Source organism: Alosa pseudoharengus, unplaced genomic scaffold (genome assembly GCF_046254945.1).
Source record: "Alosa pseudoharengus isolate Yale_2024_CS ecotype anadromous, Long Island Sound unplaced genomic scaffold, YU_APseudo_1.1 YU_APseudo_1.1_scf_13, whole genome shotgun sequence".
NCBI lineage: Eukaryota > Metazoa > Chordata > Actinopteri > Clupeiformes > Clupeidae > Alosa > Alosa pseudoharengus.
The window spans coordinates 39,627,213-39,684,712 of NW_027468598.1; the positions used below are offsets into that span (position 1 = coordinate 39,627,213).

Below are 57,500 nucleotides of genomic sequence, written 5' to 3' on the forward strand. Positions count from 1 at the left end.
CAAAATTAAATCTCTCTGGTCAAATTGTCCGATCTGAATTTGAGAATAAGCCTAAAATGTAGGTCTATACTAAAGCAAGAATATGTCCTTTGGCCATGTTTTAAAGGAACAGGCTCTACCATTTAAAAGTTATTAAACAACATGCATGCTGCATTTCAAATAAAGTGCACGCTTAAAACGTCTGTTAAACAACAAACGAATGAGTGAGACGGTTCAAACATGGCCAGGCCCAGGCAGACTAGCCTTAAAAGATTTTTTCAGAGGCCAGACGCAATGGATGATGGTAAATCGGTAACGCCTGAAGCCTCAGATGTCCGGTCAGCTCCACCACTACCAGAGAAAAAGCCGAAGTGTATCTGTCGGAATCAGCAACGTTGGAAGTGGAGGTGCGGGGGGTGCAGTCGCACCAAGACACTTGTCATTTTCCGTGTAGACAGACCCATGGCTACACTGGACATGCCACTGTGTTCTGTTCCCAGAGCATGTTTTCTCTGTCTATGATCTGCAGGGTTAGGGCCTCCTCGACGAGGAGATTGCTGTTCTGCGGATAATTTTCTGCACAATCAAATGGTATCATGGAACTGCGGACTGAAAGAAAAAACACTTGATTTAGTGTTATCAAATAAAGAGGCGTAGCATTAGGGGGTAGTGGTGTGAGTGCTCATTCAATGTGTGTGCGCATCTGTGCAAGTGAAACTGTTGAACCACTGGAGATAACGTGGGTAGCAGCAACGAACAACATAGCCAATTTAAAACAACGAACAAAGCGGATTATTGCTGTCCATGAAAACAGCATAGATACTGGCTAGATCTTTACATTGACAATAGTTAAGCAGGTTTAAGTTAGGCTAATGAACATGTTGCATTCTATTCAGCCTGATTATGTCATTCTTTGAGCTACATAGCCTGTCTCCAGTTTTCCTCAATATCCGATACCTGTGCTGATTTCTTATATCCGATACTTTCTTATATCCGATACTCTCTTATATCCGATACTTTCTAATATCCGATACCTGTGCTGATTTCTAATATCCGATACCTGTGCTGATTTCTAATATCCGATACTTTCTAATATCCGATACTTTCTAATATCCGATACCTGTGCTGATTTCATATATATTTACTGTATATGTATTTGGGGCTTTAATGCCTTTAATATGGATAGATAGAAGAGGATAGTGGAGAGAGTGACAGGAAGCCAACACGTGAGAGAGAAACCATGGGGTGGGAAATGATCCGGACTCACACACATACACACACACACACACAGGAAGCCAGCACGCGAGAGAGAAACCATGAGGTTAGGCACGTGGCACTGAATATGAATATGGTGCGGGCACGTAACCAGTTTATGCCACAGTGCCCCCGACCTATACGTATTTCTAATTGATGGTTGTAGTTGTAGTATTTTGCAGACCTGCGTATTTCTACACAGTAGTCTTTCTAAAAGCCAAGACCAACGGTGAAAACACTATAGCAACAAGACCAACGGTGAGAACACTATAGCAAAAAGACCAACGGTGAAAACACTATAGCAACAAGACCAATGGCGAAAGCATCACAACAAACTAGCTGCGCTGTTCTGAAACTAATAACACTTGTGTGTTGTTGTTTATGATTATTTTTGTTTACTGTTGTTGTTGTCTGTTTGTGTTGTTTTTATCCAGATCTTCAAGTTGAGCTGCAGCCATTGGAAGCCACACCGAACAGTACCCTGTTTCCATAGCTACTCGGGTCAAATAACAATGTTACAATTGCTGCTCTGGTCACGCAACAATGTTACGATATCCACTCTGGTCACGCAACAATGTTACGATATCAGTGGGTAGCCACACTATGTGCTACGGCACCGGAAAGCAGTTAGGTGTGTGTGTGTGTGTGTGTGTGTGTGTGTGTATATGAATGTGTGTGTGTGTGTGTCTTAAACACACTGACATCTTGTGTGTGTGACTCTGTAGAATCTCCTCTATGTTCACTATTAGCACATTAGTTAGGACGTGTTATATACTTTTAGATGTGTCACCGTTAGGACGTGTTGATATGTTCACTATTAGCACATTAGTTAGGATGTGTTTATATGTTCACTATTAGCACATTAGTTAGGACGTGTTTATACGTTCACTATTAGCACATTAGTTAGGACGTGTTTATACGTTTAGATGTGTCACCGTTAGGACGTGTTTACACGTTTAGATGTGTCACCGTTAGGATGTGTTTATACTATTTTGATTTTAATACTTCTTTGATTTTAATGTGATGGGTCTCCCATCAACCTGTTCTGTGTATCTGTGTGATGTCAACATAGCAAAAGCAACCGTGAGCAAATATACCAACAGTAACAGCACAACTGCAGTTTCGGCCTCTTATTCTGCTTCATAGCAGAGACTTTCTAATGTGGAGACACAGCACTCAAAAAATGCTCCATAGAAATGCATAGGGATAGTTGCTACACATATCCCACCCCTTCCTCGGCAAAACGTCGACATGTGAATACATTGAGCCAATCATGTGGTGTGATGTGAATACATTGAGCCAATCATATGGTGTGTTGTGAAGACATCGTGCCAATCATGTGTTGTGATCTCGCCGCTGGAGCAAGATTGGTGTTGTGAAGCCTTGCGCATGCGCATTTCTGCCGAAATGGATGCCCGACGAGTGCCCAAAAAGCGTTGTCAAATGGCCGCCGAGTGGAGGGACTTGCCTAAAAGGACTTTGTTCATAGCCACATGCATGACTTGGTGTTCTGCGTTTCATAGCCACAATACTGTGCATGTCTTGGTGCACATTAGACAGGCTGGTGCACATGTGTGTGTGTGTGTGTGTGTGTGTGGACAGGCTGGCCTCACTTACCTCTGCCATCCAATCAGAAGTTGCCCTTGTCAAGGCCCAGCCTATCACAGGCATCTTCCCCTACCTGCTGGCCAATGAGAGATCAGATGCACTTCCCTGTGAGGAGTGGGGCAGTGGTGTCGCCTGGTCATGTTGCCCTGGAGGTTGTGTTCGGAGCCCCAAATATCATTTGTGAAGTAGACCAACTGCCCCCTCACTACGACCAAATGCCCCCTCACTACAACTAACTACCCCCTCACTACAACTGCCCCCACAGTACAACTAACTGCCCCCTCACTACAACTAACTGCCCCTTCACTACAACTAACTACCCCCTCACTACAACTAACTGCCCCCTCACTACCCCCTCACTACAACTGCCCCCTCACTACAACTAACTACCCCCTCACTACAACCAACTGCCCCCTCACTACAACTAACTACAACTAACTGCCCCCTCACTACAACCAACTGCCCCCTCACTACAACTAACTGCCCCCTCTACCCCCCTCACTACAACTAACTGCCCTCACTACAACTAACTGCCCCCTCACTACAACTAACTGCCCCTCACTACAACTAGCTGTACTTCAAAGTGTTTCAGCGTTCAGAAAAACTGTAATAAGTAGAATGTGTGTAGGGCAGAGGCTTTTGGAATTGCTGGTTTGTGGCTGTAATTTGTAAAAGCACTAAAGCAAGACTTGAAGAATATGGTTCTAATGAACTAAAACTAAAGCAATAAAGCAAGACTTGAAGGTTATGGTTCTAAGGTAACTTGAAGGTTATGGTTGTAATGAACTAAAATTAAAACACTAAAGCAAGACTTGAAGGTTAGGGTTCTAAGGTAACTTGAAGGTTATGGTTCTAATGAACTAAAATTAAAGCACTAAAGCAAGACTTGAAGGTTATGGTTCTAAGGTAACTTGAAGGTTATGGTTCTAAGGTAACTTGAAGGTTATGGTTCTAATGAACTAAAATTAAAGCACTAAAGCAAGACTTGAAGGTTATGGTTCTAAGGTAACTTGAAGGTTATGGTTCTAAGGTAACTTGAAGGTTATGGTTCTAATGAACTAAAATAAAAGATGAGGGCAACAAGGGGCAGGTGAACCTAGAGGGGGAGGAGTCTCGGAGGAAAGGACAAATCAATCAGTGAGTAGGGCTGTCACTTTTGTGAAAAAATCCTGTTCGATTTTTGAGACATAAGTGTTCATTGAATCGATTGTAAAATCGATTTTTCATGTCTAAAACGTTTCCATTTTCAACGGCAAATATAGGCCAATCCACGGACAACTAACAGGCATTAGGACGAACGTAAAGAGGGCGCTTGTAGACGCAAGCCAGCAATATTTCTGATGATTTATTGGCGTGAAGTTTCGTGCACAATGACAAACAGAAGTGCAACATTCTCGAAAACCAGTAAGCCGAGTGGACTGCCATTACATCAGTGACATGACTGCAGGCTTCAACGTAGCTGTGTCTGTGTTTGCGTAGCCTACCGCTTTGTTCTTCTCCATAGTTTGATATACCAAAAATCCAAAAAAGTACTTCCGCATTGAACTGAAGTTATTAGGGCCTATCACTCGTCTCTCTACATGTCGCACAGGTTGGTCGCGTTGTCCTCCATTTTTTGGCAAAACACGAGCAGCACAGCAGCTGATTGAAACAGCTGTTCCCGGTGCATAAACTTGGTGGGAATTTTCTTTTTAGCTTTCGCAATGCTTACTGCACTTCGGAATTCTTTTATATTCTTATATTCTTGTTTGTGAATTTTGTTACATCTATCTTTTTTATTTGTTTATTTCGTTTAAAATTAATAGTGTAAATATTTGGTTAAAATCGATTCCCTATTTTAGTTTTCGAAACTTGTGTTGTTTGGTCCAATCGATTGTGCAATCGATTTTCGAACGTAAAGTGAAAGCCTTATCAGTGAGCCTCATTTAACGTGTAAGGGCCAGATGTACACACACACACACAGGGACAGATGTACACACACACACACACACACACACACACACACACAGGGACAGATGCACACACACACACACAGGGACAGATGTACACACACACACACACACAGGGACAGATGTACACACACACACACACACACACACACACAGGGACAGATGTACACACACACACACACACACACACAGGGACAGATGTACACACACACACAGGGCCAGATGTACACACACACACACACTCACAGGGACAGATGTACACACACACACACACACACAGGGCCAGATGTACACACACACACACACACACAGGGCCAGATATACAAACACACACACACACACACACAGGGCCAGATGTACACACACACAGGGCCAGATGTACACACACACACACACACACACAGGGACAGATGTACACACACACAGGGCCAGATGTACAGACACACACACAGGGACAGATGTACACACACACACACACACACACAGGGTCAGATGTACACACACACACACACAGGGTCAGATGTACACACACACACACACACAGGGCCAGATGTACACACACACACACACAGGGCCAGATGTACACACACACAGGGTCAGATGTACACACACACACACACACACAGGGCCAGATGTACACACACACACACACAGGGCCAGATGTTCATGTTCACACACACACACACACACACACACACACACAGGGCCAGATGTACACACACACACACACACACAGGGCCAGATGTACACACACACACACACACAGGGTCAGATGTACACACACACACACACACACACAGGGCCAGATGTACACACACACACACACACAGGGCCAGATGTTCACACACACACACACACACACACACACACAGGGACAGATGTACACGTACACGTACACACACACACACACACACACACACAGGGCCAGATGTACACACACACACACACACAGGGCCAGATGTACACACACACGCACACACACAGGGACGGATGTACACACACACACACACAGGGCCAGATGTACTAACGCTTTTGTGTGTGGGTGTGGGTTCGTCTTTATCACAAGATGGGGACTTCGACCTGACAAAGTAGTCACGGGGTGGGGACCGCTGGAATGGTGGGGACTTACACTTGGTCCCCATTATGTTTTTCCTTTAGATGAGCCTAGAACAACATTGCCAACTGCCTAGATACAAAATTTTAGGTTGGCCTATATGTCATGAAATTTTGAAAATGTGTGTTTTGTGTGTGTTTTGGGGTGCTCAGTACCGCCAACCCATGACCAGACACTGTAACTGCATATCTCTCTCACACACACACACATATGGCCATCTACCAATCAGATCCGAGAAATCAGAATATGCAAATGAGTAGATCGCATCATCAAAAGACCGCCAGAAAACCAAAAGCAGAAGAAGAAGCAGCCACCATTTTGGGAACAGCGATATTTTTTCTACAGATCTTTACTATTTTATGGAACATCATCCAACTTCACAGATAAAAAGTAAGTTTAATTAAATTGCGAGAGTAAATGTTAATTGTAGATTGTCAAATAGGAATGCATGCCTAACTACTGTAAGTGTTAATGTTCAGGGTCAAGGGGAGCACATGTAGCAGCAAGTAGCCTAGCTTATAGCTAAATTGCATGTTAAGATGGTTGCCCTATCATTGAGAGTAGCATGGTGAATTCTTTAATTATGTACTTGTATAATATGGGTAAAATGAGTTATGAATGCTGGAATAAAGTTCTTGATAGTATTCTATGTGCATGTAGATATCACACTTCTCATACCTAGTTTTGACATTACAAATAAGGTAAGTTAAGTATAACTTTGCATTCAGAAAATGTAATGTTATCAGACTTCATTTGACTAATTGTCATTTTCTCAAACTTCAGAGGACAACCATGCCAGCAGCAACAAAAGGTAAATACCTATTACTACAGCATATTGTATCAGTTTATACACATTAACTCGAAATGTTTGAACTAAGAAAACAAATGAGGGCGAGGGAAGTCAAAAGGCTACATAATGCATGGTGGGCTAGCATCGGTAGATGTCAGTTCTTTTTATCTGTAGGCAGTTTCAAAGCAGTTGGTAAATGCTAGTTGTGGTTGTTGTTAAATTTGACTACGTAAATATTGTGTTTGTTTTTATGCCTTACTCTTAAGACATACTTTCACAAAACCTGGTGTTATATTGGTTAAACTAACACCACGTTTGTAGTTGCTAGCACATTATGCTAGGCAGCTCATATGCAAAGATGGCTAAGTAAATTGTAAAATTTACGTCGCCATCTTTCCAAGTGAGCCAGCATAATGTGCTAGCAATTACGAATTTGGTGCACATTGAGTTAGCAACAGTTCATTTCCCTTGAAGGAATAACTTCTGCTGTCCAAATGTGGTAAACTGACACTATACAAATCGTTTAATATAAATGTCTTCATTTACAGATTAACATGCTACGACGAAGACGAAATCCCATGCGCGAAGCATGTGACCATGCACGTAATTGCAGAGACACTGAAATGCTGGAAGCTAAGTTCATTAGCCCTAAAAAAGGTATGTTATATTTTAAACTGGAAACAGCAGGAAAACAGAAATGTTTGCTAACAGCTCAGAACTCTGTAAAAGATGTTCAGTTGTGTCTTGAGATCTACTTATTCCTCCACAAGGCACTATTTTAAAAACTAGCTTCAGGCAGGCAGTGTCATATTCAAGTTCACAGACTAGCCTACAGCAATTTGTTTGTTCAAGTAATTCTGCGCTGGTTTTGAGTTGTGTAGGTTGCAGTATAAAGTGAGTGTTATCATGTACAAGTGTTGAGAGTTCGCCGACATGCTGCAAACATTTAACATATGTCCCCGCTCGATAGTGGTAAGAATATGCTTAATTTATGTGTCAGCCTGTGCGCTGTTTGTGTACACTGAGCAAAGGTCACAGTCATTTGCAGTGAACAGTAATTAAGACTCAACCGTGGATAAATTCGGCGTTAACAAATTGTCTCGTTCACATGCGGTGAAGGCATAGCACAGACAAGCTCACAAGACGCTGTGAACTTTTGTCGAACACTTTGGTCGTTGGCATGTTTGTTTGATGTGTAAAGGCGACGTGATGTCGGGTATTACATTCACATCAAGCCAGAGGTAATCATGCATGCCTGTGTATGCGCGTGACTACATGTTTATTTACTGGTTTGACTAAGATTTGCAGTCAGGACGCAATTTCTTGCTTGTTCATGTAGGCTACACCTGTTGAGAGTTCGCCTACATGCTGCAAAAAACATGTCCCCGCTATTGGTAAGAAATATGCTTAATGTGTCAGTCTTGTGCGCTGTTTTTGGATACTGAGCAAAAGTCACAGTAATTTACGTGTTAACAGCAAGTAATTCAAACTGAACCGTGGATAAATTCGGCTTTAACAAAGTCATTGTCTCGTTTACATGAGGTGAAGGCATACGTTGTACGTCAATGTTGCAATACATTTCACGCAGCTGCATGCATAACTGAAGGCGTGAATGAAGTGGCCACTGTATGTAGCACAGACGAGCTCTCAAGAAGACGCTGTAAACTTTTTGTCAAACACTTTGGTCGTCGGCAGGTTTGTTTCATAGATGTGTAAATGCTGGCGACGTGATGTAGGCTATATAATCACTTGTAGACATCACACCAGTCATGCCTGTGTAGAGGCTACAGTAGGCTATGCTCGTGGCTACGTTTATTTAGTGGAAATTTGAGTAAGATTTGAAGTCAGGACACGATTTCTTGCTTGTTCATGCTCAAGATTAGAAAAGAATGCGTATGATCGTGTGCTTTGAAGTGTTACTTTTAAACATGGAGTGAAGGTGGCTTGATTCAAAGATTATGTTTCAAGAGATTGTGGACTTTAGCTTAGGCCATCGATAACTGAGTATTAATATACTGCAAAACTGCTGCTTATCTAATACAATCTAACCAAGTGTTATTAATCTTATATCAAGATCAGAAACTATTGGTATTGTTTTCAGTATAATGAGTTATACAGAGTATCTAGACCCCTATAGTTTCTGATCTTGAGGGTTCCCTCTCAGTAACAACGTGAACAACGCACATCACACTCTCACCAACCAATCCTGAACAGTTCGGATGAGGGTATGACATCTAGGTGTAGATGTGAAAAAGTTAACTTTCAGTTCAAAAGCAGCGGTAGCATAGGCTAGTGTTGTTCAACAATGAGCTAGGTTAATAGATGGAAGCAACACAAATAGCAAGGGATCTTCAAATTAAAGTTACAACGATATCTGTGCCTTAGGCAGAAGGGATACTGTCTATGTGCACATCTGACTGTTTGAAAATGACAGCGCAAATGCACACTTCTCACTTTCCACACATGCATTTCTTGTGGTAAATGTTTGTCTATGCTTCCCTCCAGATTGAATTTTACATTACATTTATGAGATCTTAGCTTTGAGGCAGATATAGAATGATCAAGCCAAATAACAGGCCATGATGAATGCTCTGCAAATAGGCTCAACTGATGTACCCTATTTAGATGTGTCGAATTTTTTTGTATGCACACTTTTCCCTATGAGAAACTTTACTAGTAGGCTACTGGCAATAATTCAAAACTACTTTCACCTCTGCTTTTACATGCAAATTTAAAATAGAAACCACTTGTGAATAACCAAGATTTTTTTCATGCGGGTATAATTTACAGGGATTGGACTGGTATGATTTATCATAGCCTAATTTATCATACTGGCATGATTTAAAACATAGGGTGAAAGTGAGAATTCATGAAGCACTTTTGAGAAAATGTCAAAATATTGAGATATATATTCTATATTGTCAAATAGACTAAAAATATTGCAATATTATTTTTAGCCATATCGCCATATATATTTTTTGTACATTTCTGACCCACATTCTGTTTTTCAGGCCGTGGTGTCTTTACCTTAGCACCATTCCAGCAGGGTGATTTCGTGGTTGAATACAGAGGAGTAATCATTGATGCAGTAGAAGCTCAGCATAGGAGGAAAATCTACCATAAAGCTTGCTGTGTCTTTTTGTTTGACTTTAAATGGAAAGGCAAATGGTGGTGGTAAGTTTTAGGCTAATAGGTAAAGTGCTACTGCCAGTTCCAAAGATCTTACTAAATGTACTAACTGGATAAAAAAAAAACTGTAAAACTCTTAGGGAGTTAGAAAATGAGCCTATTCCTCAAAAATAGCCTGGAGTGTTCCTTCAAAAAATTGCTCTTGTTGATTTTAATGCATTTTCCAGCATTGACGCAGCATTGGAAGACAACAGTCTTGGGAGATTGGTGAATGATGACCATAAGACTCCTAATTGCCGCATGAAGTTAATTGAGGTTGATGGTAAACCACATCTCTGTTTGTTCGCCCTCCGTGATATTTGCCAAGAAGAGGAGATCACTTATAATTATGGCGGAACAGACTGGCCATGGAGAAATGAGGTGAGATCTAGCAGCATTAGCAATTTCTGTTTAAAATAATAACTTTATTAGATTTAAATTAGAATAATAGCTTTCTTCAATTTCTGTGTACTGCTTTTCAGTTTACAAACACCTGTACTTTGCTTGCATGGTTTTATTAATCACTGTCCCAACCTGTGAGTGATCCCTTTCTTAGTTAGCGTGCTTCCATCCAACTTCCTAATGCACATTTTATCTATTCGAATGGAAACAACATGAAATGCACATCAAAATTTTGAATGCGCATCAAAATTTGATTTGCTAGAGGGGGGGTGGATCCACTCTCGATGCGCATAAGGTATAATGCGAATAAAGTTGATGGAAACAGTTTATTCGCATTGCGTTATGTAACCTTCAGAGAATCTCAGCCATCTCTGGCACTTCCCCAACATTAGGCAACTTAATGTGCTCTCTTGCTTGTTCCTGTAGAATAAAACAAATTGAATTCACACATCGGTGCACAGTTGTTTTGCTGACGCCAAAGTTTTCACTAACAACTCTGTATTCGGCACACGTCGCAAGTTTATGCAACATGCCATTCCTGTAGAAAACCTGTAGCCCAATTACATGCCTGCAGGTATGACTGCTTTAACAATAGAATGATAGGGTAAAACATCATTCCTGAATACTGAATATCATAATATATTAGCCTAAAATTAATGTGCAGTAAGCAGAATGTAGGCATGGCTGCATGTGACATTTCTACAGATCAGAATGATATATGCCTAACAACTGTTTTGAGTTAAGGCTATAGTTAAGCTTATTGAACACAGACATTTACATCGATAGTCTGGCGTTATAATTTATTTGCCTCGGGTGTACTGTGGAGTGGGTAAGACTGTTTTTAGTGGCAGGCTAACACATACTGATCACCTGCGCTAGCCTAGCACCTGCGAACTCTGCAACTAGAAATATTCTACCTCAGCTTGCTATACATTGTCATTATTGAAGTTGAGTATGTTTGTGTGTAGGGTTTGTAGGTTTTTTAACATTTCTTTCACTTAGTCCCCACAACTAATGCTTTATCCTTTCTTAACTTGCTTCTAATTATCATATTGAAGTCAGGTTTGTGTGTAGGGCCTTCATGGTTTCTTGCACCCGGTCCCTATAACTCATGTTAAATTAAGTAATGAAAGATGGCAATTTAAGTGCAAGGTGAAAGTGTTTAGAAGGTTGTTATGACTGACGGTCTATTTATAAGGTACACGTTAACACTTTGTGCCCATGTCTTTCTCTTCTTATCAAGAGTGAGGATGCCACTTGCAGCCTGGAAAATGTGCCTTCTACCAGTGACCTCCCAACATCTGCCACTCAGGTAACATAATCAGTCTTTGCCTGTTGTGGAAATAGTATTGTGAAGTAGAATTTGACAGTCATTAGGTAGGCTAGGGCCACAGTAATAGCGCGGGTGCTTACACCTCATGTGAAACTAGTTTGTACAGCTATCGTTCTGCTCACTGTAACATAACTCCTGGAGCTGTATGTAAACTATTGCTAACTAGCTAGTTAGCCACTAATTTGAATTACATGCAACTTTTACTGCATCATACTAGGAGAGAGAAAATGCCAGGCAGAAAGTAACCATTCTTGTCATCTCATGAGAGAGGCTGCTTGTATGTCTGTTAGCACTACTTTGCTAGCCTAAGTAACATTAGCAATGGGTACAGTTTATAGCATACATGCACTGTTTTAAAAAAAGATACAAATCTAAGTGCAAGGTGAAGGTGTTTAGAAGGTTGTTATGACTGACGGTCTATTCATAGGGTACATGTTAAAACTTTGTGCCCATGTCTTTCTCTTCTTATCAAGGGTGAGGATGCCACTTGCAGCCTGGAAAATGTGCCTTCTACCAGTGACCTCCCAACATGTGCCACTCAGGTAACATAATCATGATGTGTCTGTTAGCACTACGTAGCCAGCCTAAGTAACGTAACCTTTGGGTACAGTTTATAGCATACAATTTCTTCCCCTTTGTCTTACAAGATATGTAGTCTTTGCTTTCACTTGATTCCAACAACTGATATATCCTATTGAAGCTGAGAGTATGCCAGGGCTTTTTGAATTCTATCAATTGGTCCCCACAACTGATGTTTTATCCTACCTCACTTTGATTCTAACTGTTTTATTGAAGTGAAGTGTGTGTAGGACCGCTTGAGATGCCTTTAGTTGGTCCCCACAACTTTGTGTGTGTAGGACTTTTTCAATTGGTCCCCACAACTGATGTTTTATCCTACCTCACTTTGATTCTAACTGTTTTATTGAAGTGAAGTGTGTGTGTAAGACCGCTTGAGATGCCTTTAGTTGGTCCCCACAACTTTGTGTGTGTAGGACTTTTTCAATTGGTCCCCACAACTCATGTTTTATCCTACCTCAATTTGATTCTAACTGTTTTATTGAAGTGAAGTGTGTGTAGGACCGCTTGAGATGCCTTTAGTTGGTCCCCACAACTTTGTGTGTGTAGGACTTTTTCAAATGGTCCCCACAAGTGATGTTTTTACAGTCCCTCAATTTTAAGTGTTTGGCAGTAGCTGAGTGTATTCCGTGCCTTTTCAAAGGGGTGGGTCAGGATTCTAGACATAGAACCTCATTTTCAAGTTAGCAAGTGTGATATTTATCAGTGGAGACTGTTTTCAGCACGTTTTATCCAGTCCTTCTAGTGGCAGAGTTGCAAGTCAACAGTATGTGTTAGCCTGCCAGTAAAAACAGTCTTACCCACTCCACAGTGCACCCGAGGCATATAAATTATAACACCAGACTATCGATGTAAATGTCTGTGTTGATAGAATACTGTTAGAAATAAAATTATCCTTGCATTGCATTGCAATAGTTCTACTTTGTTCCCTGAAGTTGGTAGTAGGCATATAAGCAGCGGCAGCGGTGGACTGATATTACCTAGGCTACTACTAGGTGTCCCGATTGGAGTGCGCTTCTCTGTTTACTTTTCGGCGCAGTACTACTAACCAGAGCAAGTAAAATTCTGCCGCTGCTTAGAAACTAGTCCCTCAAAATGTAATGCGATCACTTAAAATGCAAGGATAGAATAATGTTAGAAATAAAACTATCAACACAGACATTTACATCGATAGTCTGGCGTTATAATTTATTTGCCTCGGGTGTACTGTGGAGTGGGTTAGACTGTTTTTAGTGGCAGGCTAACACATACTGATGACTTGCGCTAGCCTAGCACCTGCGAACTCTGCAACTAGAAGGACTGGATGAAATATGTTTAAAACGGTCTCCACTGATAAATATCACACTTGCTAACTTGGAAATGAAGGTCCTAAGTCCAAAATCCTGAACCACACCTTTAAATTCATTTGTATGGTCTTCACAACTGATCATTTATTATACCTCAGCTTGCTATGCATTGTCATTATTGAAGTTGAGTATGTTTGTGTGTAGGGTTTGTAGGTTTTTTAACATTTCTTTCACTTAGTCCCCACAACTAATGCTTTATCCTTTCTTAACTTGCTTCTAATTATCATATTGAAGTCAGGTTTGTGTGTAGGGCCTTCATGGTTTCTTGCACCTGGTCCCTATAACTCATGTTAAATTAAGTAATGAAAGATGGCAATTTAAGTGCAAGGTGAAAGTGTTTAGAAGGTTGTTATGACTGACAGTCTATTTATAAGGTACGTTAACACTTTGTGCCCATGTCTTTCTCTTCTTATCAAGGGTGAGGATGCCACTTGCAGCCTGGAAAATGTGCCTTCTACCAGTGACCTCCCAACATGTGCCACTCAGGTAACATAATCAGTCTTTGCCTGTTGTGGAAATAGTATTGTGAAGTAGAATTCGACAGTCATTAGGTAGGCTAGGGCCACAGTAATAGCGCTGGTGCTTACACCTCATGTGAAACTAGTTTGTACAGCTACCGTTCTGCTCACTGTAACATAACTCCTGGAGCTGTATGTAAACTATTGCTAACTAGCTAGTTAGCCACTAATTTGAATTACATGCAACTTTTACTGCATCATACTAGGAGAGAGAAAATGCCAGGCAGAAAGTAACCATTCTTGTCATCTCATGAGAGAGGCTGCTTGTATGTCTGTTAGCACTACTTTGCTAGCCTAAGTAACATTAGCAATGGGTACAGTTTATAGCATACATGCACTGTTTTAAAAAAAGATACAAATCTAAGTGCAAGGTGAAGGTGTTTAGAAGGTTGTTATGACTGACGGTCTATTCATAGGGTACATGTTAACACTTTGTGCCCATGTCTTTCTCTTCTTATCAAGGGTGAGGATGCCACTTGCAGCCTGGAAAATGTGCCTTCTACCAGTGACCTCCCAACATGTGCCACTCAGGTAACATAATCATGATGTGTCTGTTAGCACTACGTAGCCAGCCTAAGTAACGTAACCTTTGGGTACAGTTTATAGCATACAATTTCTTCCCCTTTGTCTTACAAGATATGTAGTCTTTGCTTTCACTTGATTCCAACAACTGATATATCCTATTGAAGCTGAGAGTATGCCAGGGCTTTTTGAATTCTATCAATTGGTCCCCACAACTGATGTTTTATCCTACCTCACTTTGATTCTAACTGTTTTATTGAAGTGAAGTGTGTGTAACACGCTTGAGATACCTTTAGTTGGTCCCCACAACTTTGTGTGTGTAGGACTTTTTCAATTGGTCCCCACAACTGATGTTTTATCCTACCTCACTTTGATTCTAACTGTTTTATTGAAGTGAAGTGTGTGTAACACGCTTGAGATACCTTTAGTTGGTCCCCACAACTTTGTGTGTGTAGGACTTTTTCAATTGGTCCCCACAACTGATGTTTTATCCTACCTCAGTTTGATTCTATCTGTTTTATTGAAGTGAAGTGTGTGTAGGACCGCTTGAGATGCCTTTAGTTGGTCCCCACAACTTTGTGTGTGTAGGACTTTTTCAAATGGTCCCCACAAGTGATGTTTTTACAGTCCCTCAATTTTAAGTGTTTGGCAGTAGCTGAGTGTATTCCGTGCCTTTTCAAAGGGGTGGGTCAGGATTCTAGACATAGAACCTCATTTTCAAGTTAGCAAGTGTGATATTTATCAGTGGAGACTGTTTTCAGCACGTTTTATCCAGTCCTTCTAGTTGCAGAGTTGCAAGTCAACAGTATGTGTTAGCCTGCCAGTAAAAACAGTCTTACCCACTCCACAGTGCACCCGAGGCATATAAATTATAACACCAGACTATCGATGTAAATGTCTGTGTTGATAGAATACTGTTAGAAATAAAATTACCCTTGCATTGCATTGCAATAGTTCTACTTTGTTCCCTGAAGTTGGTAGTAGGCATATAAGCAGCGGCAACGGCGGACTGATATTACCTAGGCTACTACTAGGTGTCCCTATTGGAGTGCGCTTCTCTGTTTACTTTTCGGCGCAGTACTACTAACCAGAGCAAGTAAAATTCTGCCGCTGCTTAGAAACTAGTCCCTCAAAATGTAATGCGATCACTTAAAATGCAAGGATAGAATAATGTTAGAAATAAAACTATCAACACAGACATTTACATCGATAGTCTGGCATTATAATTTATTTGGCTCGGGTGTACTGTGGAGTGGGTAAGACTGTTTTTAGTGGCAGGCTAACACATACTGATGACTTGCGCTAGCCTAGCACCTGCGAACTCTGCAACTAGAAGGACTGGATGAAATATGTTTAAAACGGTCTCCACTGATAAATATCACACTTGCTAACTTGGAAATGAAGGTCCTAAGTCCAAAATCCTGAACCACACCTTTAAATTCCTTTGTATGGTCTTCACAACTGATCATTTATTCTACCTCAGCTTGCTATGCATTGTCATTATTGAAGTTGAGTATGTTTGTGTGTAGGGTTTGTAGGTTTTTTAAGATTTCTTTCACTTAGTCCCCACAACTAATGCTTTATCCTTTCTTAACTTGCTTCTAATTATCATATTGAAGTCAGGTTTGTGTGTAGGGCCTTCATGGTTTCTTGCACCCGGTCCCTATAACTCATGTTAAATTAAGTAATGAAAGATGGCAATTTAAGTGCAAGGTGAAAGTGTTTAGAAGGTTGTTATGACTGACGGTCTATTTATAAGGTACGTTAACACTTTGTGCCCATGTCTTTCTCTTCTTATCAAGGGTGAGGATGCCACTTGCAGCCTGGAAAATGTGCCTTCTACCAGTGACCTCCCAACATGTGCCACTCAGGTAACATAATCAGTCTTTGCCTGTTGTGGAAATAGTATTGTGAAGTAGAATTTGACAGTCATTAGGTAGGCTAGGGCCACAGTAATAGCGCTGGTGCTTACACCTCATGTGAAACTAGTTTGTACAGCTACCGTTCTGCTCACTGTAACATAACTCCTGGAGCTGTATGTAAACTATTGCTAACTAGCTAGTTAGCCATTAATTTGAATTACATGCAACTTTTACTGCATCATACTAGGAGAGAGAAAATGCCAGGCAGAAAGTAACCATTCTTGTCATCTCATGAGAGAGGCTGCTTGTATGTCTGTTAGCACTACTTTGCTAGCCTAAGTAACATTAGCAATGGGTACAGTTTATAGCATACATGCACTGTTTTAAAAAAAGATACAAATCTAAGTGCAAGGTGAAGGTGTTTAGAAGGTTGTTATGACTGACGGTCTATTCATAGGGTACATGTTAACACTTTGTGCCCATGTCTTTCTCTTCTTATCAAGGGTGAGGATGCCACTTGCAGCCTGGAAAATGTGCCTTCTACCAGTGACCTCCCAACATGTGCCACTCAGGTAACATAATCATGATGTGTCTGTTAGCACTACGTAGCCAGCCTAAGTAACGTAACCTTTGGGTACAGTTTATAGCATACAATTTCTTCCCCTTTGTCTTACAAGATATGTAGTCTTTGCGTTCACTTGATTCCAACAACTGATATATCCTATTGAAGCTGAGAGTATGCCAGGGCTTTTTGAATTCTATCAATTGGTCCCCACAACTGATGTTTTATCTTACCTCACTTTGATTCTAACTGTTTTATTGAAGTGAAGTGTGTGTAGGACCGCTTGAGATGCCTTTAGTTGGTCCCCACAACTTTGTGTGTGTAGGACTTTTTCAATTGGTCCCCACAACTGATGTTTTATCCTACCTCACTTTGATTCTAACTGTTTTATTGAAGTGAAGTGTGTGTGTAAGACCACTTGAGATGCCTTTAGTTGGTCCCCACAACTTTGTGTGTGTAGGACTTTTTCAATTGGTCCCCACAACTGATGTTTTATCCTACCTCACTTTGATTCTAACTGTTTTATTGAAGTGAAGTGTGTGTGTAACACGCTTGAGATGCCTTTAGTTGGTCCCCACAACTTTGTGTGTGTAGGACTTTTTCAATTGGTCCCCACAACTGATGTTTTATCCTACCTCACTTTGATTCTAACTGTTTTATTGAAGTGAAGTGTGTGTAACACGCTTGAGATGCCTTTAGTTGGTCCCCACAACTTTGTGTGTGTAGGACTTTTTCAATTGGTCCCCACAACTGATGTTTTATCCTACCTCACTTTGATTCTAACTGTTTTATTGAAGTGAAGTGTGTGTGTAAGACCGCTTGAGATGCCTTTAGTTGGTCCCCACAACTTTGTGTGTGTAGGACTTTTTCAATTGGTCCCCACAACTGATGTTTTATACTACCTCACTTTGATTCTAACTGTTTTATTGAAGTGAAGTGTGTGTAACACGCTTGAGATGCCTTTAGTTGGTCCCCACAACTTTGTGTGTGTAAGACTTTTTCAATTGGTCCCCACAACTGATGTTTTATCCTACCTCAGTTTGATTCTATCTGTTTTATTGAAGTGAAGTGTGTGTAGGACCGCTTGAGATGCCTTTAGTTGGTCCCCACAACTTTGTGTGTGTAGGACTTTTTCAAATGGTCCCCACAAGTGATGTTTTTACAGTCCCTCAATTTTAAGTGTTTGGCAGTAGCTGAGTGTATTCCGTGCCTTTTCAAAGGGGTGGGTCAGGATTCTAGACATAGAACCTCATTTTCAAGTTAGCAAGTGTGATATTTATCAGTGGAGACTGTTTTCAGCACGTTTTATCCAGTCCTTCTAGTTGCAGAGTTGCAAGTCAACAGTATGTGTTAGCCTGCCAGTAAAAACTGTCTTACCCACTCCACAGTGCACCCGAGGCATATAAATTATAACACCAGACTATCGATGTAAATGTCTGTGTTGATAGAATACTGTTAGAAATAAAATTACCCTTGCATTGCATTGCAATAGTTCTACTTTGTTCCCTGAAGTTGGTAGTAGGCATATAAGCAGCGGCGGACTGATATTACCTAGGCTACTACTAGGTGTCCCTATTGGAGTGCGCTTCTCTGTTTACTTTTCGGCGCAGTACTACTAACCAGAGCAAGTAAAATTCTGCCGCTGCTTAGAAACTAGTCCCTCAAAATGTAATGCGATCACTTAAAATGCAAGGATAGAATAATGTTAGAAATAAAACTATCAACACAGACATTTACATCGATAGTCTGGCGTTATAATTTATTTGCCTCGGGTGTACTGTGGAGTGGGTAAGACTGTTTTTAGTGGCAGGCTAACACATACTGATGACTTGCGCTAGCCTAGCACCTGCGAACTCTGCAACTAGAAGGACTGGATGAAATATGTTTAAAACGGTCTCCACTGATAAATATCACACTTGCTAACTTGGAAATGAAGGTCCTAAGTCCAAAATCCTGAACCACACCTTTAAATTCCTTTGTATGGTCTTCACAACTGATCATTTATTCTACCTCAGCTTGCTATGCATTGTCATTATTGAAGTTGAGTATGTTTGTGTGTAGGGTTTGTAGGTTTTTTAAGATTTCTTTCACTTAGTCCCCACAACTAATGCTTTATCCTTTCTTAACTTGCTTCTAATTATCATATTGAAGTCAGGTTTGTGTGTAGGGCCTTCATGGTTTCTTGCACCCGGTCCCTATAACTCATGTTAAATTAAGTAATGAAAGATGGCAATTTAAGTGCAAGGTGAAAGTGTTTAGAAGGTTGTTATGACTGACGGTCTATTTATAAGGTACGTTAACACTTTGTGCCCATGTCTTTCTCTTCTTATCAAGGGTGAGGATGCCACTTGCAGCCTGGAAAATGTGCCTTCTACCAGTGACCTCCCAACATGTGCCACTCAGGTAACATAATCAGTCTTTGCCTGTTGTGGAAATAGTATTGTGAAGTAGAATTTGACAGTCATTAGGTAGGCTAGGGCCACAGTAATAGCGCTGGTGCTTACACCTCATGTGAAACTAGTTTGTACAGCTACCGTTCTGCTCACTGTAACATAACTCCTGGAGCTGTATGTAAACTATTGCTAACTAGCTAGTTAGCCACTAATTTGAATTACATGCAACTTTTACTGCATCATACTAGGAGAGAGAAAATGCCAGGCAGAAAGTAACCATTCTTGTCATCTCATGAGAGAGGCTGCTTGTATGTCTGTTAGCACTACTTTGCTAGCCTAAGTAACATTAGCAATGGGTACAGTTTATAGCATACATGCACTGTTTTAAAAAAAGATACAAATCTAAGTGCAAGGTGAAGGTGTTTAGAAGGTTGTTATGACTGACGGTCTATTCATAGGGTACATGTTAACACTTTGTGCCCATGTCTTTCTCTTCTTATCAAGGGTGAGGATGCCACTTGCAGCCTGGAAAATGTGCCTTCTACCAGTGACCTCCCAACATGTGCCACTCAGGTAACATAATCATGATGTGTCTGTTAGCACTACGTAGCCAGCCTAAGTAACGTAACCTTTGGGTACAGTTTATAGCATACAATTTCTTCCCCTTTGTCTTACAAGATATGTAGTCTTTGCTTTCACTTGATTCCAACAACTGATATATCCTATTGAAGCTGAGAGTATGCCAGGGCTTTTTGAATTCTATCAATTGGTCCCCACAACTGATGTTTTATCCTACCTCACTTTGATTCTAACTGTTTTATTGAAGTGAAGTGTGTGTAGGACCGCTTGAGATGCCTTTAGTTGGTCCCCACAACTTTGTGTGTGTAGGACTTTTTCAATTGGTCCCCACAACTGATGTTTTATCCTACCTCACTTTGATTCTAACTGTTTTATTGAAGTGAAGTGTGTGTAACACGCTTGAGATGCCTTTAGTTGGTCCCCACAACTTTGTGTGTGTAAGACTTTTTCAATTGGTCCCCACAACTGATGTTTTATCCTACCTCAGTTTGATTCTATCTGTTTTATTGAAGTGACGTGTGTGTAGGACCGCTTGAGATGCCTTTAGTTGGTCCCCACAACTTTGTGTGTGTAGGACTTTTTCAAATGGTCCCCACAAGTGATGTTTTTACAGTCCCTCAATTTTAAGTGTTTGGCAGTAGCTGAGTGTATTCCGTGCCTTTTCAAAGGGGTGGGTCAGGATTCTAGACATAGAACCTCATTTTCAAGTTAGCAAGTGTGATATTTATCAGTGGAGACTGTTTTCAGCACGTTTTATCCAGTCCTTCTAGTTGCAGAGTTGCAAGTCAACAGTATGTGTTAGCCTGCCAGTAAAAACTGTCTTACCCACTCCACAGTGCACCCGAGGCATATAAATTATAACACCAGACTATCGATGTAAATGTCTGTGTTGATAGAATACTGTTAGAAATAAAATTACCCTTGCATTGCATTGCAATAGTTCTACTTTGTTCCCTGAAGTTGGTAGTAGGCATATAAGCAGCGGCGGACTGATATTACCTAGGCTACTACTAGGTGTCCCTATTGGAGTGCGCTTCTCTGTTTACTTTTCGGCGCAGTACTACTAACCAGAGCAAGTAAAATTCTGCCGCTGCTTAGAAACTAGTCCCTCAAAATGTAATGCGATCACTTAAAATGCAAGGATAGAATAATGTTAGAAATAAAACTATCAACACAGACATTTACATCGATAGTCTGGCGTTATAATTTATTTGCCTCGGGTGTACTGTGGAGTGGGTAAGACTGTTTTTAGTGGCAGGCTAACACATACTGATGACTTGCGCTAGCCTAGCACCTGCGAACTCTGCAACTAGAAGGACTGGATGAAATATGTTTAAAACGGTCTCCACTGATAAATATCACACTTGCTAACTTGGAAATGAAGGTCCTAAGTCCAAAATCCTGAACCACACCTTTAAATTCCTTTGTATGGTCTTCACAACTGATCATTTATTCTACCTCAGCTTGCTATGCATTGTCATTATTGAAGTTGAGTATGTTTGTGTGTAGGGTTTGTAGGTTTTTTAAGATTTCTTTCACTTAGTCCCCACAACTAATGCTTTATCCTTTCTTAACTTGCTTCTAATTATCATATTGAAGTCAGGTTTGTGTGTAGGGCCTTCATGGTTTCTTGCACCCGGTCCCTATAACTCATGTTAAATTAAGTAATGAAAGATGGCAATTTAAGTGCAAGGTGAAAGTGTTTAGAAGGTTGTTATGACTGACGGTCTATTCATAGGGTACATGTTAATACTTTGTGCCCATGTCTTTCTCTTCTTATCAAGGGTGAGGATGCCACTTGCAGCCTGGAAAATGTGCCTTCTACCAGTGACCTCCCAACATGTGCCACTCAGGTAACATAATCAGTCTTTGCCTGTTGTGGAAATAGTATTGTGAAGTAGAATTTGACAGTCATTAGGTAGGCTAGGGCCACAGTAATAGCGCTGGTGCTTACACCTCATGTGAAACTAGTTTGTACAGCTACCGTTCTGCTCACTGTAACATAACTCCTGGAGCTGTATGTAAACTATTGCTAACTAGCTAGTTAGCCACTAATTTGAATTACATGCAACTTTTACTGCATCATACTAGGAGAGAGAAAATGCCAGGCAGAAAGTAACCATTCTTGTCATCTCATGAGAGAGGCTGCTTGTATGTCTGTTAGCACTACTTTGCTAGCCTAAGTAACATTAGGAATGGGTACAGTTTATAGCATACATGCACTGTTTTAAAAAAAGATACAAATCTAAGTGCAAGGTGAAGGTGTTTAGAAGGTTTTTATGACTGACGGTCTATTCATAGGGTACATGTTAACACTTTGTGCCCATGTCTTTCTCTTCTTATCAAGGGTGAGGATGCCACTTGCAGCCTGGAAAATGTGCCTTCTACCAGTGACCTCCCAACATGTGCCACTCAGGTAACATAATCATGATGTGTCTGTTAGCACTACGTAGCCAGCCTAAGTAACGTAACCTTTGGGTACAGTTTATAGCATACAATTTCTTCCCCTTTGTCTTACAAGATATGTAGTCTTTGCTTTCACTTGATTCCAACAACTGATATATCCTATTGAAGCTGAGAGTATGCCAGGGCTTTTTGAATTCTATCAATTGGTCCCCACAACTGATGTTTTATCCTACCTCACTTTGATTCTAACTGTTTTATTGAAGTGAAGTGTGTGTAGGACCGCTTGAGATGCCTTTAGTTGGTCCCCACAACTTTGTGTGTGTAGGACTTTTTCAATTGGTCCCCACAACTGATGTTTTATCCTACCTCACTTTGATTCTAACTGTTTTATTGAAGTGAAGTGTGTGTGTAAGACCGCTTGAGATGCCTTTAGTTGGTCCCCACAACTTTGTGTGTGTAGGACTTTTTCAATTGGTCCCCACAACTCATGTTTTATCCTACCTCACTTTAATTCTAACTGTTTTATTGAAGTGAAGTGTGTGTAGGACCGCTTGAGATGCCTTTAGTTGGTCCCCACAACTTTGTGTGTGTAGGACTTTTTCAATTGGTCCCCACAACTGATGTTTTATCCTACCTCACTTTGATTCTAACTGTTTTATTGAAGTGAAGTGTGTGTAACACGCTTGAGATGCCTTTAGTTGGTCCCCACAACTTTGTGTGTGTAGGACTTTTTCAATTGGTCCCCACAACTGATGTTTTATACTACCTCACTTTGATTCTAACTGTTTTATTGAAGTGAAGTGTGTGTAACACGCTTGAGATGCCTTTAGTTGGTCCCCACAACTTTGTGTGTGTAAGACTTTTTCAATTGGTCCCCACAACTGATGTTTTATCCTACCTCAGTTTGATTCTATCTGTTTTATTGAAGTGAAGTGTGTGTAGGACCGCTTGAGATGCCTTTAGTTGGTCCCCACAACTTTGTGTGTGTAGGACTTTTTCAAATGGTCCCCACAAGTGATGTTTTTACAGTCCCTCAATTTTAAGTGTTTGGCAGTAGCTGAGTGTATTCCGTGCCTTTTCAAAGGGGTGGGTCAGGATTCTAGACATAGAACCTCATTTTCAAGTTAGCAAGTGTGATATTTATCAGTGGAGACTGTTTTCAGCACGTTTTATCCAGTCCTTCTAGTTGCAGAGTTGCAAGTCAACAGTATGTGTTAGCCTGCCAGTAAAAACTGTCTTACCCACTCCACAGTGCACCCGAGGCATATAAATTATAACACCAGACTATCGATGTAAATGTCTGTGTTGATAGAATACTGTTAGAAATAAAATTACCCTTGCATTGCATTGCAATAGTTCTACTTTGTTCCCTGAAGTTGGTAGTAGGCATATAAGCAGCGGCGGACTGATATTACCTAGGCTACTACTAGGTGTCCCTATTGGAGTGCGCTTCTCTGTTTACTTTTCGGCGCAGTACTACTAACCAGAGCAAGTAAAATTCTGCCGCTGCTTAGAAACTAGTCCCTCAAAATGTAATGCGATCACTTAAAATGCAAGGATAGAATAATGTTAGAAATAAAACTATCAACACAGACATTTACATCGATAGTCTGGCGTTATAATTTATTTGCCTCGGGTGTACTGTGGAGTGGGTAAGACTGTTTTTAGTGGCAGGCTAACACATACTGATGACTTGCGCTAGCCTAGCACCTGCGAACTCTGCAACTAGAAGGACTGGATGAAATATGTTTAAAACGGTCTCCACTGATAAATATCACACTTGCTAACTTGGAAATGAAGGTCCTAAGTCCAAAATCCTGAACCACACCTTTAAATTCCTTTGTATGGTCTTCACAACTGATCATTTATTCTACCTCAGCTTGCTATGCATTGTCATTATTGAAGTTGAGTATGTTTGTGTGTAGGGTTTGTAGGTTTTTTAAGATTTCTTTCACTTAGTCCCCACAACTAATGCTTTATCCTTTCTTAACTTGCTTCTAATTATCATATTGAAGTCAGGTTTGTGTGTAGGGCCTTCATGGTTTCTTGCACCCGGTCCCTATAACTCATGTTAAATTAAGTAATGAAAGATGGCAATTTAAGTGCAAGGTGAAAGTGTTTAGAAGGTTGTTATGACTGACGGTCTATTTATAAGGTACGTTAACACTTTGTGCCCATGTCTTTCTCTTCTTATCAAGGGTGAGGATGCCACTTGCAGCCTGGAAAATGTGCCTTCTACCAGTGACCTCCCAACATGTGCCACTCAGGTAACATAATCAGTCTTTGCCTGTTGTGGAAATAGTATTGTGAAGTAGAATTTGACAGTCATTAGGTAGGCTAGGGCCACAGTAATAGCGCTGGTGCTTACACCTCATGTGAAACTAGTTTGTACAGCTACCGTTCTGCTCACTGTAACATAACTCCTGGAGCTGTATGTAAACTATTGCTAACTAGCTAGTTAGCCACTAATTTGAATTACATGCAACTTTTACTGCATCATACTAGGAGAGAGAAAATGCCAGGCAGAAAGTAACCATTCTTGTCATCTCATGAGAGAGGCTGCTTGTATGTCTGTTAGCACTACTTTGCTAGCCTAAGTAACATTAGCAATGGGTACAGTTTATAGCATACATGCACTGTTTTAAAAAAAGATACAAATCTAAGTGCAAGGTGAAGGTGTTTAGAAGGTTGTTATGACTGACGGTCTATTCATAGGGTACATGTTAACACTTTGTGCCCATGTCTTTCTCTTCTTATCAAGGGTGAGGATGCCACTTGCAGCCTGGAAAATGTGCCTTCTACCAGTGACCTCCCAACATGTGCCACTCAGGTAACATAATCATGATGTGTCTGTTAGCACTACGTAGCCAGCCTAAGTAACGTAACCTTTGGGTACAGTTTATAGCATACAATTTCTTCCCCTTTGTCTTACAAGATATGTAGTCTTTGCTTTCACTTGATTCCAACAACTGATATATCCTATTGAAGCTGAGAGTATGCCAGGGCTTTTTGAATTCTATCAATTGGTCCCCACAACTGATGTTTTATCCTACCTCACTTTGATTCTAACTGTTTTATTGAAGTGAAGTGTGTGTAGGACCGCTTGAGATGCCTTTAGTTGGTCCCCACAACTTTGTGTGTGTAGGACTTTTTCAATTGGTCCCCACAACTGATGTTTTATCCTACCTCACTTTGATTCTAACTGTTTTATTGAAGTGAAGTGTGTGTGTAAGACCGCTTGAGATGCCTTTAGTTGGTCCCCACAACTTTGTGTGTGTAGGACTTTTTCAATTGGTCCCCACAACTCATGTTTTATCCTACCTCACTTTAATTCTAACTGTTTTATTGAAGTGAAGTGTGTGTAGGACCGCTTGAGATGCCTTTAGTTGGTCCCCACAACTTTGTGTGTGTAGGACTTTTTCAATTGGTCCCCACAACTGATGTTTTATCCTACCTCACTTTGATTCTAACTGTTTTATTGAAGTGAAGTGTGTGTAACACGCTTGAGATGCCTTTAGTTGGTCCCCACAACTTTGTGTGTGTAGGACTTTTTCAATTGGTCCCCACAACTGATGTTTTATACTACCTCACTTTGATTCTAACTGTTTTATTGAAGTGAAGTGTGTGTAACACGCTTGAGATGCCTTTAGTTGGTCCCCACAACTTTGTGTGTGTAAGACTTTTTCAATTGGTCCCCACAACTGATGTTTTATCCTACCTCAGTTTGATTCTATCTGTTTTATTGAAGTGAAGTGTGTGTAGGACCGCTTGAGATGCCTTTAGTTGGTCCCCACAACTTTGTGTGTGTAGGACTTTTTCAAATGGTCCCCACAAGTGATGTTTTTACAGTCCCTCAATTTTAAGTGTTTGGCAGTAGCTGAGTGTATTCCGTGCCTTTTCAAAGGGGTGGGTCAGGATTCTAGACATAGAACCTCATTTTCAAGTTAGCAAGTGTGATATTTATCAGTGGAGACTGTTTTCAGCACGTTTTATCCAGTCCTTCTAGTTGCAGAGTTGCAAGTCAACAGTATGTGTTAGCCTGCCAGTAAAAACTGTCTTACCCACTCCACAGTGCACCCGAGGCATATAAATTATAACACCAGACTATCGATGTAAATGTCTGTGTTGATAGAATACTGTTAGAAATAAAATTACCCTTGCATTGCATTGCAATAGTTCTACTTTGTTCCCTGAAGTTGGTAGTAGGCATATAAGCAGCGGCGGACTGATATTACCTAGGCTACTACTAGGTGTCCCTATTGGAGTGCGCTTCTCTGTTTACTTTTCGGCGCAGTACTACTAACCAGAGCAAGTAAAATTCTGCCGCTGCTTAGAAACTAGTCCCTCAAAATGTAATGCGATCACTTAAAATGCAAGGATAGAATAATGTTAGAAATAAAACTATCAACACAGACATTTACATCGATAGTCTGGCGTTATAATTTATTTGCCTCGGGTGTACTGTGGAGTGGGTAAGACTGTTTTTAGTGGCAGGCTAACACATACTGATGACTTGCGCTAGCCTAGCACCTGCGAACTCTGCAACTAGAAGGACTGGATGAAATATGTTTAAAACGGTCTCCACTGATAAATATCACACTTGCTAACTTGGAAATGAAGGTCCTAAGTCCAAAATCCTGAACCACACCTTTAAATTCCTTTGTATGGTCTTCACAACTGATCATTTATTCTACCTCAGCTTGCTATGCATTGTCATTATTGAAGTTGAGTATGTTTGTGTGTAGGGTTTGTAGGTTTTTTAAGATTTCTTTCACTTAGTCCCCACAACTAATGCTTTATCCTTTCTTAACTTGCTTCTAATTATCATATTGAAGTCAGGTTTGTGTGTAGGGCCTTCATGGTTTCTTGCACCCGGTCCCTATAACTCATGTTAAATTAAGTAATGAAAGATGGCAATTTAAGTGCAAGGTGAAAGTGTTTAGAAGGTTGTTATGACTGACGGTCTATTTATAAGGTACGTTAACACTTTGTGCCCATGTCTTTCTCTTCTTATCAAGGGTGAGGATGCCACTTGCAGCCTGGAAAATGTGCCTTCTACCAGTGACCTCCCAACATGTGCCACTCAGGTAACATAATCAGTCTTTGCCTGTTGTGGAAATAGTATTGTGAAGTAGAATTTGACAGTCATTAGGTAGGCTAGGGCCACAGTAATAGCGCTGGTGCTTACACCTCATGTGAAACTAGTTTGTACAGCTACCGTTCTGCTCACTGTAACATAACTCCTGGAGCTGTATGTAAACTATTGCTAACTAGCTAGTTAGCCACTAATTTGAATTACATGCAACTTTTACTGCATCATACTAGGAGAGAGAAAATGCCAGGCAGAAAGTAACCATTCTTGTCATCTCATGAGAGAGGCTGCTTGTATGTCTGTTAGCACTACTTTGCTAGCCTAAGTAACATTAGCAATGGGTACAGTTTATAGCATACATGCACTGTTTTAAAAAAAGATACAAATCTAAGTGCAAGGTGAAGGTGTTTAGAAGGTTGTTATGACTGACGGTCTATTCATAGGGTACATGTTAACACTTTGTGCCCATGTCTTTCTCTTCTTATCAAGGGTGAGGATGCCACTTGCAGCCTGGAAAATGTGCCTTCTACCAGTGACCTCCCAACATGTGCCACTCAGGTAACATAATCATGATGTGTCTGTTAGCACTACGTAGCCAGCCTAAGTAACGTAACCTTTGGGTACAGTTTATAGCATACAATTTCTTCCCCTTTGTCTTACAAGATATGTAGTCTTTGCTTTCACTTGATTCCAACAACTGATATATCCTATTGAAGCTGAGAGTATGCCAGGGCTTTTTGAATTCTATCAATTGGTCCCCACAACTGATGTTTTATCCTACCTCACTTTGATTCTAACTGTTTTATTGAAGTGAAGTGTGTGTAGGACCGCTTGAGATGCCTTTAGTTGGTCCCCACAACTTTGTGTGTGTAGGACTTTTTCAATTGGTCCCCACAACTGATGTTTTATCCTACCTCACTTTGATTCTAACTGTTTTATTGAAGTGAAGTGTGTGTGTAAGACCGCTTGAGATGCCTTTAGTTGGTCCCCACAACTTTGTGTGTGTAGGACTTTTTCAATTGGTCCCCACAACTCATGTTTTATCCTACCTCACTTTAATTCTAACTGTTTTATTGAAGTGAAGTGTGTGTAGGACCGCTTGAGATGCCTTTAGTTGGTCCCCACAACTTTGTGTGTGTAGGACTTTTTCAATTGGTCCCCACAACTGATGTTTTATCCTACCTCACTTTGATTCTAACTGTTTTATTGAAGTGAAGTGTGTGTAACACGCTTGAGATGCCTTTAGTTGGTCCCCACAACTTTGTGTGTGTAGGACTTTTTCAATTGGTCCCCACAACTGATGTTTTATACTACCTCACTTTGATTCTAACTGTTTTATTGAAGTGAAGTGTGTGTAACACGCTTGAGATGCCTTTAGTTGGTCCCCACAACTTTGTGTGTGTAAGACTTTTTCAATTGGTCCCCACAACTGATGTTTTATCCTACCTCAGTTTGATTCTATCTGTTTTATTGAAGTGAAGTGTGTGTAGGACCGCTTGAGATGCCTTTAGTTGGTCCCCACAACTTTGTGTGTGTAGGACTTTTTCAAATGGTCCCCACAAGTGATGTTTTTACAGTCCCTCAATTTTAAGTGTTTGGCAGTAGCTGAGTGTATTCCGTGCCTTTTCAAAGGGGTGGGTCAGGATTCTAGACATAGAACCTCATTTTCAAGTTAGCAAGTGTGATATTTATCAGTGGAGACTGTTTTCAGCACGTTTTATCCAGTCCTTCTAGTTGCAGAGTTGCAAGTCAACAGTATGTGTTAGCCTGCCAGTAAAAACTGTCTTACCCACTCCACAGTGCACCCGAGGCATATAAATTATAACACCAGACTATCGATGTAAATGTCTGTGTTGATAGAATACTGTTAGAAATAAAATTACCCTTGCATTGCATTGCAATAGTTCTACTTTGTTCCCTGAAGTTGGTAGTAGGCATATAAGCAGCGGCGGACTGATATTACCTAGGCTACTACTAGGTGTCCCTATTGGAGTGCGCTTCTCTGTTTACTTTTCGGCGCAGTACTACTAACCAGAGCAAGTAAAATTCTGCCGCTGCTTAGAAACTAGTCCCTCAAAATGTAATGCGATCACTTAAAATGCAAGGATAGAATAATGTTAGAAATAAAACTATCAACACAGACATTTACATCGATAGTCTGGCGTTATAATTTATTTGCCTCGGGTGTACTGTGGAGTGGGTAAGACTGTTTTTAGTGGCAGGCTAACACATACTGATGACTTGCGCTAGCCTAGCACCTGCGAACTCTGCAACTAGAAGGACTGGATGAAATATGTTTAAAACGGTCTCCACTGATAAATATCACACTTGCTAACTTGGAAATGAAGGTCCTAAGTCCAAAATCCTGAACCACACCTTTAAATTCCTTTGTATGGTCTTCACAACTGATCATTTATTCTACCTCAGCTTGCTATGCATTGTCATTATTGAAGTTGAGTATGTTTGTGTGTAGGGTTTGTAGGTTTTTTAAGATTTCTTTCACTTAGTCCCCACAACTAATGCTTTATCCTTTCTTAACTTGCTTCTAATTATCATATTGAAGTCAGGTTTGTGTGTAGGGCCTTCATGGTTTCTTGCACCCGGTCCCTATAACTCATGTTAAATTAAGTAATGAAAGATGGCAATTTAAGTGCAAGGTGAAAGTGTTTAGAAGGTTGTTATGACTGACGGTCTATTCATAGGGTACATGTTAATACTTTGTGCCCATGTCTTTCTCTTCTTATCAAGGGTGAGGATGCCACTTGCAGCCTGGAAAATGTGCCTTCTACCAGTGACCTCCCAACATGTGCCACTCAGGTAACATAATCAGTCTTTGCCTGTTGTGGAAATAGTATTGTGAAGTAGAATTTGACAGTCATTAGGTAGGCTAGGGCCACAGTAATAGCGCTGGTGCTTACACCTCATGTGAAACTAGTTTGTACAGCTACCGTTCTGCTCACTGTAACATAACTCCTGGAGCTGTATGTAAACTATTGCTAACTAGCTAGTTAGCCACTAATTTGAATTACATGCAACTTTTACTGCATCATACTAGGAGAGAGAAAATGCCAGGCAGAAAGTAACCATTCTTGTCATCTCATGAGAGAGGCTGCTTGTATGTCTGTTAGCACTACTTTGCTAGCCTAAGTAACATTAGCAATGGGTACAGTTTATAGCATACATGCACTGTTTTAAAAAAAGATACAAATCTAAGTGCAAGGTGAAGGTGTTTAGAAGGTTTTTATGACTGACGGTCTATTCATAGGGTACATGTTAACACTTTGTGCCCATGTCTTTCTCTTCTTATCAAGGGTGAGGATGCCACTTGCAGCCTGGAAAATGTGCCTTCTACCAGTGACCTCCCAACATGTGCCACTCAGGTAACATAATCAGTCTTTGCCTGTTGTGGAAATAGTATTGTGAAGCAGAATTTGAGTCATTATTTAGGCTAGGGCCACAGTAATAGCGCTGGTGCTTACACCTCATATGAAACTAGGTTGTCCAGCTATCGTTCGGCTCACTGTAGATAGATAGATACTTTATTGATCCTCAAGGGGAAATTCAAGAACATAACTGTAACATAACTCTTGGAGCTGTATGTAAACTATTGCTAACTAGCTAGTTTAACTGTAGCATCTCGAACATAACATAATCAGTCTTTGCCTGTTGTGGAAATAGTATTGTTACGGTTGGTTAGTTTCTACGGCTACCGTTCTGCTTACTGTAGCATAACTCCTTGAGCTGTATGTAAACTATTGCTAACTAGCTAGTTAGCCAATCATTTCAATTACGTGTCACTTTTACTGCATCATACTAGGAGAGAAAAATGTAATGAAGAGAGAAACGATTCTAGCCATCACCTGAGAGGCTGCTTGTGTGTCTGTCAGCACTACGTAGCTAAACTAAGTAAAGTAACCTATGGGTACAGGTTATAGCATACAATTTCTTCCCTTTTGTTTTACAGTATATGTAATCTTTGCTTTCACTTGGTTCTCATGATATTTTATTTGACATCAACCTGCTTCTTACTATCCTATTGAAGCTTAGTCTGTGCTCGGGCTTCTGAGCTTGCCAGAGTCTGAAGCAGTAGGCCTAGGCTACTATATTAAAACACAATTATTGCCGCAACTGGAGGCATTCCAGCTTATAAATTTAAAAAAGTAAATCATGCAATTCAAACTCAATTTAGGCTACTTGGCTACGCAATAAGGTTTCCATTACAGCGCACGTTTTTAATGAATGAAAGCGACTGCCTTGTCTCGCAATAAACAGTGGGTGAAAATTCCGACTCTTTCAACTACATTAAATGTAATACCCCCCAGATTTCAGTGCTCATCAGTCCCAACATTAAGCAACATAATGAAACTGTCCAAAAGAAAATTAAATCCCACACCAAACGGAAAATCTTCTGCTTTTGATAGCGGTATGCGCTCCAAACGAAACGCATGTCTCACAATAAAGTGCACGTAGAAATAAAGGCATGCTCAATATAGCCTACGTCTGCCCCAAATAAAGCCCTGTGCTTTGCACAGCCTAAGTAAATAAAAGACCCCTGCCATAATTTGAGGATTTTTCCGCATGTTATTTTTTTATGAGGCTTTGTTAAATAGCCTAATTAATTATTATAGGCTAATCTCTCACCCTCTTTGTCGACTCCGTGCCTTGGATAGTTTTGAGTTACATTTTAACAAAACCTGTCAGACTTAAGCATTATTATGTTTTTGGTTAAGTTATTGTTTAACATGGTTCTTTTTTATAATTTATTATTTTGGAACAAACGAGGGTCTCTGTTTAATCTGAACGCCGTCTCGCATGCCGCTGCTTTAGAGCACCGAAGCGCTTAATATCTGTTTAACCTAACCGAACGTCCAGTTTAACTGCCAGAAGTTCTTCTTGTGATTAATATCTCATCGAGGAAAAACATGCTGTATTTCTGTATTTTGATTGCATTTTTAAAAAGTTAAATAAATAATTAATTTTAATATAGGCCTAGAAATATTAATGATTTAATCAATAGTCGATTGTTAATTCTCCCGACGATCGACTAAGAAAATTTAATCGAATGCCCATCCCTACTTTCAACCATTATAGCAACAGCTTTATTTAGTATTCAAAAGCCATGTCTACCTAATTAAAACCATTGTAACATTGTAAATTTGTTTGTTCTAAATGAAATATCTATATGAATATGACTTTTCAGAAGAAGTCAACCATTATTGCCTATCAGGACTACAATGAAACCACTCCAGATGAGGATGAAGATTATATTCCTTCCTCTGCAGAATCCAGTTCTTCGGAAGGCTATTCTGTTAGCATGCCGCTATCCATACAGAATAAACAAAAAAAGGCTATTCAGGTGGGTGAGTTCGTTTAGTGAGTCTGTGAGGGAGTGTATGGACATGAAATATTGTTTTTAATTGGTTTTCTAAATGACATCTATATGAATATGACTTTTCAGAAGAACTCCATTCCTGATTATCAGGACTACATTGAAACTACTCCAGATGAGGACGAAGACTATATTCCTTCATCTGCAGAATCCAGTTCTTCAGAAGGTTCTTCTGTCATCATACCGCCACCCATAAAGAAAAAAAAAAGTGGGGCCATTCATTTTCTAGCCAGGTCTCCCAAGATCAATCATCCTAAGGACCCAACAGACGAAGATCAGCCATCCACATCGGCAATAACAATTCCAGAAGTTCTCAAAAAAAGTGATGGCTCTAGAGTTTACAATAAAAGACAATTTTGCCTCTTTTGTTTTAAGCCATTCATCAAAATGGCGAGGCATCTTCAACAAGTTCATGCAAATGAACGGGAGGTAGCATCTGCTTTAATGCACCCAAAGGGATCCAAAGCGAGGAGGGTTTCTTTGCAGTCAATTCGAAATGAGGGCAACTACAGACACAATGCCGAGGTGATCAGGACTGGCAGGGGTGAACTGGTCCCACGAAAAAGACCTACGATGAAGACACAACGCTCTGACTTTTTGCATTGTTTGTTTTGCCATGGACTGTTTATGAGAAAAATTTTATGGCGACATCACAAAACTTGCCCAATGAAACCCAAAAATTCAAGCACAACCCCTGGGAAGACGCGGGTCCAGAAAATGTGTGCTTTTATGGAGCCCATTCCTTCCCACCTAAATGAAAAACTTTGGACAGTGCTAAGTACTATGTCACAGGATGAAATAACACACACTGTCAAAAATGATGAGAGTATTTTGCAATTAGGACAACAACACTTGAATAAGAGTGGTTCAAACCCCAAACGATATGAAAACATCAGGCAGAAGATGCGTGAGGTCGGGCGACTACTGATTACCGCACGGAAGATGACTGCAGTTAAAGATATGAAGGACCTCATTGATGCGAAGAAGTACCAGACAGTGGTGAAGGCAGTAAAGGAGACTTGTGGATACGATAGTCAGACTGAAACTTACAAAATCAAAGGCCTTGCACTGAAGCTTGGCCACAGTCTTAAAAAGGTTGCAAAACTTATGGAAAGCAACGGCAGAATGAGTGGAAATGATGAGATGGTTGCACAAGCAGTGGATTTCCAGAAGGTACATGAAACCAGATGGTGTGACTATATATCCTCGACTGCTCTCAGGAATCTACATGAGGCCAAATGGAACACTCCGTTGATCCTTCCTTTTACGGAGGATATCCAAAAACTTCATTCGTATTTGGACTCCAAGAATGACGAGTATCACAAACTTCTTTCAGAAGAACCCTCAGATGTAAGATGGTCATGTTTAGCCCGGACATGTTTGGCAAGTGTTATACTTTTCAACAGAAGGAGAGAGGGCGAAGTGTCTTCTATGCCTTTGTCAGCCTTCATGTCAAGAAATAAATCTGATCCACACGAAGATATAGACTGGGCATTAAGTGAAACGGAAAAACAGCTCTGTCGGCATTTTTCTAGAATTGAGACAAGAGGCAAACGTGGACGCAAAGTGCCCATACTCCTGACCCCAAAGATGGTCAGCTCATTGGATTTGCTTGTCAACACAAGAGAGAAGTGTGGCATACAGAAGGGCAACCCATACTTCTTTGCCAGACCCGGCTCAATATTTCATTACAGAGGATCAGACTGCCTTCGCACCTTTGCCCAAAAATGTGGTGCTAAGAATCCTGATGCTTTGAAATCCACTAAGTTAAGAAAACATGTGGCCACTCTGTCTACAGTACTTAATATGACCGAAACAGAAATGGACCAGTTGGCTAATTTCCTAGGACATGACCTCGTTGTGCACAGAGAATATTATAGACTGCCAGAGGGAACGTTGCAACTCGCAAAAATCAGTAAGGTGCTGATGTCGATTGAACAAGGCCGACTAATGGAATTCAAGGGAAAAAATCTCGATGAAATCGAAATACAACCTCACGGTATGTGTAATACAGTACTTTAGCATGCATATATTGTTTAGACAAGAATGCTCTCCCATTCATGATTTCCTGATATCAAGTTTAATTTTGCAGAGCAAGTTCAGCTGCTAGATGAGGGAATGGAAGAAGAAGAGCATGAGGACATTGGTGTACAACCAGCAGGTACATACATACATTTATTCCACTGCTTGGTTGACTTCCCCATTGTCCTGCGTAATTTAGAACATGTATTAACCGTATGTTATTTGCACACCTATGAAGTAGATCCAATCTGTTGGCCGTATTACACTTGTATATTAATTTGGCAAACTCGTTAAGTTTAAATGAACTGTCATGTTGTATCCAAGCTGTAAAATACAGATGTTCAGAACATAGTAACATTGTAGCATATGATGGACTTGGATTTTAGCTAGTTGGATGACATGTAGGCTAAGTAAAATAGGATTCTGATGAACCTTAGCTTTGAAATATCGCTAAGATATGCCTGCCTGACCACGGGAGAGATGGAACTAACGACGGGCCTTTGGCCATAGCAACCATCCATTTAGAACTAGTAACGGCAGTTTGTGCTTTGTGGCGGAAAGAAGTAGTTCTACAAACCATAGTTTTAGAGATTAAAACTTTTCCATTATAACAGTAAATGAACACAACGCAAGTGGCAACAGTGGAATAAGCAGTGGAATGTCGTCCATTATCCCTTACATATACAACCCAGGGTTCCTGCGGATCCTTAAAAAGTCTTAAATACAACTTTCGGTTTTTAAGGCCTAAAAAAGTCTTAAATTGTCTGGGATGTCTTGAATTTTCGAAACGGAGGTATTACATTTGCGTATGGGACCGCCAGCGAGTGAGCGAGTGCAAGAGAGGGAGTGAAATGTCTCCATCAGGTTTCGTGTATTTAAAAAGCAATTGTATAATGAGGCTACGGGAGGAAGTGTAGGGGTTGCAGAGTGAAGATGTTTTTCACGGGTGTGGTTAAAGGTGTGAACGGTATTAATACAGTAGGCTATGAACAAATATGCCTGACGTTTTCGTGCAGAGGCCTCAGGGATACGCAGGTAGCCTACGTGAGCGGGAGAAAGAGTTGGTAAGCCAGTTAGCGATAGGTTGGCCATACGTTTAGGCCGGACATATGGATTTTAAAAGCCCTGTCTGGCGTCCGGCGCAGCCTCAAACCGGACGCTCATTTGTCCTCCTTTTTGGAGTTGCGCTGGGCATCTAGAATCTTTGCTCAGACACATCAACGTTTCACAAACTATGGACGTGAAGACTGCTGGTCAAATTATGTGCAGTGCTTCTGTCACTCGCCTGATAATTTGCTGCGCAATTTATGAAGGAACCACGGACTGACATAAAAAGAAGACAAACGTTTTCGCAGTCAGGAGGAAATACTGTACATGTTAAGTTGATCTTTCCAGCGTGTGTTGCTGGCCTAGCCTAGGGAAGAAAATATCTGTCTAAGTTATAATACCTGTAATATGTCAGCAGCTTTCTTGCCAGCAGGCCTAGCCTACTTCGCAAAAGTTGTGAAATATAACCGCATATTTTTTCAATGTCGGCGACTGGCTACATAAAAAAAACATGCGTTCATAATACGTGCATGTTTGAGATGAAACCAGCAGTTTTCAGAAGGATCATGCCAGGAGGACCTCTTAATTTAAAACAAGTCAATGGTTTTACAATGTTTCAGTCAAGCTTTGATTGGTTTAGATACAACTGGTATACAAAATGTAAATAGTGGATTAACTTTAATTTGCTGTGCTGCATATGGGACAAGATGCACATAGTAAATTATATAAAGTAGGCCTAAAAAAATATTTAAATAGCTTAGTCTAACTTTGAAAAAAATATTGAAGGGAATCCAGTCCAGTGTCTTTGGCAAGTAGCCTATGCTGGATTCAGTGATAAAACCTCATTGAAATCCATGTACCATGTACAAAGTCCTGTTATTTTGAAAGCTTGTTACATGGTCTTGTCTGAAAAATTGATTGGTTGCGCCAATTCTATTATTTATTAGGCTGGCAACACAAGGCTTAAGGAAATCTTATATTTTACGTGATTGGTGTTTTGTTGTTGTGTACTGTAGATGATGTCGGGTCACTTGCCGATGTATCCTTACAAGATACAGAACAGCTGGGACCCATGTCATTTCCAAAAGGTATGAAAGAAAACACATAGTGATATTTTCAGGGCCATAGTGGGACATTTTACAGCTCACCTGTTCAGTCACAACATTTCCAACACCCTCTTCTCAGTAGTTTGTCAATATTCTTGAGCTAGGTATCTTGTGAAAGCTTGGAATAAGTCCAAGGAAAATCTTATGTTTTACATTTTTATTGTTATTGTGTAGATGTCAGCTTGCTTTCCAATGTGTCCTTGGAAGATACACCACAGCTGGAGCACATGTCACATTTAAAAGGTATGAAAGGAAAATATCACTGAATATGTGAAATAACAAATATGTGTTTCAGGGCCAAGGTCACACATTTTACAGCTACAATGCTCACATCTCCTAACCTGTTTCAGTCACAACATTTCCAACACTCCTCTGTAGTTAGAGTGAATATTCTTGATCTAGGTATCTTGTGAAAGCTTAGCACAAGCTAAGCTCATGTTTTACATGTTTATTGTTGTTGTGTAGATGTCGAGTCACTTCCTGATGTATCCTTGCAAGATACAGAACAGCTGGGACCCATGTCATTTCCAAAAGGTAGGAAAGGAAAATATCACTAAATATGTTTGAAAGTACAGGACACTGGTCCTGACAGGTACACTGTGCTACTTAAATAATGTGTAATCTTATATGCCCGCCCTGCCCCCGTGCTGCTATGCACAACTGCAGCCTCTGCCGTGCTGACTCTTTGTCTCTGATCTTTGCCCTCCTCTGCATGTTCATCAATTTAAAAATATCGCGGTGGAATAATTTAAAGTTGACGGGCTGAATTGCTCTTAAATCCAGATTAGGTTGATAACCACACTCTGCAAATCTGAATGTAACTATTGCATTCAAGTTAAGTCAAGGTAAGTTCTTGTCAGAACACTGTAATTTACGGCTCTTCAATTTAATTATTTGCTTACTAAAGTAGCCTATTACACTAATAATTGCTTTTAACTTTTAACCCTCTACAGGGCTCTACAGTGCACCCATTTCACTCGCACATGCGAGTAAAAATGATGCCGTGCGAGTGCAAAAAAATATTTAGGCGCACTGGTGCGAATGACTTCTAACCATGTCAATATTTGTCTACAAAATACACCGCAACATCGAGAAACATTACTGGTGCAAACCATAGAATCACGTGGCGAATGCAGCATAAAAACTACACCTCCCATCAACGTTAGCAGTTTCGCGTTGTGACTCGCTAGTAGTCGCTTCTATCAAATCCAAGAGCGCGCAGAAAAAGCGGAAAGGTAGACTAGCCAGCCAAGATGCAAAGATTGAAGAAATTAGTTCTTCTATCCACCGAATTCATTGGATGTAGGAGGAACAGGATGAGATTCTGAGAATGCTGTGAGAGAAAGAAAGGTAACCTAACATGCCTTTTAGCCCAGTTGACGTATTGGCTGCAATATGCAAAATATAGGCCTAGCTGTAGCAAACCGGCACAAAAGTAGCCTCCCGTAATACTCCCATTTTATTCAAAGGTAGAACGCTACTGACAAACTCCATGCAGATATTTCAAATAAAAACTAAAGGTATAAAACATATATCCTTGATTAACCTATGTTGGGTTTTGTGGAAGAGAAAATGGACTGTTTTAGTAGTAGTATTAGGCAGTATGCAGTCAGATAGGTCACCATGGGCATATTTGGATTAGCTATAGATGGATTCACAAATAAATAAATTAGCCTACATTTGGCAGGATACTTGATATACAGGCTAAATGCAAATATGGCAATGTATTATATTATTTTACATTAACAAAATGTAGGAAAATGGAACAGACTGAAAATAAAGTAGGCACTGATCTTTAAAATCCTTCCTGTAGCCTAAATGTTGTCAGTCATTCTTAATATTCGCAATTGGTGCACTGGCATGTTTAACTGTTAGCTGCAGTATAACGTTAGATTATGTGTAAGTTAAGTACAGAACTGACTGTGCGCCCAAATTTTTGTCTGTGCTCCTAAATTTTTTAACTTGGGCTTACAAGTGCTCCTGAAAAAAAATGTTAGTGTAGAGCTCTGCTCTAACTGCCCAAGTCGCAATATTGCGACAAGCGCCATTACTGAGTAAAACAGACGATAGAGCCGAGTACAGTGTGATGCGGGCCATAGTTTTGCACAAATTGAAGCAGAAAAAAGAGGAAAAGTGGGTGAGCGTGGAAAGGTGAGTGACAGTTCTGGATCCTATCATCTGTTTCGGCTATACTTGCTCTGGATCACTGACTTGCGCCTAGTCATCAAAATAGCTAGCGAATTATAAAGATGGTTAGAGAAAACGGAGCTAAAAGACCTCAATACTACCTGGCCAGTTTTTTTAAACAGTATATATTATAAAAAAGAAGTCAACTTTTATAAGGAGAAAGGTAGGCCTATTTCATATGAAGTAACGGGACATATCTGGTATGCTTAACAAAAATAAATAGATTTGTCTAATTACATAATATGGCCATTTATGGGGGGGAAGCTACACCACTTCTATGTGGTCTTGACACGTCTTTGTTACCTTCATATTTGCCGGGCAAAGTCGTGGAATATCAGGGAATTTTGTTGTAGGAGTTTAAAATTGACTTGCCAAAATACATTAATACAAATACTGTATACATGCAGCATTGATGTTTATTGAGTTATTAGCGTTTTCCATTACTACTTGCTTGAGTGGTTGTCTCAATACCCATTTTTTAATTTCCTGATTGGTCATGGAAATTCAGGATTTTTGTCAGGGAAAAGTCATGGAGCCTTTTTACAAGTGCTATTACTCATTACAGTGGCAAAAAGGTGTATTGTGAATGTGTAATATGTTTTAGTTTATTTCAAGTTCATTGGTGAATAGAAGCAACATTAAAAATGCATTTGAGTATAGAAAATATTAAATTAATGCATGTTGGTTTAATAAACCGTACAGCCATAGGCTATACTGATTCCTGATATCCCAGTGGTGGTCACATTTGGCCCTCTGACACTGACAAGAACATTTTGTGGCCCTCATTATCATCAAAGTTGCCCATTCCTGCTCTATAATGATGAAAGGAGCCCCCACAACTTTTGTGTATGCTGTTGCTTACTGTAGCGTTCTTGGCTGCAGTCTTGAAATTTGTTTGGTATGGTGATTGTAATTTATTTTTTCTAAATGTGCCTCCGAAAGCCATGAGCTCACTCAGTGGTAATGTATGTTTGCATTTTTGTTTTACAGACCAGCCACGTCACACTTCAAGTCCAAAAGGTATGGAAGGAAAATAAATTAATTGATTAGTAATGTGTAGTAGTGTGAAAATGAGAAATATGTGTTCTTGAAGAATGGAAATCTTTCTTTCCCCATGTATAACTTTTTGTTGTCCCAATCAAACTTTCATGGCAATTGTCTGGGCCTCCTGGTAGAAAACAGGCTAAATTATCCACAAGTTTATAATGCTGGTATGAGACTCACCACTTAACATGGTCCCAATCAGGCTGATAGTTTCATTGCTTTAATGATTGCCATCTCCAGCCTAGCATAGATCATTGAATCGGATTAAATCATTAGCATCTCGCCTGCTACGTTTAATAGTGACTAAGATTTCCGATAATTCTCCTTTTTAAAACCTCTCTACTTTTTGATGTTAGAAAGTGTAATAAGACCAACGGAAAATGAAATGTGGCGATTTTCTAGGCTGATTTGACATGGAACTATGCTCTCATTCAGGCGTAATAATCCAGTCACTAACTAATTTGTCTGCATGATATCATTGTGCTGATTAGGCTGGAATGAGAGTATAGTTCCATGTCAAATCACCCTAGAAAATCGCAACATTTCATTTTCCGTTGGTCTTATTACACGTTCTAACTTGAGAGAATATTACCGGAAATTTTAGTCACTTTTAAACTTGATGCTAGCAGACGAGATGCTAATGGTCTAATCCGATTCAATGATCTATGCTAGGCTGGATCTTGAAGTGGTATCACCAGACTCCGAGAATGGCTGGGTGAACGGAGAAAGATAAAAATCAATTGTTTAACTCAAGGGGAGGTGGAAAATGAGTGTAATTCCCCAAATAGTGGAATATCCCTTTAAGGCAATTGTCATCCTACTACTCACTTGTTGCCTCAACCTAAAAAAATCCTATTTATTGGGGAAGCCTGGACGTTACCCTTAATTGTATCATCTGACTGCACAGCTATAGTAATTACGCTGTTAAAGTTAAGTGAATTTGCTTTTACTAAAATGGAGGTGACTGCTAGCTGCGGTAGTAAATGTTTTTTTTTACGAAAAAGCTGCTGGACCCGTAATGTTGTACTTAACAACCGGTTAGAAACAAACATAAGACATACGTTCTAATTCCAATACTCTCAACAGTAGACTGTCCTGGTCTAAACAAATTGATCATACAGTGAAGAAAATGATAAGTGGCCTTGCACTACTTAGGTGCTGCAGCCAATCACTCACCCAAGAACTGACAGAGGGTTGTATGTAGTTTAGTTCTAGCCCAGATGGAGTATTGTAATAGTCATTGTGTGGTCATAAGTGTGTACTGATGCAGTATTTTATCCCTTTTGTAATTGAAAATATGCATAATTTGTTGGTATGGTGATTGTAATACAGTTACTTCTTCTAAATGTGCCTCAGAAAGCCATGAGCTCAGTGGTAATGTATGTTTGCTTTTTGCTTTTTTTTTACAGAGCAGCCACGACACGCTTCACGTCCAAAAGGTATGGAAGGAAAAGAAATTAATTGAATAGATGTAAAAATTAGATGTCTGTTCTTGAAGAGTGGAAATCTTTATTGCACCATGTACAACTTGTTCTTGTCCAAAACAAACGTTCATGGCAATTGTCTAAGGATCCTGGTAGAAATTAGAGGAGCGATTTGTAGGATTGTTACTGAACGTTCTGTATGCCAAAATCCAAACACTGGTGAACGTTCTCAAGACTACCAGACGTGAGCATCTTCTGGGTTGCCAGATGTAATGCAGACTTAGCTAACGTTAGTTGACCTGCAGATGCTTTAACGTTTCTCCAACCATGACCCAGCTACACATCACTGAAACGGTGAAAACAACAAATACCTCTCTAACCAACGTAACATATTTAGCATAAGTTAGTGATGCAGATGAAGTTTAGCCTAGGCTACTTGTCGTGGAGAAATGCCTCAGACATGATATTCTTCGTTTGACGAAGACATCGCCATCTCGGGAAGCTCCTCCGATGTCCACTTAATTTGTTTCTTGTTTTAATTTTGGAAATTTGCCTGCCTCTTGTAGGCTACCCGTTCGACTACAACGGACAGTTGTTGACAGTTGGCCATGAGCTATCTCCTGCCTGCACATAATTGTGACAAGTGATGTATAATGACGTATCAAGTCGCATCAAATCCGCCTTGGTTGTTCACACTACAGCCGCATTGAAAAAAATCAGACCTGGGTCTGATTCAGGACCACTGGTGGGCACATGGACCCATACATGGTATGAGCGCTGTAGCCTGTTGCGCCACAGCGCCCCCCCATGTTGCCAGTGACCTTTTAATTAGTTGTGAAACATTCCTCCTTTTGTTTTCTTTATCACTACACAACTTCTCCAGCATTTTGATACCCCCGTCCCCACTTTTTTTTTAAATATGTTGGTGGTATAAAAATCAAAATTAACATGTATTTTCCATGGAATAGTCCAATTTGTCCTTTTCAACATTTCATATGTTGTCTGTCCTTTTTGTATCTAAATATGAGTTCAAAGGATAACTTGGCAAAATGCAACCTTTTAAGAAAGACCGTATTGCCGTTTTCGGGTCAAATGGCCTTTTTAATGGTAGTGCTAGGGACACTACTATGATCTAGGGCTGGGATAAACGATTATTTTTTAAACAATTAATCTAGCGATTATTTTTTCGATGCATCAATTAATCTAACGATTCATTTTTTCAGTCTGATTCGATTTCGATTCGATTATCGATTATCTCCCCATTAATTCACTATAATAGTAACTTATACATGTTTATTTACATATCTGAATGAAAAAACATGAATTTAACATTGCAATATTTGTTTATTGCTCTTAAGATTCCAAAATAAGACTACGCCTATACAAGTGCAAAGTAATGCATTCTTAGTCAGAGGTAGCATTCAATAAAGTTCAGTAGTGTATGTCAATTAATTGAGTGCCTGTCATTTTAAGACGTTCGTGTGGGAATCCTTGCAATTAACATTAACACAGTTAAAAGGCTGCTGATGTGTGGATGCAATTCATAACGTAGTCAGTTCAAATAACGGTTCGTAGGGCCTACTTCTCCTTTGGACAAGCACTTTTGAGTCTTTGAAAACACTTTTCCTTTTACATCGGGATTTTGCAAACATTCTGAGTCAATAAAATGAGCCCTGCATGAGTAACGAATACAAGCAGCTGCAAGTAAGCATGCTAAACTTGACATCCAAACAGTATTCTAATGTTAGCTTTGAGATACTGCTTGATTGCATACTGTAACTTAACTTAGTTTAGTCTCCTATGTTGTGATATGACCTTAGCAGAGTATAGAGTTTACTTTAACTTTTAATGCAGTAGTTTTGAACAAATTTGCGCAGCATGGTAACGATGCTAAGCGGATTTAATAGCAATTTAGCCCACTGTTCTATGCAGTGCTTCTATGTGGCAACAACAATCCTTCAACAATCGTGAATATTTTGTTAAATGCACATGCAGAGGAGCAGCGGGCTCGTTACGAGAGAGAGCGGGCAGGGCGAGGAAAGGCTGTGTGAGTAAAAAGTGCAGCTCAATTAAATTAATTTATCTTATCTTTAAAATAGTAGGCCTACAACATAGAACAATGTGTTCTATCAATGTGTGGTGGCCGGTTTTGATTTTGTGGTGCCCAGCCACAGATTAGTCAACGTATGGAAAACCCTGAAGGTGTAAAATTAAAAATATTTAGCAGCACACGTTCTGCTTGACGAATCGACGCTCATATTTTGCGTCGATGTATTTTTTGCGTCAACGTCATCGATTTACGTCGACGTGTTGCCCCATCCTTCTATGATCGCATCAAAATCGCTATTTTTAATACGCTAAGAAGGCTTGACACAACATGAAACCTTGTTTGAAGTATCACCAGGGTCTCTACACGTGAACTAGAGCAAACTTGATTGTTTGTGTACACCGAGTTTAATGAAAAGAAACCTCGCTGCCATTTTGCCAAAACCTCTACTTCAAACATCAACGGAAGCAATGTGACCCTACCATGCTTAGAGAACCTTTAATATGACTTTTTGGAATCAAGTTTTGTTTATCTCTCTCTTTCTCCCTCTCTCGACAGCTCACTTTGTTCCAAAGAGGAAATGGGAAACGAAGGAAGTGGAAGCAATAGAAAAGCACTTGAGTACTTTTCTTAAATCTTTACGTGTCCCAGGGAAACTAGACTGTGTTAGATGCTTAGAAGCAGAGCCCACAGCTTTAAAAAACAGAAACTGGCAGGCTATCAAATTTTTTGTGTACAACCGAATTGTTTCCCTCAAAAGAAAACTGTAATTCCTGAATTACCTGTAATTAGTTTGGAGTGAATAATAGTAGAGAGAAAATGTAATGCAGAGAGAAGCCATTCTAGGCATCTCATGAGAGGCTGCTTGTGTGTCTGTTATAACTATGTAGCTAGCCCAAGTAACATTAGCTATGGGTACAGTTTATAACATATTATTTATTCCCTTTTGTCTTACAATACAGTACCCTCTAGAATTATTTGCATCTCTGCTAAAGTTGACTAAAAAGGGGAATATAAAATTATCTTTTGGACATTTATCTTAATGCCATAAGTAAAAAAAAATATGAAATATCCAACCTTTAAGGACACCAATGTTCTTTGTGAATGAATAATGTATCAAATAAATAAATGTTCTTGGGTCATAAGTATTGGCACCCCAATGTTAAATTCAAATAAAGGCAGGCAGATTTTTATTTTGAAAGGCCAGTTATTTCATGGGTCCAGGATACTATGCATCCTGATAAAGTCCCCTTGGCCTTTGGAGTTAAAATAGCCCCACATCACATACCCTTCACCATACCTAGAGATTGGCATGGTTTTATTTCAGTTAGCCTATTAGCTGGTTTAATTTGCATTGAGCTCAATAAGCATCAAACCAGCTAACAGGCTAACTGAATAACACCATGCCAATCTCTAGGTATGGTGAAGGATATGTGATGTGGGGCTATTTTAACTCCAAAGGCCAAGGAGACTTTATCAGGATGCATAGTATCCCGGATCCATGAAATACAGTGCCTAGAAAAAGTATTCAGCCCCATGCTTAAGTTGACTAAAAAGAGGAATAAAAAAAATCATCTTTTGGAAATGGATCTTAATGCCTTAATTACAAAAATGAGGTAAAATCCAACCTTTAAGGACACCAATTTTCTTTGTAAATGAATAATGTATCGTAAATAAATAAATGTTCTTCATTAAAATACAGGGTGCATAAGTATTCATACCCTTAAACCTATGTTGAATTCCCATAGAGGCAGGCAGATTTTTATTTTTAAAGGCCAGTTATTTAATGGATCCAGGATACTATGCATCCTGATAAAGTTCCCTTGGCCTATGGATTTAAAATAGTCCCACATCACATACCCTTCACCATACTTAGAGATTGGCATGGTGTGTTTCAGTTAGCCTATTAGCTGGTTTGATGCTCAAATCAAACCAGCTAATAGGCTAACTGAAATATACATTATGCTAATCTCTAGATATGGTGAACGGTATGTGATGTGGGGCTATTTTAATTCCAAAGGCCGAGGGGACTTTATCAGGATGCATAGTATCCTGGATCCATTAAATAACTGGTCTTTAAAAATAAAAATCTGCCTACCTCTATGGGAATTCAACATACGTTTAACATAGGGGTATGAATATTTATGCACCCTGTATTTTAATGAAGAACATTTATTTATTTCCGATACATTATTCATTCACAAAGAAAATAGGTGTTCTCAAAGGATGGATTTTTCCTCATTTTCTTTAATTAAGGCATTAAGATGCATGTCCAAAAGAAGATTTTTTTTTATTCCTCTTTTTAGTAAACTTTAGCATGGGGCTGAATACTTCTTCTAGGCACAGTAACTGGCCTAAAAATCTGCCTGCGTCTATGGGAATTAAACATAGGGGTGTCAATTAAGACCCCTGTATTTTAAGGAAGAACATTTATTTATGATGCATTATTCATTCACAAAGAAAACTTGTGTCCTCAAAGGTTGGATATTTCCTCATTTTTTTACTTCAGGCATTAAGATCAATTTACAAAAGATGATTTTACATTCCTCTTTTTAGTCAACTTTAGCAGAGGTGCCAATAATTTGGGAGGGTACTGTATATGTAATCTTTGCTTTTACTTGGTTCCCACACTGATATTTTGTTTAACATCAGCTTGTGTCTTACCTATTGAAGCTGAGTGTACGCCAGGGATTTTTTAAATCTATTAGTTGGTACCCACAACTAATGTTTTATTCTACCTCACTTTGATTGTTCACTTTTATTGAAGTGAAGTGTGTGTAGAACCACTTCAGATTTCTTTAGTTGGTCCCCACAACTTTGTGTGTGTAAGACTTTTTCAGTTGGTCCCCACAAGTAATGTTTTATTTTGCCTTAACTTTTAAGTGTTTTGCAGTAGCTAAGTGTATTCCGTGCCTTTTTAAGTTCCTTCGTATGGTCTTCACAACGGATGTTTTATTCTACCTCAGCTTGCTATGCATTGTCCTATTGAAGTTGAGTGTGTCTGTGTGTAGGGCAGAAGTAATTGTTTACCTCAAAAGAAAACTAATTCCTGACATTACTGTAATTAGTTTGGAGTGAATAAAAGGCAGAAGTTGAGTGAAGTCAAAGCGAGTTTATTACAGTGTTGTAATACTGTTTAGGGTATGAAGTATAGTAAATCTTAATGAATAACACATACAAGAAGTCTGAAGCACATTATCATACATGTGGCCACACAAGAATGATGATGGTGGAGGTCTGCAATGGGTGTCTATGATCTGTCCACTTCTCACCTCTCTTACAGTAGGAGGTAAGTTGAGGCTTGTCACACATATATGTATATGGTGCATCATATATATATATATATATATATATATATGGAAAGAGATAAATACCTGTGTGTGTGTGTGTTTGTATCGTCAAGTGGGAACTCCAACCTGAACTATTTGTATCATCGTAGGGATGAAATCCAGGTCTCCATCATGTTTTCAATGGATACAGGCCCCAGTTCACATTTGCTTAGCATTTATTTCAAAGTTTTAGTTTGTCCCAAGTCATGACATTTTGTGTGTTTGCCAGGATTGCAATGAGGAGAACAACTAGTGGATTTACGTCCACTCTCCCTCCCCCACAACCATGCACATAAATGCACTACACACCTCAGAGGAGGCTCCTTCATTGAGGAAAGGGAGGAACACCCTCCCTAAAATTTCAGAGAAAAATAAAAAATATATAAAGTGAATTACTAATCTGATAAATGACTGTTAATATTACTATTTTTAACACTTTGAATGAACAAAATCGTTCCCCTAGGTCAAAATGCTAACAGCACCCCCTATCGCAATTGAAAATTACTGTATGGAGGAGCTTCCTCCTCAATCCCCTCATTGAAGTCCATTATAAACGGCTCTGACCCCAGCGGCTCGTGAATCACGTCGTTTTCAATGGCCAAGGGAGGAAGCTCCTCCGTTCAGTCATTTTCAATTGCGATAGGGGGTGCTGTTTTTAGCGGCAACGGTGCAAGAACGTTATCTGCAGTCATACAGCTAAGAATCTTGTGTTGAACAGAAAGCTTGTTTTTTGCTCGTGAAATAAACAGTACAATGGAATCAGAGGACAATATCCATCTTTTATACATTCAAATACAGTGCGAAGGTTAGGATCAAAGCAGGAAGACCAGTTCCAAAAATTCCTATTCCAAAAAAAGATGGTAAGGCTAGTGTAGGCTGCTGAATGCTACATAGTATGACAAATGGCTAACTGGTAACGTTAGCACAGAAAACAATCAGCTATAGCCAAGGGGGCAGGCGAATTCCCGGAAGTAGAAGAATCGACGTAGGCTGGAGGGACCACCTCTCTGCTAACTCCCATAGAAGTCCATTCATTGTAGGATTTTTTTGAAATACCATAACTTCATATAACATATATCCTGTGCCGATATTGTAGCTTCTGTGTAATCCACATAAACACTACAAAGGCAAAACAGACTCCACTAGCTCGTCCGTAACGTTGGTTACCCGTAAGAAGAACGGTTAGCTTGTTCGGTTGGAGGGAAGCTAGCTTTGACGTAATCTCTCTTTCGCGCCGTAGGGAGATAACCGTATTGTTTGGATAAGAAGCTCAGTCCACCTTACTGTCTATGACGGTAACTCATAAGCAAAACCTAGCATACACGACCGTATGTTAAGGTAAAGCATTACACAGAGGGAACCTAATAATAGTAAAAAAGTAAACCTAATTTTTTTTAAAAGGGCACTAATCATTTCAGAGGTTTTTGATGGATTGACCGTAGGTCGGAAAAGTGGAAAAAAGATTAGCTTCAAGGCTATAACTTTGTTTTGTTTTAGCATGACTGTTTTTGAAGATGATCATGTATGGTAGCTTCAACATTAACTCGACTTGGTGAGGATGATATTAATAATAATACATAAATAAATGTTTAACTTTGATGACTTTGAAGGCGAAGGAAGTGTAAGAAGAATTTCTGTGTATCTATCATATGAGTTACAAGATTCAGTTCGATGGCTAACGTCACGAAGTTAAGTGTGAGTCTGCGCAGTACTGGGGGGACCAACTGAAAAATCGTTCTATTTGACTCAGTGCCCTCCCATTGAAAACGACGGAGTCTGTTCGTCCATTTCTTTTACTGTCTATGGCTATAGCCTACAGCTGCTGGCCTGTCACAAACGTGGGCAGTTCATTTGGTGATAGGCTAAAACATTTTTGGATAGTTATGCGTTGCTATAATCATCCAAGTTATGCCTTAACTAAACAATTGTTATATAATGTTCTTGTTGTTAATATGTTATTGTTACTAACTGTATCTTTGGATGGTAACATTGTTAATGAATGTTTCAGACCATGATGGATTCCTGTAATGACTTCTTTAGTAACATTTGCCTTTTGAGTATAAATTCTCACTTAGCTTACAACCTGTCTTTAAATTATAGCGATTTGACTTTAAAAACAATAGCATGTTACAAATAACCACATTTAAGGTCTATTTTTTAATGGTAAATAGTTACATGGTTTTATAAAACAAGTGTCTATTTTTAGTGTTAAAGACTTTTCTGCAAATGTATTACATTGAGCAAAACCTCCAGACTTTTCATAATTTTGCACATCTGGAAAACAGTATTTCATAACTAAACCTACATATCTTCCCTGACTTCCCAGACCTAAATTTACATTTATTTACATTTACATTTATTAATTTAGCACTATTATCCAAAGTGACTTATTGCACAACATTGCCAGTTAAAATGCTACATAGTACTGCTGCTATGAATGTGTCGGGGTAGGTGGCCTACATCTATTCACATATTGCCACTAACACCAATCAAGCGGACATTCCTTCCTCCGTTATTTTTTTAACCACCGGCCGCCACTGACACACCTACACAACTTTTGAAATCGGATGATAATGAGGATCATTACGCTGCATTCTCAAGTTCGTAGTAAATGAAAGGCAGAAGTAAAAGTTAACTTCAAGAAAATGTGTGCCCATCTTATGTATTTTGTGTAGAACTATGCAAGATTTTCACCTTAATATAAAATTTATGAAGTCAATTTGATGGAAAATTAACTTGTAATAGGGGAATCGTTCACCTAGCATAGCCATACAGCACAGCCATAGCGAGTCGCTACTGAGAGAACCAGCCATGCAACAGCGCCCCGAAGACACAGCATTTTTATTGTGTACAGGGGGAACATGCCACGAGAAGTAGGCTATTTACAATGGCAGAGTAAAATATAAATATCGCCACTTTAGGGGCAGCTCTAGAGTTGGCAAACACATCTGAACCTGCATACGATACCTATAATGATAAAAAACACACAAACGGAACATTTCAAGCACATTATTGTACGTGTGGCTGCACAAGCACAATGATCGTGAGGGTCTGCAGTGGGTGTCCATGATCTGTCCTATTTTTCTAGGCTTATCAATAGATTTGCTTCAAATTTCAGATTTGTCCCCACCTCTCCCAAAATCTTGACTGTGTGTGTGTGTATCCTTATGCTAATGAGATTGGTCCCCATCATGTATGAGGTCCCCGTGTGTGTTGTTTTTTATCATAGTAGGCGTGTTTATGTAAATGAGGTCCCCACTCATCACAATATCTTGGCTTATTTTGCTGGTCCCCAAATGTGGCTGTAAATTCAGGTCAGGAAACTTTTTGCGAGTGTATCACTAATTTGAGGTGACCAGTCAGTTTGATAATTTTAAACAAACAAGCCTGATTTTTTTCAGACCTGTAGCACCTCTGGAAACAGTGGTTCCCATATAGCACCTTTTTTGACAGGTGGCCCCACTAAGTAATAAATACCAGTATGTGTGTGTGTGTGTGTGTAAGCAGGGATGTAGTGGAGGCTAAACGCAAGTAAACACAGTTTATCCACCTCTTAAATTTCAGAGTTTATCCACCTTTTATTAGAGTTTATTCACCCATTGCAACTTTTAACATTAAGAAATCACACTGTATTATCCACATTCACAATATGTACACTCACCAACACTGTTTAATACCACTGGTATTGTTATAAACATTGGACAATAACCTCCACCATCATCAAACATGTTCTGAATGCCCTTTTTAAAAATCTGATACCGCATGACGCAGTCCACCTCACCGTGATCACAGAAATCATAGTTTACCCACCTCTTATTTTACCACCACATGCCAGCCGAGAATGTCAAATTGCGCTTTTCGGTCTCATATGCATTCAGAGGAGGGTCAGGGGTAAGTGGGAGTTTTGTGTGAAAAGATGGGAGGAGAAGCGTAAAATGTGCCTAATTAGGTATTCCCTGGTATGTACCACAACTGGCCATGAAAGCACACGTCTGTTTTGCGCCTAAATATTCCTGCCTTGTAAAAGCAGGTGTTATGCGCCTCTGTAAGGCCCGTCTTTTGCCCAAACCTTCTGCATTTCTAAAGAATGCCTTTTGCACTCAATTTACATGTGTGGATGCCTGTGTTTGATCTGTATTGTCTTAGCTGGCCATGGCCAAAGATCCCCAACACCCGCTCATGCATAAAGTGACCATTTGTTCCTTGTTCTGGCCCCTCTACTGAGAGATAACTCAGTCCTGGGCCTACTTGATGTCTTTTGGTGAGATAGGCCAACCTCATTATCATACAGTATTGCTCTGTAAATATGTGTTGTGAATAATACATTCATGTTTGGTCTTGAATTAATACTTGTAATGTGGGCAACAGTCTGATTATGGTTTTGGTACAATTGAATGTATCTGTGCATAGTTGTAGATTAAGAATTAAACTGTAGCATAAAGTTATGATATCCACCTGGGCCACACCCATCCACCTCAGACAACAAAGGCTCTGATGAGTCGGGGGTGGCCCAAGTGAATGATAAAAGTGGAGGCTCTGGTCCTCCTGGTGGCTCTTCTCTTCTCTTCTCTTCTGTCTTCTTTCCCATCTTGGGGCTTCTTTTCCTATCTTCTCTTCTTTTCCATCTTGGACCTCTTCTCTGGGTCTCTCTCTTTTCCCCCTTTCTCTCTCTCCCTCTCTCTGTCTCTCTCTCTTTCTCTCTCCCCCTTTCCTATCTCTGGGTTTGTATTGTTTTATCTGGTGTATCAGTTATCTTTAACTTGTCAAGTTTACCTCTGTGAATTGGTTAAGTTTCCTTTGTTATCATTTGATACTTTGTTACAGTAGACCATGTGAGTTTACTTGTACATTCAACTGAAGTGATATTGGTTACATTTACCTTTAAGACTTAAAGGACAATTCCGGCGCAAAATGAACCTAGGGGTTAATAACACATGTGTACCGAGTTCGACCGTTCGCTGGGATTTGTTTTCATGCTAGTCGAATGTGACCAGTTTTATTGCAAACCGCTTATTAGCGTTTAACGCTAGCCTTCGGGGCACACGTAGGCTACAGTAGAAAGAAATCACTATTTCTATACCACTAACAAGGCTCAAAATAGCACCACACTTACACAGTAGCATAATGATGAGGGTCTCTACATGTAAACCGAAGCATTGAGAACTTTGTAAGTGTACAGGCAGTTTATTAAAAAGAAACACATTACCGTTCACGTCTGGTTCACATATATAGGCAGGCGATGTGAACTAAAATGAAACGTAATTTGCTCAATATAGGCCTATCAGAAATAATAGCTCCGATGTAACATAACTTGTATAGTGTACTTACTTAGTGGATCCATCTGGTCCCTCTGGTATGGATCGCCGCCGCCTGTGTGGCATTGACTACAGGTAGCTTCTAGCTCTCTCTCTCATAGCCCTTTCACGGAGCTCCCGCAGCTCTTCGTTGGTATTCCGACTCGAAAAGATAAGGACGTCCAATAAGGGTTCATCCTCGATGTCTTCAAATTCGTTCAAATAACCTGCCATCTCTTATGTCTCCTGTTGCGTTCAGTGCTTCTCTTTTGCACAGTCCTTCTGCAACAACGTTTCACCGGAGATTCACTTCACATCCCAGTTCTGTTTAACCAAGGCGCCTGCCTGTATGTGAACCAGACGTCAACGGTAATGTGTTTCTTTTTAATAAACTGCCTGTACACTTACAAAGTTCTCAATGCTTCGGTTTACATGTAGAGACCCTCATTATGCTACTGTGTAAGTGTGGGGCTATTTTGAGCCTTGTTAGTGGTATAGAAATAGCGATTTCTTTCTCTGTACGTGTGCCCCGAAGGCTAGCGTTAAACGCTAATAAGCGGTTTGCAATAAAACTGGCCACATTCAACTAACATGAAAACAAATCCCAGCGAACGGTCGAACTCGGTACACATGTGTTATTAACAGTGTTGGGCAAGTTACTTCAAAAGCGTAATGCATTATTACAGTGCATGAAAATGCACTGTACTGTTATTCCAAGGCATTTTATTATTATTAGAGTGCATGAAAATGCACTCTACTGTTCTTCCTAGGCTTCTTCTTCTTCTTATTATTATTCTTCTTCTTCTAACGCAGTTAATGCAGCTTCAACCGTTTAACGTAGAAACTTCATTCAAACTGCGTTGCGTAGGTCTTACTTATGACATGTGGGCTTTGTATTTTTCATCTTTGTAACTTTTATACTTTTTAAACTATTAATTAAAAACTGCTCAAAATTTCCCCATAGACTTAACATGGGCTGATGACATCACAATGGACTAATTAACTTGATTTGCACCTGGTATCATCTTCCAGCTGCTCATCTAGGCCCCATCAAAGAATCAGTTCAACTGATTGCACCTGTATCAACTGCTTTCTACTGAACTAGACCAACTCTCTCTGTCTCTCCATTCTACAAGGATATAAGACACATTTCCTCCAACTTTCTATCCATTCATCCTCTTCAAACCATTCACTCATCCACCCATTAAACTATCCATCAACATCCATTAAACAATCTGCCTATCAACATCCATTCAACTTTCTGTCTATCAACATCCATTACACTATCTACATTTAACTTTTAAACTATATACTCTGTCTGAGGCTTTAAGCATACAATAAATATGGCTCTATTAAGACTGCCGTTAAGCAATTAGAATCCTAGGCCAGGTGGCCAGGCCACCAGCATCAACTGCCAGTCTCAGGCTTTAAGCATACAAACTGGCCCTATTAAGACTACACATCCTGTTCAACTGCTTCCTCTGCCAAAAACTGTTTCAAAATAAAAGTCCTCACTACAATATTTCACTGTTAAACAATTTAACCCTTTAAACTACTGAACTTTTTAACTGTTCAGCCATTGTAACTGTTACTTGTCATCAACTATGACTCCTACCCACTGTAGCTAGTTAGCATGGTTAGCATGCTAGCATGTTAGCATGCTAGTTAGCATTTTTAGCAAAACTGCTAAAAATGATTAGCTAAGTTAGCTAAGTCACATGGTTAGCATGCTAGCATGTTAACATGCTAGTTAGCATTTTTTGCAAAACTACTAAAAATGATTAGCTAAGTTAGCTAAGTCACATGGTTAGCATAGTTAACATGCTAACATGTTAGCATGCTAGTTAGCATTTTTTTAAAAACTGCTAAAAATGATTAGCTAAGTTAGCTAAGTCACATGGTTGGCATAGTTAGCATGCTAGCATGTTAGCATGCTAGTTAGCATTTTTTGCAAAACTGCTAAAAATGATTAGCTAAGTTAGCTAAGTCACATGGTTAGCATAGTTAGCATGCTAACATGTTAGCATGCTAGTTAGCATTTTTAGCAAAACTGCTAAAAATGATTAGCTAAGTTAGCTAAGTCACATGGTTAGCATGCTAGCATGCTAGTTAGCATTTTTTGCAAAACTGCTAAAAATGATTAGCTAAGTTAGCTAAGTCATATGGTTAGCATAGTTAGCATGCTAAAACTAAACTGCTAAAAATGATTAGCTAAGTTAGCGAAGTCACATGGTTAGCATAGTTAGCATGCTAGCATGTTAGTTAGCATTACTGTTAAAAATGATTAGCGAAGTTAGCTAAGTCACATGGTTAATATAATTAGCATGTTAGCATGCTAATTAGCATAGTTATCATAACTTATAAAAATTATTAGCTAGGTTAGCTAAGTCATATGGTTAGCATAGTTAACATTTTAATATTGTTAGCATGCTAGTTAGCATAGTTACTTGGTTACCATTATTATCTTTAACATAGTTAGCATAACTACTAGCAAACATTGGAGCCATTCCAACTGTTAGTTATCGTCAACTATCTGCCTAAATAATTTAACCATTTCAATTATCAACCTATTTAACTGTTCAGTCATTCCAACTACATTAAACCTCATCTACCTAGCAAATAATTTAACCATATGAACTCATCATATTTTTGCATTTTCATGCACTGTATTTCCTTCAGGAAATGCTTTTCTAGTTTATTACTTGTTACCGTCATCTCAAAGTAATTTGTTACATTACAATATTACTGTCTTTGAATTGTAAGGCATTACACTACGTTTACATTACTTTCACCAAAATAACAGGAAATATGGATTTCTTCATGTGTTGAATGCAGCTCATTACACGGCAAGAGGTGATGTGGTATGGCATAATGACTGAGCTAGGCTTAAGGCTAACAAAAGAACAATATAATGGTTGCAGTTATGGCTCATGGAACAATGTAGGCCCCAAAGGCCAAAGGTCACTCACAACTTAATATAGTAAAATATAGCCATAGTGAAATTGTATGTTGACTTTAAATGGTTCTCATCATTGCTGCTTTCCTTCCACTTACAGTGGTGTAGACTTAATGCAAATAGTTTGAGAATAATGGCTACGATCTTTGTCTGTAAAAGCAACATTTTAGTTATTCTCACTGCTTGAAATGAGAAGTATAGCCTAACCATGTTAGATCTGTTTTATGAATGGCAGAGATAACTCAAATTCCATTTCTACAGTTATCTAAACAAGGCAATCAAATTCCAGGACCAGCATAGACCACATTTTTTTAACTATTGGATAATCTTCTCTGGTGCCATTTGAGCATTTCTCAATTTTGGGTTAAAAAGCAAAGTAACTTCAGTTACTGAGAATTGTACCGAGTAAAATATTACTGAAATTGTATTGGTAATGCCTTACATTACTGCATTACAGCAAAAAGCAATGCATTACTGTAATTACATTACTTTCTTAATGCATTACTCCCAACACTGGTTATTAACCCCTAGGTTCATTTTGCGCCGGAATTGTCCTTTAATGCCTATTAAATTGTTCATTTGCCCACCAATAGTATATCTTCAATTCTCGTAGTGTGCCATGCCATTCTCCTCCATAGCTGATAAACTAGTTACTTGGTAATTGATTGGTGATACAAATTTCAATTTTTCAATTTTCAAATTATTAATCAAATGGAGTCAGATTAACGAGTATGTAATAATATCATTGCCATTTAACTCTTCACCCTATTTGTCCACACAAGCTCCTTCAAGTGAGGATATAGCTCGACGTCTCTATGTTTCCGAGGCTATATAGGTTATATATATATCATTTTCGGAAGGTTTCTTACACGCCTAATTAGGTATTCCCCTGTATGTACCACAACTGGCCATGAAAGCACACGTCTGTTTTGCGCCTAAATATTCCTGCCTTGTAAAAGCAGGAAGCAAAAGTGTTAAATGCAGTTTGCGCTTAAATGCGTCTTTGTACTATATCAAAAGCAGCCTTAACTTTCATTGGCCTTTCAAAAGTCTTACTTTCACTTTCACATCATCCACTTAAACTTTCCTACTTGCTAGATTTGACAAGTAGTTTGAGTAGAACTACTGATCTTCATTCTCTCCCTGTTTGTTGACATCTTATCATGTATGGTATTATTTCATGATCGCTAAACGTTTGATTCCTTTTAACGTTGTCATCAGTTAACTTCATTCAGCTGTGCTTGTGATTGAGGTATGTCGTTCAGTTGTGAACGCAAATTGCGGTTGGGGGCGGAGAAAGGTGCTGCTTACCCGATGAACGGCAGGTTTGATGAATACCATGTTAACATAAGTAACCCTGCTGAAAAAAAACAGCTAGAAACCAGCTTATGCAGGTAGCTGGTTTTAGCTGGTCTTTGCTGGTTTTCTATGCTGGCGTGACCATCTGAGCAAGCTGGTCATGCTGGTGTGACCAGCCTGTCTTGTGGGATACAGCTGGTGCAAGATGGTCATGCTGGTGACCAGCCTGCCAAGCTTGACATTGTTGGTGTAAGATGGTCATGCTGGTTTGACCAACATAACCTGGCACGGCCCGTTAAACCAGCAGTGTAGACCAGCAACACCAGCTAAAATGATCAGCTTGAGGTGGTACAACAAGCAAAACCAGCTGAATTACCATCAGAGATTTGCTGGTCTAGCAGGTCAACCATCATAGGGTGGTCAAACAAGCTGGTCAACCAGCAAAACACCTTTAGCTGGTCAGGTTGTTTTTTTCAGGGAAAGAGGGAAGTCATGGCGCAACGCTACGTTCGCAAATGTACAGAACATGCATCTGGCCCTGAGTGTGTATGTTGTGTGTGTTTATGTTGTATGAGTGTGTATGTTGGTTGTGAGTGTTGTATGAGTATATGTATGTGTGTGTGTGTGTGTGCATGTGTCTCCTGTTGCATTAGAAGTTGTGGATGAGAGAATGCCTTGTCTACAGGAGGTTGACAGGTTGTTGAAGGAGAGCTCTCTTTACTTAGCCTAGGAATCTAGACGCACCCTAGCGGCAGCAAATGTCATTTGCAGCCAGGGTAGTCTAGCAACTCTACTTCTTGATGTGGGTCTGGGTCGTCAGGCTGGAGCTCTCTAGCGCTCAGTCAGATATTTACCCCCCCCCCCCCTCTAGCGCTCAGTCAGATATTTACCCCCCCCCCCCCT

The 57,500-nt window shown here is 39.7% G+C and overlaps 2 protein-coding genes and 2 long non-coding RNA genes across 6 annotated transcripts in view; all 4 read left to right on the forward strand.

The window, feature by feature from the left end:
* The window catches only part of vstm5 (V-set and transmembrane domain containing 5), a 20,280-nt gene extending 17,928 nt beyond the window's left edge, over nucleotides 1-2,352 (forward strand). The window contains exon 4 of the mRNA XM_076281666.1: nucleotides 1,668-2,352. Coding sequence (XP_076137781.1) covers nucleotides 1,668-1,726 — 59 coding nt within the window. The 3' untranslated portion in view covers nucleotides 1,727-2,352. The remainder of the gene's footprint in view (nucleotides 1-1,667) is intronic.
* A 3,486-nt stretch (nucleotides 2,353-5,838) lies between these two features.
* On the forward strand, nucleotides 5,839-12,140 carry LOC143121306 (uncharacterized). 3 transcript variants are annotated; one of them, XR_012986470.1, is made up of 7 exons: nucleotides 5,839-6,294; nucleotides 6,688-6,715; nucleotides 7,243-7,351; nucleotides 9,706-9,868; nucleotides 10,051-10,243; nucleotides 11,508-11,576; nucleotides 12,071-12,140. It is a non-coding gene; the product is annotated as an uncharacterized LOC143121306 (long non-coding RNA). The 3 variants fall into 3 exon arrangements; XR_012986469.1 differs by having other exon boundaries at nucleotides 5,839-6,715; XR_012986471.1 differs by lacking the exon at nucleotides 11,508-11,576 and having other exon boundaries at nucleotides 5,839-6,715.
* An 18,622-nt stretch (nucleotides 12,141-30,762) lies between these two features.
* LOC143121308 (uncharacterized) lies at nucleotides 30,763-33,853 on the forward strand. The gene is made up of 3 exons (XR_012986472.1): nucleotides 30,763-30,833; nucleotides 32,654-32,809; nucleotides 32,912-33,853. It is a non-coding gene; the product is annotated as an uncharacterized LOC143121308 (long non-coding RNA).
* A 266-nt stretch (nucleotides 33,854-34,119) lies between these two features.
* On the forward strand, nucleotides 34,120-44,745 carry LOC143121307 (uncharacterized). The gene is made up of 8 exons (XM_076281667.1): nucleotides 34,120-34,841; nucleotides 34,935-35,003; nucleotides 36,928-36,999; nucleotides 37,192-37,260; nucleotides 37,483-37,551; nucleotides 40,195-40,224; nucleotides 41,658-41,687; nucleotides 44,278-44,745. Exons 1-8 carry the CDS (start codon nucleotides 34,274-34,276, stop codon nucleotides 44,487-44,489), a joined length of 1,119 nt encoding a protein of 372 aa, XP_076137782.1. The 5' UTR covers nucleotides 34,120-34,273; the 3' UTR covers nucleotides 44,490-44,745.
* The last annotated feature ends 12,755 nt before the right edge of the window (nucleotides 44,746-57,500 follow it).

Excerpts from the sequence above, each read along its gene's own strand:
- LOC143121307 (XM_076281667.1), top strand. The coding sequence starts at position 34,274 with ATGCCTTTGTCAGCCTTCATGTCAAGAAATAAATCTGATCCACACGAA. Across the intron at positions 37,000-37,191 it reads ACCCATGTCATTTCCAAAAG|ATGTCAGCTTGCTTTCCAAT; the intron begins GTATGAAAGAAA and ends GTTATTGTGTAG. Across the intron at positions 41,688-44,277 it reads ACACGCTTCACGTCCAAAAG|CTCACTTTGTTCCAAAGAGG; the intron begins GTATGGAAGGAA and ends CTCTCTCGACAG.